The sequence below is a fragment of the Coffea arabica genome, chromosome 11e (genome assembly GCF_036785885.1).
Source record: "Coffea arabica cultivar ET-39 chromosome 11e, Coffea Arabica ET-39 HiFi, whole genome shotgun sequence".
Taxonomy (NCBI): Eukaryota; Viridiplantae; Streptophyta; class Magnoliopsida; order Gentianales; family Rubiaceae; genus Coffea; species Coffea arabica.
The window spans coordinates 49671122-49732069 of record NC_092331.1 but is presented as its reverse complement, the minus strand read 5'-3'; the positions used below and the strand labels follow the sequence as shown (position 1 = coordinate 49732069).

The following is a 60948-nucleotide window of genomic DNA, read 5'->3' as shown; positions in this document are numbered from 1 at the left end:
CAAAGTTTCTATGGTCATTTTTATAATATTGAATGATTAGATGCTATTAAAAATTATTTGGGTTGCTAAATTTTTCTAAATTTTTTTTGTTGCATCATAAGCGCATATTTCAATCATCTTTGATTATTTTTCAACCAGCTTTTTATTTCACAAATATCAAATCACAAAAAGTATTGCAGTATTATTTTTTAAAAATTTTCAAATAGTCTTCAATCCAAACAAATTCAATCTATAGATCTTTAATAATATTTTTATAGTTTATTTTCACTAATAATTTTTATTTTTCCCCTTATCATGGAAAATGAGCAGGATTTTTTTTCTCTATCTAAAACCCTGTAATTATGGAGATAAAATTTAACTAGACCTGTATCTATAAATATACAATAACTTTTATTATTATGTTAGGGATACTAATATTTTAAATATTATCTCTCTTGAGTGGTTTTAGAGACAAATAGACAAATTAAGAGAACAATGATATCAAAGAGTCAAGTACCAAACGCTATACCTTAAGAGGATTTATTGGAGTAATCCTTTAATGGTATAAATGTCTTTTTGACATTTCCCTTACACAAGGTTAGAGTTGACTAACGATTTAGGAGATATAGTGAGAACAAAATAACATTAGAGGATAAAGTGCAAAACTAGCTAAACCTTAAGGGAAGTTTTTGTGATTAATCCTAAAATAAAACCATCGAAATATATAAAACTGCATTAAAATGTAGAATCTATTTACTGTATGCATATCCCATATCCCGTATTCTATACAATGCTTTGTATAATGTATGTACAAGTACACTATTTGAGCCGAACATTAAGTTTTAGGAGCTTAGTGCGACCCAAATTCAACCTCGATTACAATTGGATTGGTATTTGAGCCCAAAAGTAGCCCAACACATTTTAATAAGGCTCGGGCAACATACCTAAGGCCGACCACACTGAGGTATATTCTGTGAAGATGTTTGTTTACTAGTCGAGTTGATAGCGATTATAAATATAAAATATCTAGTTAATAGTTTTTGATAAAAAAATTATTATTTCATTAAATCTGCAGTAATAGTAGAAATTACATCAACTATGTACAGATAAAATAGATTTGAACAATAAATCCTTCTAGAAAAATCAATAGAATATTACACTGTAGTTCCAAAAAAATCTAAAGATAAAATACTTATAATCCCAAAACATCTATACATGCTTTCAACCATACTTTTTTTCAGTGCAAGCGAGGTGTAGTATCCCACATCGATAAAGGAAGAGGGAATAAAATGGGTTTAAAAGCTTGGGTGCTTGGGCTATTGAGTAATTTGGATTAATCATATTGGGCCAATGAATTTTGGTTCAAAAATTATGTGGTCCAGTCCTTGGATTTGGGTCATTACACCTATCTAGAAAATCAATAGAATATTACACTGTAGTTCCAAAAAAAATCTAAAGATAAAGTATTTATAACCCAAAAAACATCTATGCATGCTTTCAACCATATGTTTTTTTAGTATAAGTGGGAGGTTTTGAATCCATGCTTTCAACCATACATTTTTTTAGTGTAAGTGAGAGGTTTTGAATTCAAAATGACTTACTTACATTCCCTCCCATCGTATCACCCAACCCACCGCTCTCCTCTTTAACTATACTGGTTGCTTTTTTTCAGATCTATTCAAGTCCAAATATTAAGGTGAAATCTTACAAGGTAGAGATATAAGAAATCTCAGATCTGATAATCAAATTTGGATAAACTTAGATCTAATACAAGAAATAGACTAAGTACCGAAAGTTTTACTAGAAATCCCTAATAGAGGATAAAACTCTCCCTAGAAGTCTCTAAAAGAGAAGAAAATCTCACTTGCGAACCCTTAGGAGAGGAGAAAACTCTCATTAGGAATCATCAAGAGAGAAGAAACTTTTAATAAGAAACTCTCAAAGAGACTTTACTATAAACACAAAACCAAAAGAAAAAGACATAAAAAATGTGATAAAAAATTACGAGATGTCTAAGCGATAAATACAAATATGAAAATTTCTAAAATTAAAAAGGTGGATCATAATTTAGTTTGTATTTGTGGTATGAGTTGGATTTTCATTTAGCTAACATCATTTTGATGTTTCCAGCTCGTTGAAAATGTCTACGAGGAATTGGCCATCTGTCCTGAATGTGCAAGGGTCCTTTCCTCCTCGTCCGAGAGTGTGTAGACGTCATATTATCCATGTCATTTGGGGGTTTGTTTGCTAGAGATTTGTTAGGCATTTGTAATATGGGATGTAATCCAATCAAATTATTAATGGTGGTGCCTGCCTCCTATACGGAGGAACCTTAAATGTGGCCAATCAAACTCAATATCTGATCTAACGTGGGTTGATTCTCTATTCACCTCTAAGTAATGAAAATTTTGATTGAGCTCTTAAAAGTAAAAATTTTCACTTCGGCCCAAGAAAAAAAAGAAGTGATCTAAAGTTGATGCTTGGCACCAAATCTTTTATCACTTAGGTTTCATTTGATAGAATTGAATCAGAATTCTAAAATCTGAATACTAAAATAATTAATTTGCTGAATTTTAAGCATTGAAAAGAAATATATGAATGTCTAAATTTTAATGCTAAACCTATTTATACTGTTTGATAAACATTTATAATTGAATGCTTAATAAGTTAAATTTGATAATTTTGCCCTTATATCTTTTCATCCAAAAAAGAAATAGAACCTATGATTTAATTAGTTTAAAATTGTTAGGCATGAAAATGACAATATTTATTTTTAAATCAAATTAATTTTAAAATTGTTAGGCATGAAAATGACAATATTTATTTTTAAATCAAATTAATATAAAAGATGAAATATATTATATGAGGAGTATGGAGAAGTTGTGAAAGTCACTAAAAAGAGATAAAAGAGAAGTAGAAAACCGTTAGAAAGAAAATATCATGTTGTTTAATTAGATAAGAATTTTGAACATAATTAAGAAACAAGGGTAAATTTGGTAGATAAGATAAGGTAGTTAAAGTAATTCTATTGATTCTTATCATAATTAAAGATTCATTTAGGATTCTTGCACTGAAAAAAATACATACAAGTTCAGCACTGCTTAGCAGATGAATTTTTGTTTATCAAACACCCTAAACATCTGAATGTCTGAAAAAGTTCAATTTCAGCACTTTTGTGTGTTATCAAATAGACCCTTAGTGTTAAAATGAAGCCATTAAAAACGAATAATATCTAACGTAATGTGTTTGTTTCGGAATAGTTCACATTTGAAGAAAGCCTTCCGTTTAAGAGATAAATACTTTGGGAATTCTTATTTTAATTTATCATGAATCCCGCCATCAATATCTCATGTAGATGAAATTGAGAAGTGCGAAATGAAGGTCTGTTTGATAATCTAATTCAACATTTAAATTTAATAGATTTAGATTTTAACATGTTCAGACGTATTTAATAATTAAAAATTGAACATCTGAATTAATTAAATAGTATTGAATTTTGTAAACAAAACTTATTCCCAAAAATTAGTGATGAGCTATTTATTTATCACTTAATGTGATAAGCATTTAAATGGATCAGATTTAATACTTAACAGTTCAATAATTTAATGGATTCAGATTCCAGATTTCTGTTTTCTAACGGTGAATGAGGTGGAAAAGAGTGGTAAATTACTGGAAAGGCCGCCAACCATTTTCCTTTGGTGCACTGGTCCCTTCATGATACATAGACATTATATTAAAACTGGAACTACATTTGAGGGGCTCAACTCAAACGCATTTGATTTTTTGGAGGATCAAGCTGAAATTTGTCATGTTGAGGGTGCAAATTTAAAATTTTGGCTACTTTGATGGACCAAAATAATGTGAATCCAGATTCATTCCATTAGTTTCCAGAAACCTAGTGTATTATAGAAGATAAAACAAAAAGGCAACATGGTATTTAATTTTCCTTCTCTAATGATTGGTATTACACCTAGGACAAATCCACCAATATAGCAATGGACAAGAGAAACCATTAAATTATCATTATAACTGAAAGAGAATTACATAGAAATTCAACACAAGAAGGTTGCCATTGACTTGGATCGTTGCAGTAACATATGACCCACTAGAGAAGCAACCCTTTTATTTTTTCAAAACAAAGCACCACTTTTTTTTAGCAATAAATTTTTTTTTTCCGCAACAAGCACCACTTTTTATTAAACATCATCCATCTGAAGACACCGTATAAGATTGTTCAGCTTCTTGTGCGTTGGCTCTTGATTTATGGCACCGTATAAGCTGCAATTTACACCACAGAAACAAGGAATTAGTATTCAAATATTGACTGTAACAGGTTTGGTTATATCAATAATTTGACAAATGCCTGAATTAGTCTAACCAGTCTCCAATAATTTAAGCCTAAAGAAAGTAATGGGACTGGCCAATCTACAAGAAAAAGCATGAAAATTATTGTACTTACGTCCACATTTCTTCCCAGCAGGCCTGTTTCTGATATTGCATCTTTTGGGAATAGTGATGGCAACAGCAGGGTTAATGCCAGCTTTTCTTGCCAAAGGTGAAAGCAGAACAGCACAGAGGCATCTTGGTGCAGTTCTGATCAATGCATTAACTTTTCCACAGCAAATTGGGGTTACCCTAGCTCTAGCATTACGAGCAGCACCTAAGCAAGGGCTTAAGCTGGTTGCGGCGGCATTAATCGGAGTTCTTCCACACTCTCCCGCTGCACTTGCTTGCTGGAAAATTGCACGAGATGCAACCAAGTAGACAAGCAATGTGACAATGGAAATTACATTCTTGGACACCATATTTTTGCAAGTTTTTTCAGCTTGAGTTTCTTGGTGAAATTGGTTTGGTGTCCCAAGTAATTTTTGCATATTTATAGGGTTGGAGTTCAAATGTGAAAGGTGGGAAAATTGGAGCTTCAGTGGGGTGGTTGGATTTGGCAACGTGGAAGAGTCTTAAGTTTAGTGCTCTAGTAATGATTTACTTTGTTTGCAGGATTCATGATTGAGAGATTAATATTCAATATCTTTTTTTCTTCTTTGGAAGGGCTAAATATACTTGTTCATATATTCACACCTTTTATATGTTAATGACTGTAACCATTAACATCAATAACTTTGACAGAATTAGGATTTAGGATGAATAGATTTGAGTTTCAGATTCCCCTTTTTTCTTAATATATTAACATGGAAGCATAAGCTATATAGCCCTTTTAAAGGGAGGGATGTGATTTAAGAAGTAAGGAGGTGAAAAGGGAATCTAAATTCAAAATATTTAATTTCTGAGATCTAAAATTTAGCCACTAGACCAAAGTATTCTTGACAAAATATATCAATTACATAGCCTATTATGATGTGTTAATTTACCAAAATGTTTTTGATGTATTTTGTGTTCAACAACTAATTTTTAGTATATTTAACAAAATAATCATGGTATGTCTAACCAGTTTTAATGGATACTTGTTAAGAAGAGCCCCAACTGTTAATTTCTTAGAAAAGTAAAATTAAATTAAAAAAAATATACAATTGCAATGAGAGCAGTAAGGTAAATCTTAATATGTGTTTTTATGTAGAAAAGTTTGTGTAATAAACCAATATCATTTGGGCACAGTGAAAAAAGCTCGATCCATGTACAGGACTTTCCAAAGACAAATATGACTAGTAGGTAGCTTAATTCATGGTTCATATACTAATACCTTCCATACCAAACTTGTACTAAAAGCTCACCATCCAAATACTACAAGCCAGTGTTTTGAAAAAATGATTGAACTGCCCGATTCGATTGGTTGAATTGCGAACTGATCATAGGCTCCATTTTGATCCCTGCTAGACTCAGAAACTCAAAAAATTGCATCAAGAACCGGGTAAACTTGTCAAAACTAGACAATTGAACCGATTGCAACTATTTTCTTTAGTTTAGTATTATTCAGATAGTTAAACATTCAAATAAATAAAAATTTGTTGAATAATCGACCCACGTAATTGAACCGGTTGAACCGCAAGCTAAAAGCTCATCCGATTCACTTATTGGTTCAAATTTAAAAACATTGCTACAAGCATATAATTGCTTTTGAAGAACATTGGCCGGAATATGAAATGTGTTGAATTCCTTTAACCCCGGTTGTATTTTATTTAAAAAAAAAAAAAAGAGGGGAAAGGAAAAATTGCTTTCAAGAAAAACAAAAGAAATGTGATTCTTATAGAATGTTGAGAGCAATACACTTTTAGAGTTTGGCCTCTCAATATTAAATTGTCCTTTCACATTGCCTCAAACCTCAAATGGCATTATCGCCCTGTTTTTGGTCAGTGAGCAGCTGGTTTTCTGCAGCCAAGTGCAGAATCCAGTACCTTCAATTCATCCATAGTGTTTTGTGTAGACGTGCTTGGTGCTTTCAGGCGTGAAAATATTATTGCTTCGTAAGTGGGTATTGGGCGTAAATCTTAAAGTTGATGTGATGTTGGACAGTTCCATAGCTGTTTGTTAAAGAACAAGTCCACGTAGAATTCCATAATCCTGCAGGGAATAGTGGAAGACATCAAAAGATTACTAGACTGAAAAGTAGCATCACCATTCACCACCGTCCTATAGAACTAATAATCTAATATCACCAACTTACTATAGATTTGCCACTTGGTCAAGTAGTTTTGTTTGTTTTATGTCTGGATACCATATTTGGAAAAAAAAATTTAAAAATATTATTTAACTTGTATCATAAACACGATTTCGAATCGTATTTTTATCTCACATACGTCATATAAAATAAATATTATAGTATTATTCGAAATGAAATCTTCTACGGGTGTAATTTTGATCTAGGGGCATGAACTTTCATAATATTCAATCCATCTTCACTATTGCCCTAAAGCTTGAATTTTATAAATTGCCCTCACCAATTCTATAATGGAACTTTGAAATAAAATATATTACATGATGCAATTTTTATTACCTTTTATAAATTTTATTTGCTTGACATTGAACGCCCCTTATCACATGAATTGCGAGCGAATCAAATTATTCATTTGACAGTTTTAACTATATACCATTGTCAGTCTGCTGTAATCTGCTACAAAATTACCACAGCCACAGCAAAAGCTACAAACAAAAATGATTTAAAATTGCCTATTACTTTCACTCCAGAGCTAGTTCACTCCTTTGTTAAAATTGCGTATTGCTTTCACTCCAGAGCTAGTAAATGCCTGCACCAAGTATCATCTTCCCGACTGCATTCAGAAATGAATCAGCCCGGAAAAGCAGGACAGCCAAGCAAGTTTTCCTGTCCATTATACTCTCCCCTGAACAACGACCCATATATTGCTGCAAGCCTGTAAACCTTGACAGGACATAAGAAGTAAAGTCACATTTAAAGAACAAATGCTCCAAGATTTCCACTTCTCTGTAGCACAAGCAGCATAATAGAGCAGCGGTAGAGCCCCATCTGACAAGTCGTTCTTTTGTCTATGACTAGACCAGAGTTATCACAACTGAATCAGATGCTAAAACATACTTCTCAAGAATGTGTCTGAGCTTCTGAAGTTCCCTAAAAATCAAGAAGCACCAAGAGGAATAGGCATAGATAGGGATGTAATTGAGTCGAGTCGTGCACGAGTATCAACATACTCGAGCTCGACTCGATAATAGAGAGGTATTGCTCGAGCTCGAGCAAGCAGCAGAAATGGAGTTCTAACTCGAACTCGAAGAATAGTTCTAAAACTCGAGATCTGACTCGATTATGCTCGATTTTTTTTGTGAGTATGATCAAGCTCAAGTACTTGACTAGACTAAAAGAGTAATTCTGGTAATTTATACAACTCCCAAACTTAAAAGAGTGAAATTGTAATAACTAAATATATAATTTTTAATTAATTACTTTGTGATCGATAAAGCTCAATCAGCCATCGAGCTTAAAAAAATAATACTCGAGCTCGGCTTGAATAATTATCGAGCTGCTCGTACTTGACTAGCACTCAGTTTTGACCGAGTGCGAGTCAAGCTTTTGACTGAGCTACTCGTGAGGAGTTCAATTCGATTACATCCCCAAGCAAAGACCAGAAAGATAAATTTTTCTGAGTTTATAGGGTGAAGCCAAGCTATCAACAAAGAATCTTTCCGAACACAGATATCCCAAGCATGTTTTAACCGCAAAGCTTTATTTCAATTACCTAAAGTTCTAAACTGATCAATCAAGGCCCCCTGATTTCACAGGTTTACAAGTATCTTCCCACTTGGCTCTAGCAGCTACATGTTTAATCTCAGACATAGAAATGCATCTAGCATATTTTCAGTTTTCGTAATAACTGTTTTATAGGACTCATAAAGATACCACTCCAATATGATCACAACCTAATAAACGACGATTTAATTAGTTGTAATCTTTCATCATATGTTGAAATCTTAGCACCCCCAGCCTTTGATTCTACTTTGAAAATTTATCAACCAGGACTTTATGGTAAGAAAAAGTCAAACTTGAACTTGTCAGAGGAACATTGAAATATAGTACTTGAAATTCGCCCTTCCTCATTACCTATTTGGTCCCAGAAGACCCGTATGCCTGTTGGAGAACTTCCAGCAATGAAAATTTCACATTTCCCCTTTTTAGGCCTCAAGCCTAATCAGAATTGTAGTTTTACCGGGGGTAACAGGTTGCAGAAATAAATGATCCGCAAGCATTATATGGCTAATGCCAAGCTGGTTGCATTTTGGATGGTAAACAAAGTCCTTTAGGACAAGGTAGTTTGCTTTGCTTTTGTGGATGGTACATAGAGCTTTTCCAGTTTCTAAAATGATTATCAAGAGAATTTTCATTTGATTATAAACTAATGTTTGATGCCTTTAGCATCATACCATTTATGAAGTGCAAGCATTTACAAGGATATTACTGGTGCTACTGATTGGAAAACTAGAATTAAAGATCATGCATTCATTATAACAAGAAAGGAAAATTACAAATATGACAATATGTTAGAAAAGTAGCATAGGTTGAACAATATAGTAATGCTTAAAAATTGCTGAGACCTTGACAAGATCGTGCGCTACTTCATGTTAAAAATGAAAGGAAAACGCAAAAAAGCATAAAAGAATGAAAGGGAGACAGTTTAATGTCTCTTTAATTCGAAAGACCAATAATTAGAAAAGAAAAACTTCAACTCTGAGTTAGAACAATGGTAGCTTGGCTGTGTAGCAAAAATCTAGCAGACGTTTGTTTTCCTCTGCATAACATACTTCTTCCAAAAATCAGTGATTTCCCTTTGTGTCTCAATCTCTGTTTTCTTAACCACAGTGCCATTCTTGACCTTCTTTTCCTCACTAGCACTCAAAACCTTAGTACTCAATGTAGCTGGGAGTGTATCCAATTCATGCAGGACCTTTGTGATATCAAGCACAAGTCTCTCTGCTAAGGTGCGAGAGAAGTCTTCCCTTATAACAACACGAAGCACGGCGATATGCTGTGCATCTGCTGGCATGGTGTATGCAGGCACAATCCATCCAAACCTGCGCAGCATTTCTGAGATCTTGAACTCATTGTAGCAGCTGCTGTCTTTAAGAGAAAATGCAACCAAGGGAACCCCCTCGTCCTTGGATACAATGTTGAATCGACCTGTCTTCTCCAATCCTTCTTTAAGCACAAGAGCATTTCCGCGACAATTCTCCATGATATTTTGGTAACCCTGTAGATGAGAATTTCAAGATCAATACTTGGTTCTTATTCATATAGTAAGAATACAATCTCCATCCACCCTAGTAGAAGTTGAATTTGAGACTTTTCACCATCCAGGCATTCATATATTTGTGTCTGGATGATGAAGGATGAGCATTCTGCAATAATTCTATCAGGTTCTTACCTCAAAGCCCAAGCGAATGAGTTGATAATACTGAGCAATGACTTGACTAGAACCTAAAGAATTGAAGGAAAAATTTTTGTCATGTGAGACCTTGTTAAAGAGCATATCGGGAGAAAGGGAATTTAAGAAATATATACATAGGAAGTGGCCTTAGTCACCTTTGGAGAAATTAAGGGTGAAGGTTGGTTGATCAGCTCCAAGGTAGTTTATGTGGAAGATAAGTTCTTCTGGTAAGTCCTCTTTGCTCCTCCAAATAACCCATCCAATTCCAGCATATACAAGACCATACTTGTGCCCACTCACATTGATGCTCTTCACAAGTGGAAGCCTGAAATCCCACTCAAGCTCTGGATAAAGAAAGGGAGCAATGAATCCACCACTGGCTGCATCAACATGAATTGGGGTGTCCCAACTGCCAATGTTTAAGGAGGAGTGTTAGTCTCTAATGTTTAAGGTAGCCTACTTATTTTCTTGGTTTGCTGTACAATTTTGAATCAGAGAAGAGGAAAAAAGGGAATGTTTATAGTTACCCAGTTTGCTTGTTTTTCTCAATGAGAAGATCATTCAAGAGCTTGACATCTTCAAACTCTCCATTGAGTGTTGAACCCAAAATAGCCGCAACACATATGGTATTTTCATCCACCATTTCAACTGCTTTCACAGGGTCCATCACGTAGTAGCCTTCCCTCAACTTCACTTCCTTAAGCTCCACCTCAAAGTAGTTTGCAAACTTCTCCCAACACACCTGCAGAAGTTAAGAAGCATATGTCAATTTAAGAACACGTCTATCCTGAACCAAAAGCTTGTCAACTTCACCGGATGTTTAAGTGCATTCTTTCCTCTTAAATGTCATGATAATGAAAAATCTAAAAAAAAAAGAAGAGAGGATAAATTAAGGAACCTCATGCATAAGATTTTTCAAAACTTTCTACATTTGTGTGTAACTTGCCCCAACTTTAGGTAAACTTTTTTTTTTCCCTTTATCTTGGTTGGAGAGAGGGGGGGGGGGGGGGGGAGGAGAGGGGAAGGAGGGGGTAGATAAAGAATTCTCAACAGTAGGTAGGGTTTACATGAAATTCTCGCAATAATTAGAATTCTAGATATATTCTATTTGTGAAAGTCACAATATATGCAAGATGATCCATGTAGATCATGGTTTATAACAGAAAGTTCTCAAATAAACAATCAAGAATAGTTGACTAAAGTCATGAATTATCCATAAAAAGCAATTATGGTTAAGAGAGAAGGAAATGTAAGTTTTTAGAACTGCACACAACATAATGAAATAGTAAATTTGTACGAATTAGAAAGTGATATTTTTTACCTGCAAGTAGATAATCATATATATATAATAGATCTATAGAATGAGAAGTAACAAGATATGGACTGTGAAATGCTTCATACCTGGACATTGGCTCCAGTAACAATATTGGGCTTATCATAAGGCTTGCCCTCTGCTTTTCTTCTGTTTTGCCACTTTCTCTTGAAAGCAAGCCCTGCTAGCATTATGGCCTCTGATGACCCTACTGTTCCTACTCCAACAGCTGCCTCTGACTCTCCCAGTGGAGCATTAAACAAGTGTGCTATGATGTTTACGCAGCGATTCTGCATAGAGTTTTGTACAATGTTGAGCAATACAGTAACAAATGGCTTTGATCAACCAAAAATGGGAAAGTTATAAAATCACACATCCTTCATTACTTTGGTTTCTTCTTCTTCTTTATTCTTCAATTTTCTTGTGTTATAACATCAAATCAACTAAATGCATGACATGTATATTAGGCCAAATTTGTGTTTGATTTCGTTGCACATATACATATATACACGTGTATGTATATATATGTGTGTGTGTGTGTGTAAGCGTGTACCAAGAATGCCATCCTGTAAATAAAGCAAAGCTACATAATAAGTATCATGAAGAGCAATGTTTATCTCTGTGTGTGTGTGTGTGTAGACACTCACTAACACATATTTGTTAGGAGATTATAAGAAGTGGAAGTTTTAGTTTACATCCAAAAGGAGATTAGAAAGGTGAGCAAAAATTTTCCACAAAGTCCTCAAGTAGTATCGTGCTTTTGACCAAAATTTTCTACGCAAATGCCTCCTGAGCCTCAGCCCACTTTATTACTAGGGGGCCTGAAGTTCTAGGGCTACAAACTTTAATCTTTTACGCGTTTAATTCAAGAAAAGTGTGCTAAGTGGAAACGCGTACACATAGTAGACATCATAATATGAACAAAAGTATTATAGTGCAATGTTTGGATCTCTTTTGATATCTGATTTTCCAATAACTTACTGAACATTGAATAGAAGAAAAATAATGAAGATTGAAGATGCCTGAAGTTCAGTTGTGACAGGGTATTCATCCATGTCAACATAGTTCTTGTTGATGGCTTCCATCATCAGCTTATCACACTCTGGTTCCATCCATGTTGTCACAAAAGAAGCCAAGTTTAGCCTTGGATTCCCATCAAGCATCAACTCATCATTGATGATCTGGTAAGCTGCCTCCTTTGGTATTGAGTTCTCTGGCATCTTGAACCTACACAGCCGCCACAAACATCAATTGTTAAATCTACATGCCATGAAAAACGTTTCCACACTAATGCCAAAGTTATATATGGTAAGATTAAATTTGAGACGAAAAAGTTTACAGCAAGATTAACAAGCAGTAATCAAAAAGTTTACAACAAGATTTCTAAGAACAAATCACACACGATCCATCGAAACATCTTTAATGTTGACTTACATTACAAAATATGCAGAATATATAATATGAGGCTGAGAGAGTATAATAAAGATATGCATCCAATACTTTACCTTGGTAAGGAAGAGCAAACATAGCGAGAGGCAAATGTAGAGTGAATTGAAACATCAGATGTTGAAGCAGTTTTTGAGAGAACCATTTTTGATGATGATAGTGATGGTATCGAAGAAGCAAGAGGAAGAGAAAACGAAGAGGGAGGTTTGGTGACAGAAAGAAAGAAACTATGAACCATAAATAACTTCAGTTGATTGCTTGGGGAGGAAGGGAGGAAACGTCTTGGTATATATAGGTGTGGTAAAAGGGCCAATGTTCTTTGCCATAAACAACGGGAAAGTGCATCTTAATTAGGAAATGGACATAAAAAAGTTTTGGTATGTGGGAAAAATGAAGGCGGCAAGAGGATTTCCTTTCAAGGTTCTGGGTTTTTGGGGAACTCTAGAACGATAGCAATTGGAAGTTTGGAACACGAGAAGTTGGGGTGAAGCAGCATGTCTTGAAATACCGAAATTGACCATGTAATGGAATGAAATAGAAAAGTCAAGAGAGCATTGTCTATTTTTTGGACCATAACTAGTCAACATGGTGGAACCGGAATCAGTCCATTCAACATGCAATATCTATTTTTCTTTTCCTTTCTTTGATAAACATAAGCGCCAACGTTAACATAGACCGTGGTTTGGAAATGCCTTTGATTATTATGTTGTCATCTATTTGACCGTATAATGCATAAAAAGAAAGTGCATATTGTATTTTGTAATAGTTAGTTTTTTGTCTAGTAGTGTTATGTAGTTGTTAACATGAATAGAGGAAAATAATTTTTATGATTTTTTTTCTCCTTTTCGTTTAAGAGAGACTCCAATTCTTATCATAAAAAAGTGAAAAAGAGAAGATTTGATAGTCGAACAAAGTCTTCAGAATCGCTTGATTAATATCCCTACTAGCTGAGAAATATTTCGAGCGTGCCTTATGGATTTGCCTAATTGTTTACAGGGCACTCATTAATTGATGCCTCGATGTTAAATTTTTGAAGAAAATAAATTTGAACAAGGTAAGCTACTAGCTACAAAGGGAAAAACAAATGAGTATATATATATATATATATATATATATATATATATATATATATATATATATATTTTATCAATTGTCATCCCTACTCCTACTCCTACTCTATCTACGGGGAGGCTCAACTGAGCCTATGGGGACCGATGGGGACAGAACCACCACCGAACCAAACGGGTGCACTACACACCCGTCTGGATTTGAAGCCGAGCCACAAGAGTGGCATTTTGAACCCTTGCCTCCCACCCCACCAGAGCTTTAAAGGCTTGGTGGTGGCCACCAGACAAGAGCTGGTGGTTTAAAAAAAAAAAAATGAGTATATCGACATAGTAATTTTTTTATATTACCCAACTGTCCCTGAATACATGTCAGAAAAATTCTTATAGTAGTGTCATGCTGAGAGTTTTAAATGAAATCACTTACAAAAGTACGAGATCAAGCTTTTGCCAATGGGGTCCTTGATTTTTTTCCCCTCTTTTTAATGATATTACAATTTAAACTTTTCTCAGGTGGTGGATTACTACATCTTTTTCTGGTTGTTGAGAATTGTTTGGAATACTTAATTTAAGGGTGTGAACTGTGAACAAGCTTTTTTTTTTTTTTATTGCTTTATCAAAAAGGTGAATTGACGAAAGTGAGGATTGTTTCCCATATTTTAAACATGGGCGCAGTTTGTCTTCATAAAACCAGCATCCATATATTAAAATTAAAACCCGCGTGAAATGAGCAAGGGCATGGTCCACCAGCACAATTTTCTCTCTGGGATTTTCATGTGAAGTCAAAATGATCCAATGACTTAACTAGCTAGAAAGCCAGAGCATAGAGAAATAGATACTACTATTTAGTTCTCAATTCAAGAATTGATCATAACTTGTGCCAACAAAATCAGGACCACATTAATTTCATTAGGGATTCAGGACTCGGTCATTAGAGACTTTTTTTTTTTTTGGATGAAAGACAAATATATAAACTTTAATTATTCAATTAGGGTTCAGCAGTTGCGTGTACGAAAGATGTTCTGCATCTAAGGCCTTGTCTGAATTGCAATTTTTCTCTAAAAATTTTTACGTTTTTTGTGAATAGATTTTTCAGTCATTTTTTTTTTCCTTCACATGCATAGAATTGTTACAGTACATTTTTTTTTTTTTTTTTTTTACAAAAATTTCAAAAAATAGCAATCCAAACAGATTCTGAGATTTTGGAAGTCATGCTAAATTTCCAGATTTATGGTGAAAAATTAATCATACTAAGTTATCCTAGTCCAACAAAATATACATTTCGTTTCAAGTTTGTATACGAATAATTGAATAGCTATAGAACGATACAAACAGGTTATTGGTTAGTGTTTGGAGGTTTCTTTGGGGATAAGTTTGCAAGGTGCAACTGGGGAAGGTGGTGACTAATGGAAAGAATAATCTGCCACCATAGATAATTTTAGCTGCCACTATTTCTTTTCATTTTTTCTTTTTTTTTTTATCTGAAGAAGCTTCCAATATAATTGAAAAACACAATTGGCATATTTATCCGGGGTGGTTTTAATTTTTACATGTTCTGTTGCTTCTACGTTCTAGTTTTCTAGAATATGTACGAAAAAAAAATTTTAAAAATTACCTGTGATTTACTTCGATACAAATGGGCAAAATTTTGCATTTTGGTAAATAATGATTACCCTCTTTAAATTTTTTGTAATAACTAGTAATTCTCTTTTCAATTTTTCTGCTGATTAGAATAATTCGTTTTGTGAAGCACACCTGGGCAACCCTGCAATTGCAAGACTTGTGCAAATGGAATGTATTGTGATGTGAAACAAGTGTGATTTTGCATCTTCAGAAATTATAATTAGCTTCTTAAATTTTATCATAACTTTTGTACTATCTAGTAATTTTTTTTCTCATTTTTCAAATTTGGCTCCTTTATGCTAAGAATATTTAATACTTCCAAGCAAACCTGAGCAACCATGCATTTTTTTTTCATCTCCCACCATTTCCACGCCCTTTCCACCTCCGACTATCAAATCCAGAATTCGAACCCTAAACCTAATAATGAATCAATGTCTTAAAACGCCTCCCCTAACCACCATGCAATGACTATAAACGGAATAATAATATCATGTCGAGCGATAAAAGGTAAGATACTCATGCAGTATTCAACTATTATTGAAACAACTTCCAAAATTTTTAGCATTTGCTTGACAGTTGTGGCATATTTTCTCGCGGACTTGGCTTGAAAGTAAACAAATGCAGAATCTAGACCTCCTTTTTCTTTTTGACTTTTCAGTCTTTCTTTGCAATTTCTTCTTGGTAATATGTGGTAATTAACGAATATATTTCTTCCATCCTAGCTATTGTACGTTGAACTCGCTCAAGTTAATATAAGTCAAAAACCACATATGCAGTAAATAATCAGCTCTACCAACACAAGTTGGTTCAATTAGCAAGGATAGGTCACTTCTTTGTAAAATGTTGTATATTTAAATCTCATTGCCGATGTAAGGTTTGTATTGATAGGTGATCTGTAAGAATTCCTGTAAATAATCTATAGTCCCGATGGCATTCTCTGATCCATAGTCTCTACCAGCACAAGTTGATTCAATTGGTAAAAACGGGTCACTTTCTCATAAAAGGTCGTTTATTTAAATCCCACTGCCGATGTAAGGTCTGTATTAATAGGTGATTTGTAAGAATCTGTGTAAACAATCTATAGTCCCGAAGCCATTCTCTGATCCGTAATGGTAACTGAAATCGAATCCACCCAAACTTTATTTTAAAAAAAAAAAAATCAGCTCTGTTATGATGATTTATTCCACTTTGTGGAATTGTCTGGCATTGAAGCCGAAAGGAACATAGACTATGAGGCCGGAACAAGAAATAGATTCTTTCACAGTTTCATTGTATGCCTTTTGCTTTTGTAAACACAACATAGACACGCACAAGTATGAACGTTTGAATAATCAGATTAGAGAAACTATTTAGAGTGTCGGGCAAGAAGAAAAAGGAAAAGAGATTAATTGCAATTCTAGAAGGGAAACTCATCTTTATTGAAACGGCACAATGACTTTCGTCCGCAGTTACTAACCCAACCAAGTAATCAACTAGGCGAGGGAATTAGTTCAACCATAGGTGGATTGGTTGAGCCGGTGAATTCTATAATAAAGTAAAATAACATACTCAAAGTATTAAAAGTACAATGAAATAAATAAAATGTTCCACTAAACGCCAAAACACCTTGTTGAAACACTAGTAGTTGTTACTTCGTAAGTTCTAAGTTCTAGTATGCTAATTAAGTTAGAGGTTGCATGTTCAAACCTAACTAGCCTAATGTTGAGAATTTTTTCAAAATTATCGAATTACACAAAAATCGATTGATTTTTATTGTCACTAGATGAATTGGTGGGTCATTGATTTTTCAATGTATTACTTCATTATCCGATCCTACTAGCAATCCAACCAAGTTGAGTGGCTGGTTTATCGGGTTAATCATTTGAACTATTAGATCGAGTTGGATTTAATAATTGTTCATTCATTCATCATTAAAACAATGATAAATCATAATGGAGTTTTTTTTTTTTTTTTTTTTTTTTTAGTGTAAGTGGGAGGACTCGAATCCGAGACCTCTCACTTACACTCTCTCCCCCCATACCAACCAACCCATCCCTCCTCCCCCATAATGGAGTTCTTTGTGATAAATTGCACTAGTGGTCAATAAATTAGTTGTAAGTTTGATTTTATCCATAAAATTGTTTGCATCAACTCTCACATTGAACTTCTAAATGTGCTCTATTTTGGTCATTATGTTGATTTACCACCATTATCTCAAAGAAATTATTAAATAGTGCATCTCCATTGAGGTAGGGCGTGACCAAAGCTTTGTGCATTTAAAAATAATTCAATATATGAATAAACCAAAAAGAAAAAAAGAAAAAACTCAAGAACAATATAAAACTTTAAAATGATTTGATGGCCAATAGTGCACAGTTACCCTAAATTACGTGGAGATTATTTGACTACTTACTATAATTTTTTTAGTTTTGCTTTATTCACATTTTGGGTTTGATCAATTTTTAGTTCAGATACATTTCCAAATGAATACTCATTAATGGTTTGGTAACTTTTTCAAATTCATCTCTTTCTTCCATGCCTTTGGGCCAAGAATGAGGGGAAGACAACTAATCACAAGCAAGAAGCCGAAAAGAGAAGAATCAAATTATAAAGCAGCTTTGGATAGACAATCCGAACTTGTTCGATTAGTAGGAACGAGACAGTTTATGGGCTGCTCTTGATTTGATTAAGATATGAAACCGGAAAACGAAATGAGAGAGGAATATGACATCGAATTGGTTCCAAAAGTTTATGCTTTAACAACCTAATAATTATTATTCTTGAGCTGTTTAACCAAACCAGATAGACCGGATTGGTTTAACCGAGACTTGGTTATTAAACCAGTTTATTCTCTTTGGCCACCGGAACGAGGTTCTGTCTTATTCTACGCCCTCGGGCTACGAGATATAAAGGAGCCTCCTATCAATTTTTTGTGGAAAATGTTGCACTTTCACATGAAAATACCAGCGGCCGTTTAAATTGAATTCTATGTGCCCTTTGTTTCTTTGTACGGTTTGTCCCCACCATTAAAAACTGTGACATGGTGTGTTTGGATAGATAAAAAAAAATTAGAATATAATAGATTTTTTTTTATACATTATCAATATATATTTTTCTTTACGTTAGCAAGTTTAGATCATGCCATATAACATTAATTCAAATTTAAAATTTTAAACCATGCATATGTAACATACATTCATAACTATTAGTGTTAAAAATCACTATACTGTTAGCGTATAAAAGTTTATAATAATGCTTAAATACTTTTTCTTATGTGACGTGCGTGCGATGAATGGATGCTTATGTACATAAAAATATAATTTAAAACGTGTTTATGATACAAGTAAAATCATTTCTGTAAAACTTATATATCCAAAAAATTCTATTTTTTGTTTACACGACTCTGCCTCATAACAAGTGACAAGTTCAATATATTTGGGATCAGTTTGGTGGAATTTGCTGCATGAAACATGAATTGGATTATAAACTTATTGCTACACTTAGTGGATAAGTAACTCAATACATTTGGGGTCATTGTTTTGGATTAGCAGTATGATATATTTACATATATTTATAAATATATACATACATATAGATATTCGACATATTTATGCTACTTTTTCCGTCGTATCGAAAGTGTCATACTTTTCATTTTGAAATGTTTCAAAATATTTGTCATTTTGAAAAAGTCAAAATATTTTTTAGTCTCTATTTCCAAAATAGTCTCTCCCTTTAATCATTATATGTTATTATTCAAATTCAAAATTTGAATTTGTGAGGGTAAAATTGAAAAGAAAAGTATAAACATTACAATCAAATCATTATTTTTAAAAAATTGAATTTCCAAAACATGAGAAAATAATTGGGATAATGGGAGTATAAATTAAGCTCCAAAGATCGTTATTAAATAATTTATGCGAAGATCATTCGATTGGTTAAATTTGGTTTGGATGATCTATAGTTTTGTCTCGCTTCCAAATTTTGTCAAATTTGTTATTCTTTTCTTGACCCCTATTCCTTCTTTCATATTTTTAAGAAAAACCCTATACTCAACGATATACAACTTGTGACTTATCACTTATACGACAAAAAATAAATTAAAAAATAGCTCAAGTCCTAACATTTAAGAGCTTCTATATTCATATCTATCGCTTAATCGCATCCTTTGATCTGAAATTGTAGTTCCCACTATCAGATTTGGGCCAATAGTTGTCCGAAGTCCGTAGTCAAAGTTCCAACGCACGCGGTTTTGATTGTGCTCTTTTCGGGGGACCAAAGGGGAATTAGCAGAAACAAAATTAAAAACCGTTTGCTGGCTGCCTCCGTTGGCGTTGACCCCAAACTTCTGGACGCGGCGAAGGAAGTTGCAAGAAAATGTTTCCTTTGTTTGGATATGGAAAAAATTCAAAGCAAAATCAGTAGGAATATAATATAATATAAATACAAATATAAAATTATATACAAATATATCTATCTATCCTTAATATAATATAATAAAATTAACGAATACAAAAATTTCAAATAGGTCTTAGATTAAAAAAAATATTGTAAACAACCATAATATTGCAACAATGGTGATATTGTTATACTACTAACCCAAAGAAAAAGGGGTAAGTACTGATGTAATGGCAGATTGCAATTGACAATTATGGCTGGTTTCTGGTCAACCTCGGGACTTTTGGGCGAAGAGTGGCCAAAACAACAAAACTTTGGCAGGTATAAGTTTGAATGTAAATTCTTTGACAATCCAATTCTGCCAAACAAGTGTGCTTGTACTTGCTTTCTTTAATTAAAATGTGGTGGAGATATTAGCACTCCAATTATTTTTTTTGGGTAAAGATCAACTGCTAATTAGATCTTCCATTGTTTAAATGGAAAAATACCTTCAATTGATCAAGAGACAAACAAGATACGGAAGAATTACAACAACAACAATAAAATAAGAGAAAACATTAGATAAAATGTCAAAGTATCTTGCTTCAATTCATTCTTAGGCAATGTCACAGAGTAACAAAACCAAAATTCCAAGAAGAGATAACTTCTCTCTATAGCTCCTCTTCTTCAACTTCTCTCAACTATTTCTTTTCTCTAAATCTCTTCCTCTTCGAGAGGATGGTCTCTCTCTCATAGGTTATGTTTTTGTTATTTTCTTAATAAAGTCTTCCCTAAATTTTTTTAGTGGGAGATCTCTATTTCTCCTAGGTTTTCTAGTGAGAATTTTTGTTCTCTTACGAGTTCCTAGTGAGATTTTGTGTTATATTTCTTTGTTTTGTTGTTTAAATTTGCATTTGCTTCAAATCTGGTTGTCAGATTTGAATTTATTTCAGATTTGGGTCTATGTCGACAGATTTCATTATCTTTATTGGACCTTACAACTGTTGATTAGCAGATTTAACGATTGCAACATGCACAGAGTGGGTTGCAGCGATTTATTCTATGAGAAGATGATTTTAAAATTGATGATACTTTTTAGATATATTCTTAATTTCTCAAGTCTTTTGCATCTGTTAAATTGCAGATCTACAATTTTATTGCATGTTTTATCTGCCATTAGAGCAACAATGTATATCAATCGTACTGGACGATTTCCAACAATCAGTTGATGAAATATGTTTTGTTATCAAAAAAAAAATTCCAAGAAGAGATTAATTCCCAAAGAATTTCTTTTAATTGTTTTTTTTTGACACAATCAACACTTGTACGGAAAGAAAATGTCAAGCTAAAGACTACCTATGGTCCTCTCTCGTAGTTCACTTTTCACATCAGCACTCTTGCTCCATTCTTCCCTTTTATTTTATTTTATTCTATGTTTTGCAGTCTTCATTAGCTCAATATTTGTAGAGATTTTTGGTGTCCATTTCTCCTCACTCTCAGACATTTAATAGTTGGTTTGAGTTCCTTTTATTTCCTTTCATTGCTTATAGACAATTTGGTGACCAAGATTTCCCATTCCACAATATCCATCAGATGTGCTCCTATACTTGTGGTTTGAGTGACAATATCATATGTGCTCCACGGTAGCGGACCAAGGATTATCAGCCCAAATCAGCTTTTCTCGAGGCTATTGTTCTTAGTAGCTTCCTAGAAGAATCCCTCAACAATGATAGTGTAACATATTCAAATCGATAAAAGAAGTACATAAGCTACTTACTGACTGAGCAAACGTTTGCTCACTCCATTATAAACCCTTTTGCAGTAAATGATTTCTCAGAAGAGGATTTTGATCAAACTTGAGAGCAGTAGCAGCTATGGAGCACTTTAGGTGAACTTAGATGACATTGTGTATATTTTTGGTCCATTGATTAAAGTCACGTGACAGCTGTAGGATATGATGTATTCAAGATTAAGTATAGATGAATATTTGGGATTGTGGATACCTCGGCTACTCGGATGAAGAAACATCTCGATCAACTTGGCTTGGTGGATACCTCGGCCTTCTTGCCCTTTCATGAGAATTTTTCTTGGCTTTATTATCTATTCGAGGTGATGGAGACCTCGGCTACTTGATACGACATGACCGGTGACTGATAAAATTGATGTGATGGAGACCTCGGCTACTTGATAGGATATGACCGGTGATTGATAGGATTGATGTGATAGTTAATCACCCTACAACTCAATCCTACACTTGACATCGCCACCCTACATTGTCCTAGAACGTCAGATTGTCAATAGACCTCCTCATTATCTCATTGATCTTTCTTGGTATCAATACCAATTCGTTGCTCATTTAAGGGGTATGCAAAAAGACTCATCCCAAGTGATTCCCGAACAACTTTTAACTTTAACATAGAAGTGAGATCGAAGGATTTAACCCCAGCCGCTTCTCATTTTGTGGGTGAGCTCTTCTATCTTCGACGTCGTCTTGTGGACCCTAACCTAGTCAGGGACTACTCCCTCCGTCCCATTTATTTAGTCATATTTGGGGAATTCAACTTTTTAAAAATAGTGATTTGATTGTGATGTTTGTACTTCTCTTTTCAATTTTACCCCCACAAATTCAAAATTTAAATTTGAATGGTAACATGCATTTAATTAAAAAGAAGGGTTATATTAGAAAGAGAGACGAAAAGGTGTTTCGACTTTTTTAACTTGACAATTGTTTTGGGACATCACAAAATGAAAAGTATGATATTTTTAATAGGACGGAGGGAGTATTATGGTTGTGCTAACTAATGATTATTTATGCTCGTGGAAGAAGCTGGTTTGATGTTTTAATTATTTTTAGTTATTTAAAAAAAAAATTTAGTAGCCTTTGTTTCCTTGTGATTGTACCATGAGGCCCGGCATTAATACTGAATTTTCTATGTAGAAGACAGTTTGGGCCGTCTACACAACAATACAATGTTGGGAATGGCAGTTGGCATAGGATGTTCTTTTTCAGAAGCAGAGACTATTCAGTGTGTTTTTTTGGGATTCAAAAAAGTAAAGGAAGTCCAAATAATCAAGAATTTTTTGTGAGAAAAAGTTTGGATGGGTTCTTTTTTCTCACAAAAAAAAAAAATAGTAAAATACCCATGTTATGGTACAAGTGGACTCGGGTTTAAGAATTTGTATAGTAAGGAATAAAACACGTTTATATAAAATCTTGGTTCATAATCCTCCGTGTATATTCCCTTGTTTAGTCATGAAGATGTTAGCTCATATTTCACAATTATTATTCATCCTGTGAAGAATTGTAACTTTTTAAGAAGATTACTTTTTTCTTTTTATTTAATTTTTTTTGTTTGAGATAAAGACTCATTGGTTTTCTGTCATCAAGATATTGGGCAGTACTAATTTTTATTGGAAGACTGTGCTACAACCTTAAGCAGGAAACCATCTAAGGATATAATTTTTTCGATGTGTAAGCATATATTTAAATGTAATTAGGACTAACTTTCTTTGGATTTCTTGATTTTCTTAATTGGTACTCAAGCTTGACATTATGAAAATATAATTCCTATGCTTCCTTTAACTTTATTATACTGCAACCTTGCAAGTACAAGATAAGAAAAAAAAAAAAAGTAAGAAAACTAACATCACAACCAAAATACTCTCACTAGAGTTTTAAGAAGTTGGGTTACCAAGAACGGCACAACATTGCAAAACAACATGATAATATATTGCTATATGAGCAGATTTTTTTATAGGCGGTTAGTATATAATTTTTCGGCCAAAATACATTTTACCCCTGTGATTTAGCACTTTTTTACATAACCCTCTTATAGTTTTAAAAACTATACATAACCCTCTCATAATTTGGATTAAAGTGTCAAAATGACGGAATTTACATTTCATAATGGAATCAACTAAAATGTCAAAAGCATCCCTATGTAAAGTTGAAAATTATTTATTAACCACGGGAGGTTATGAATATATTTTAAAAATCATAAGGGAGTTATATAGTAAAATACTAAATCATAAGGGGGTTATATGATAAAACATAAAACTATATGGAGTTAGAGTGTCATGCATATTATATTTATATATTTTGATTATTTCAGTCATTTTAGTTTTTAAACAAGAGTAATTTCGACATTTTCATGGGTTCCGCTACAAATGATCATTTCCGTCATTTTAATATTTTAATCCAAATTATAAGAAGGTTATATATAGTTTTTAAAAGCATATGGGAGTTATGTCATAAATCGCTAAATCATAGGGGAGTAAAGTGTATTTTACCCTAATTTTTTTTTTTCACTAACAGGTTCAGATTATGTTACATAATAATATGAATTCAAATTTAAAATTCAAATCATACACGTGTGGTATACATGTAAAACTGTTAGCGTAAAAAAATTACTCTACTGTCAATGTATAAAAAAATTAGTCCTTACTCTGGTGCGAGATATCTTTACGAGAAATTACGGGTGCGAGACAAAAGGTTTAAAGAAAAGACATGGAGAACAAAGAATATGACAAATATCTTATCTTATGATGAGATATATTCATCAATTATTAGGGGCATGAGATTTGTCAGCCTGTGGACAAAGAATAAAACGAGACATATGTCTTACTTTTTTCAAATTATAGTGTAAAGCATAATCGTAATTATTAATGTATTCTTCTTTTGAAGAAAAAAAAAGGTACACGATGACTCTGTGAGTATATTTGGATGCTTCGCCACATAGAATAGACCCAATTCCCGTTCTTTTCCGGTGCATTAGCTTTATATCTCAGCTCGAGATAGGTTAGTTTTCTGTGTTTGAATTCTGTGTTCGAATCTCCATTGATGCCGATGTAAGAACTATATTGATGAACGATGTGTAAGGATCCATGTAAACGATTTATAGTTTCAAAGTTGTGATCAGAATCAAATTCAACCAAACTTCTATTTTATAAAAGAGAAAAAAGATAGATTAGATTTTATAAAATAGAAAAAGATAGATTAGTCTTAGTGAGTGGTTGGCTCCATCTGTTATCTCCTGCAACATGCTGGTGTCGTCTCCGTATTATTTTACCTTGCTCCATCTATGTCTCCTTCTACAACATGATACATTTTTTTTTTAAAATTTAAGGAATGCTAAGGTAAAGTTTGAAGATAAATTTTGTGCTCCAGAGAAATGTAGCACGGTTCCATTGAACAAAGTATTGAATCGCTTGTATTGAGACATAGTGACAACCAAGCAGACGTCAAAAAGGAAAAAGAAAGAAAGGAAGAAACAAAATAAATGGGGTTAACTATGAAATGCACCCTTCAACTACCACTGATTTAGTTACTTCTAAACATTTGTTTATGGCATTTTGTTCAACACAGTTGAAAATCAATGAATTGTTATTTTTTTTTGGATAAAATCGATGAATTGTTCTTCCTATTTTGTAATGAAAATAACTTAATACTTAGGAAAAATTATACTTTACCCCCCGTGATTTAATGATTTTTTATATGATTTCTCTATAGTTTCAAAAAACGATACATAATTCTGTCATAGTTTAGACTAAAGTGTCAATGTGACGGAAATAATCTTTTGTAACGGAAATAGATAAGGGGAATATTTTTTCTCCCAACCTTTAATATGGCGAGGGTGAAAGAGAGAGATGGAAGACAGATTAATCCAAACATCCACACATATCACAAAAGACTTTTTTTTTTTTTTAATATTTCTCTCCTCTCTTCACATGCATAGTGAACACACCTATTATGAGCAATTTATGGATAATTTGGATTTATTTGTTAGTAAGCAGCCCAAAATGTTGCGTCTAGTCATGAAAGAATGCGACTTAAGTTGAATCAAAAGTTTTTTCTTTTCCCTAGTTGAATTGGTACGAAGTATCTAAAACTTCTAAATGCCCAAAACTCGATTCATAAAATGGCCAAATTACAAAAGATTAAAAGACAAGTATGAAATCCATAATTGCAAGAGGAGTGGGTTTGGGTGAGCGTTGGATTGTTAAAAGATAGGACAATAAAGTGAGGATGGGAGTGGATTTTCCAACCTCATTGTTGTTCCTATACATTAAGGATGTTATCAATTTTTTGTTGAAAAAAAACATGTTTAAAATTTTTTGGACTTTTTGGCCCTAAAATTCTATTGGTATTTTTAACCAATTTGAGTAATTTGCTAAAAATAGAAAATATGAGGTAGGTAAATGCTACCATTTATAGTTTAAAGTGCAATTTACAAATCAGTGATAGTTTAGAGGTGAAAATTGCAATTAACTATATACCTTGAGGTTAATCAGTAAATATTAATAGTACTAATTTCTATTCCCACACTCAGGTATTTATTAGTGGGTGAACAAAGGAATTACCTCTATTCCCACACTCAAGGTACACTCCAAAAACAGAGCAGAGAGAAGGCTCAATGGCAAATTCGGTGGCAGCCGATCTTGTTGATTTCTTGAACGCTTCACCAACAGCTTTTCACGCAGTTGGTAAATAATCTTCACCCTCTCTGAAAATTAAAAGTGAAAACGAGAATAATAGGAAGTTAGATTAAATTGTCATTTTTTGTACTGATTGCTAAAGTTTTTCAAGATTGGGTTTCTGAATGAAGTTTGAATTTTTTATTACTTAATTTTTCGTTTTTAGGATGTTTCCTTGATGGGTTTTTGTGGATTTTTGGTTTTGTTGTTAGAGGAAGCAAAGAGGAGACTGAAGAGTGCAGGTTATGAGCAAATACTGGAGAGGGAGGACTGGAAATTGAAAGCTGGAAAGAAATATTACTTCACTAGGAATTATTCAACAATTGTTGCTTTTGCTATTGGTAAAAAGTATGCTTTTTCTTCTTGTCTTGAATTATTCATTTCTTTTGAAGATATATGATTCTATTGATGTATACATGGTTGTGTTTCAATCAAGATTACTCTCTTTTCTGGGCTCTTTAATTTGCCATTTGGTAAACTAGATGTTGAAACCACGTCAGGAAAAGAAAATTGATCTTTTTGTCTGCCTTGAAGGAGGGGAAATATAATTACAGATAGAAAATAACTGGAATAAGAAATCCAATGGGAGATAAAATTGAGCATTGTTATTAATTCTATGTCTGTAATTAACACATGTATCTATGCATATTAAATTTGAATGTGGGAATAAACCTTAAATAAAAGTGAGAACAGTAAGGTGGAGTCTAATGGAAGTTTCACTATACACAACAATGTTCCTAAGGCCATACAGTACGTCAAATTTTAAATTTGAATTAACCAAAAGAAGTAAAAAAGCCAAGTAAGGGGTAAATCACATAGTCGGTCTTCAAGAAATCATCATCAATCAAGCCAAGCTTTTTTTTGAAATGGCCAAAAGCTGTAATATAAGTTTTTCTTTTCTCTTTTCTTGGTTTGATGTATGAATTATATAGTTGATTTAAGCCAGACACAAATTCCTGTCTTCGAGCATGGCTTATTGTGTGCATGTTGCTAGTCATACTATTTCGGCTGTTCTAAAGTTTTCACCTTACCAATGGACATCTTTGTCAAGGTGGTTCTCAATTGCTTTGAGTTCATTTTAAATTGAAAATTGCTGTTTGGTAGTTTTTACTCCTCGTTTACATTACTAGGAAAATGCAAATGTTTGCACTGATGAATTATCAGGAGTAGGTTATGTTTACTCAAATGAATAAGTTCATAAATTACCTGTTTGCCATGCTAAGACCACAATGCTTGAATGTAAATTTATGCTGCAATATGCATGCTTGGGTTTGTTGGCTGTTGGATAGGATATTATTTGAAATATAATTTGGAATAATTACTGTAGCACATTTGGTGATGTTATGTATGTGAGATAAAAAGGTGATTGAGAAGATAAAAAATTGATTGGAAATTGTGTTCATGATGCAAGCAAAATAATATTTAGAATAATTTTGCTATCCAAACACATTCGTAGTGATGCAGTCAACAAAGAGTTGCAAGAAATCTGAGATTAAAGCTTCTAATATCTCCCTCAAGCTTCAGCTAGGTACAAGAATAGTGTCTTTTGTTATGTTCATCATAGTTTTAAAGTTTCTATCATTTAGGCCTTAAGGGGTATTTTGGTCTTTTAGTTGCTGAAAATTTCCAGAATTGTGTCTTCAAGTCTTTATTGACTCTTTAGGATGTTGGGTTGAGTCTCTATTATGTTAGGGAAAGAAGTTAAGCGTCATTGTTAAAAGGTAAGTTCCTAAACATTCTAGACTTCTACAGCGTCATGGATTTGGGTTGTACATGAACTTTGTAGCTTCTTCTAAACCGTACTAGTTGTTTGAACAGTTGGACTAGATATACTTTCTATGTATTAGTCGGGGCTGGTGCCTAACAGTGATTACATTTGTTTCTGAATCTATTTAAAGGGTGGTTGAACTAAACTTAGCCGATGACAAGGTACATTTGGGACTTCAAGTGAGTTGTGTTTAACTTGCTGCAATTTTGTAGATACGTTGCTGGTAATGGATTTCAGATTGTTGGTGCTCATACTGACAGTCCGTGTCTGAAACTAAAGCCTGTTTCAAAGGTTATCATTTTTTTTGTTTGTTGATTTACACATGTATTTAATTGCCCCATGAATTGAGTTGAAATCTAGAATTAGATTTTTGAGTTTAACCCTTAGTCTGGGTTGTGATGGCTTTAGGTGTCCAAAGGTGGGTATTTGGAAGTTGGTGTACAAACATATGGAGGTGGTTTGTGGCACACATGGTTTGATCGTGATTTAACTGTTGCCGGCAGGATGATTATAAGAGAGCAGAAAGAGGGTTCTGAGTCTTATTCACATAAGCTTGTTAAAATTGGGGAGCCTATAATGCGAATTCCTACTCTGGCAATTCACTTGGATAGGTACCTTTAGTATAATGCAATTCTCAATATCAGCTAGATATTCTCAGCTTCTTCTTGGTGCTCTTGGAATACTTTCGTACTCTCTCTTTTTTTTTTTTTTTTTGGGGCAGGGAGGTCAATGATGGATTTAAGGTGAACAAACATGTTCATCTTGTTCCAGTATTGGCTACATTGATCAAGGTATGTATTTGACTTACAAGCAAATATATTTTTCCATGCATCAATAATCTTGTAAATTTCAATCATTTGTATCTCAAGTGCCCTTGGCTATTGGCAACGAAGTTGGCCAAGGTAATAATACATTATTTTAATATTAAAGCTGGAATACTCATTCAAGCTTTTGGCTTGTAAAACATCGATAGAAGCTTTTAACATTAACACCTGTAACTCGGGAAACTATCATGGTGGACAGTTTCTAGTGTCACTTGAGAAACTAAAACAGGCTGATGCTAATGTCCATCAATAGGTTTGAGACCCTTTTTATGTGCATAAACAGACCAACCGCCCCGCTCCCCCGGCCCGCCCACCCGCCCGCCCGCTCCCAAACCCAAAAATAAACTCAGTAACAGGGGCATGCACATGCACTCTATGCATGTTCATCATTAATAGTTATATGCTCTGATAATCAGCTGCAACAGTTCAGAAAGTTGAGCCACCAAAAAGGGGTTCCTAATCCATTTCCTCCTTATCTGCTTGCAGTAAACATGTTTCACTTGCTACATTATAATGGCCTCTGTGTTCTCAAGGCAACAAAATTGCATAACATAGTGGCAAGATCAATTAAAATAACAACAGGAACTATGTTTTTACGATTACTGTTGTGCAGTTCACTGTTGCAGCATTTTTTTAGTTTTATCAGGATTTTCTTGGTATCCCATTTTCTAGTTATTCAGGATCCCAATGTTCTTATTTTGTCTAGTGTCTAGGAGAAATAGAATCTTTATCTTGAGTAGGAATTCCAGTCTATTATTAGAATACAGAATATTTTTGTGAAGTTTGTATCATTAATCTCGGTTCATTATTTGTACAAATTGCTTCTTCTCTGAGTTCTTCACATAAAGCTGTCAGTTTTGTCCCAAATGATCCATTCATTGGCTTTCGCCTTAAATATCAGATTTTTTGTTAAGCAAATGACTATACCACCTATGTGAATCTTCTTCTTGCATCACATAATATCATGTGTATGCTAGAAAAGAGCAATATTAGATGTCCAGACAGCATATTTTTTGTGTTGCATCATTAATTAGTCATATTGGTTTTCAAGTTCATACATCTTTGTTTTCTTCCATTTAGCTGTGGCATTAATAATATGGGGCTATGAAGACACCTATGAAAAATAAATGAACGTGCTCCTGATTTCAAATTATCATCCAATCTTTTTTATTATTGCAGGCAGAACTGAATAAAGTGGCTGCGGAGAATGGTTTTGTCGATGGTGGAATTACAACTGATGCAAAGAAGTCCACTGGAAGGACATCTAGTGGTCACCAAAAGCACCATTCTGTTCTTCTGCAGGTGAGCCACATCACATCCAACTTTCCTTTCGTTCGTTTTTTTCCCACTTGCAAATCTGGTTTGTAGCTTTTGTTTGCAATTTTTTAATTACTGAAAGCTTTTTACTCTTTTATTCTCCAATTTATATTCCTTGTTTCTTTTGCCATTGTTGCTTAGCTTCTCGCAAATGAAGTTGGGTGTGAGCCAGATGATATATGTGATTTCGAGCTGCAAGCATGTGATACTCAACCAAGCATTATTGCGGGGGCTATGAAGGAGTTTGTTTTTTCTGGAAGACTAGATAATCTCTGCATGTCATTCTGCTCTTTAAAGGTATGATGGTTTTTTGATGTTATCTTAAAAGAGATAGTTAGCTTCGAGGACCCTTGGGATACATGAATACTTCCAAAGGAGCCTACATTGGCATCTGAAATACGTTCAGCTTTTAATGCCTGTTGCTCTCATCACTCTTTTGGCTGATATCTCACAGAAAGTGGTTTTATTCATATCAAATGATTCTACCAATTTTTCTTCATCTGAGATGGGGAAAAAGTTGAATTCAGAATTTCTTCTGTTCACTAGTCTTGCTAGAATATTTTAGTACGTCAAACTATAAAAAATGTTGAAGTTTTTATAACTTAAAAAAAGGGATGCTTGGAAGTTCGGCTTTGATTTTTCTTATATTATTGATTTGTTGAACTTATTCACTGTGAAAGCAATATTTGTTTGCATATCCATATTTTGGGCACAAGTTTTCAAATGTTGCATGTCATTTGACATACAGTTTCAGAACAAAAGAAACTCCATGCAACACTATGCGTGGGTGGTGCTTCAAAAAAAAATCTAGTTTCTGAATTATAGTGTCACTCAAAGTCATTAGGTTCTTTTCATTAATAGCATGGATATATAAATATATGGAGATGTAAGATGAGTACTTTTTGACCTTTTTAATTACGTAGGCTTTCTCCTATCTTGTCCTTTGACATCAAATTTCAGGCACTGGTTGATGCTACATCTTCTGAAAGTTCTCTTGACAATGAGACTGGTGTAAGAATGGTGGCCCTATTTGATCATGAGGAGGTTGGGTCAGACTCAGCACAAGGAGCTGGATCTCCTGTTATGTTTGATGCTTTATCACGAATTACTGGTACTTTCAGCTCAGATTTGAAGGTAAAATGAGTTCATATCCTTTTGGTTCGTCTTCTGGTTTTACTCTGAATTTGGAGCATTCTTCAATTCCATGTCAGCTTTGGTTCATGATTCAGAAGCCTTCTAGTTATGATTTCGATGTCATCACCATGCTGATACACAGAATAGTTTCCAAGTTGCAGCATAATGTATTTGCAATTTTTGCTGTTTCAAATAGTCGTCTCTTTTTTTTTGTGTACTTATATTTGTTTTCAGTAGTCTATATTTCTGTCTTTTCTCATAGAATTTTGGTGTGAAAAAATAGAAAAAGGATATTCACTTTTCAAGCTGTGAGCATATCTTAAGGACAAATATTTCCATTTTTGTTTGAATTTTCAACCAGGAGAATGACCAAATTACTTTTTCTCGTTATGAATTTTCTTGTAGCTTGGTCTTTCCACTTGAAATTCTTCTGCCATTTCTCTACATCCACTGCTGCTTAAAAAGGGTTGGAGGCACAACACAAAATTGTCAAAAGATGAACTAATTCATTGGTAATTCATGTGTTTGTGCCCTCATCTTAGCTGAGGCTATGTGGTAAATCAAGTTTTTCCAGCAAGAATCTGTTTACTGGGAAATTCTAAAATGCTAACTCTAGCTGCTAATTGTTGTAGCTACAGCATAGATGTTTGACTTGTTTGCTCTCTTCCTTTGATGTTGTGAAAGTTGCATGCCTTCATTACCTTTTATTTATTGTAAAAATTGCTTGAAGAAGGTTTTTTTTTTTTTTTTTTTTCTGTATCGCTGACTTTTTCATATTTTGCAACAACATGACTGCAATTCAGTTAGTAACAAAAGCAATCCAGAGGAGTTTCTTGGTGTCTGCTGACATGGCACATGCTCTGCATCCTAATTATATGGTATGCTTGCTTCTGTAGTCCTGGTTAAATTCCATTATCTAGGTAGTTGTTGCCCTTTTATGTGACTAGTTTCTTTTTTCAGGATAAGCATGAAGAAAACCACCAGCCTAAATTGCACGGTGGCCTTGTCATCAAGCATAATGCAAATCAACGTTATGCAACAAATGCAGTCACTTCTTTTATATTCAGGGAAATAGCAGCCAGGCACAAACTACCTATTCAGGTAATCATACAAATGCTTGTCAGTGGTTCAGCAGATGAAGTAGCAGTAGGGATCACTTTAAGAAGTCATCCAATTTATGAAAGCCTATTTTTAAGTTTGTATTATGCACATGAACTTTGAGAAAACTAACATTTCTGAAAGATCATGTTAGTAGAAGCTGCTAGGTAGTTATGGAAAGAACCTTAATTGAATCTTCAGATTGAGTTACCAAGCAATAAGGGCATCCTAATGGACATGAGAAGATATATAGGCAACCCAATTTCTACAATTTAAAGTATTAAGTGGATATATGGCAAGCTGTTTCGCTATTGAACATGATTTTTTGATCTCAAGTATGTAGTTACAACTCTAGTAACAAATTTCAATGTGAAAATATTGAGCATTGCTACTAGGTGGCATCTGAAACAAGTAGTCTGATTATATTGCCATAATTATAAGTTTCTAAAAAACATTCAATGCAGGATTTCGTGGTTCGCAACGATATGCCTTGTGGTTCAACCATTGGTCCCATTTTGGCTAGTGGATTGGGGATTCGAACGGTTGATGTTGGAGCACCTCAACTTTCAATGCACAGCATAAGGGAAATGTGTGCGGTTGATGACGTGAGACATTCATACGAGCACTTCAAGTCCTTCTTTGAAGAATTCTCATATCTTGACACAAAAATTACCGTGGATGCTTAAAAATCACAGCTTGGCCCTCTTGTTCAAGACATGTTAGCTTTGGGTGGACGTCTGTTATGGTAAAATATTTTGATCTAGTTAAACCTTTGCCCCAGGGGGGTTTTTTGAGGGCCTGAAAGTTATGGCTGTATGAATGACTTGCAAAACCATCTGATTGAAATTAGTATCTAAAGTCCTTTGAGAAACATCCCATTGATTCATAGCATCTCTAACCTTTTAAGACACTGATTATGCTGAATTTCCATGCTTTACGTTTTCTTGCATTAATATGTTCCAGAGCGTGTGATGGTTCGAAGTTGGTATATGAATTCATTGCCCTGGTAGTTAGTAAGTTCTTTTGTTGATGTAATCCGATTTGGATCGTGAAATGCATGGTGTAGTTTTACGTGCAACCGCACCAGACCTTGCCCCGCATCCAGGTGATCATTGATCAGGAAAACCCAAGTAGTCACCTCCTTTATTTTGCTCTTCAACTGGAATACATTCAATCCATACCCATATATTTCACCAAAGATATCCTTAAATATTTCTTCCATGGCTGCTGAACAATTTTCTGATTATCACTGCAGTTTTCATGGCAGGAAATTTCGCATCCTTCCAATTTGGATAAATCTGCATAGATAGTGAAATCCTACATAAAACATTTTGGCAATAGGATTTCTCTTTTTCTTTGGAAGTAAAACACTCTCATTCTCGGGCAAGGCTTTCATTGCATGTACTACAAGCATAATTAGTGTAAAGAGTAAAAAATTTATACCTGAGGTTGATGAAAACTTCTTTGCAATTTGAATTTGTTCAGACGGATGCACAATTAGAGACGGCTTCTAAACCTTGATTAATGCACTTTTTGAAGCATTCTTTCTCCCACACAACTCTTCCTGGCTGATCTTTACATTCAAGATAACATTTTACAGTGCAGATAATCCTTGAAGATGATGTTTGAGGCTCTGCTGAAACTATTAAGTACTGCTGCAAGCAATGTGAAAGTTGCTACAAGTTTCATAGCATTCTTGTTTGGCCATGGTTTCTCTCGTTTTTTTGTCTCTAATTGTATTGTGAGATGGTATCATGGTGTATGATCTCTTATATGTATTTCCGTTTATCAAGAAAGCAATAAATGAGATAGTTTATGACTTTAAATGTGATAGTATTTGTTTTTTTTAAAAAAAAAAAAACCAACAAAAACCAAACCCTTTAACCAACTCCCTCTAGAGAAGTTGGCCGCCACATTATTTGTGGGTAGGAAGTCAAGAGTTTAAATCTTGTCTCCCATCAATGTGTCTTTATATGATGATTGTTCTAAATTCATACGGGTGTGTGGTGCATCCGTCTGGTCTGATGGTGGTTCAGTCCCCATCAGGTTCTTTCGACTCAGCTGATAGTAGGTTCGATTAGATTAGATGTGTCGTCACGCGAAAAAAAAAAAAAATCAAACCCGGTAAACATTTAGACTAATTTTACAGATTTTACAATCTTAACTCTTTTATTTGTTAATTTAAAGAAATAAGTTGATAACCAAGACAAAGCAATGATTTATTTTCCAAGAACATTTTCTTAAATATTATTTAGAGCGATACAGGATACTTAATGGAATGATTGTGATTGTTACTTTTTTCTTATAGGTTTGTAACCTTTAATTATTTGGCAACGTTTGAGTTTAAGAAGTTCTTAAAAGCCTAAACTAAGGGGAAAAAGAAAGTGTCCACATAGGCACCAATAGGAAAAAAAAAATTTTAGAAAAAAACTTTTTTTTCTAAAAAAGTTTCCTAATGGTGTATTGGTGCCTATGTGCACACTTTCTTTTTTTTTTTTAGAAAAAGTTTTTTAGGGAAAAAAAAAAAATTTTTTAGAAAAAAAATACCACAAGTAGACGTGGACGAAATTGGTCCCAACAAGGACTTCTTATATTAAAGATTCCTAATTAGATCAAGCTTGATTACTAAGGTCCTAACAATGGTTTCTTTTACCTTTTTTTTTTTGGAGGATGCCTAAAAACGAATCAGTCCAACACCATGCAAGGTAAGCTTGCCATACTCAGTAACCGAATTATTATTCTAAAAAAAAAAGAGTGCAATTATAGTATTATTTCCTTTTGAGAATGAAATTTTACATAGTGGAAACAAATTAGCAATTTCTATATTACACTCAAAAATCAGTTTTGGTAATACGTAAAATTCCAATTATTTTATACTTTGGACACAAGTCAATAATTGTAAACAAATAGAAAGACTTCCAATTTCTTCTTAACTTCCCAAAAACTTATGGCATATACCAGTTATAAAAGAACAGAAAATTTTCTACTTCTTCTCTTACACTTTCATTGAACTCAAGGTTCTGAGAACTGACAATTAGTTAGTTTGTGATTATTTCTTTTCGTTCTGCAAAATTTTTGAAAAGGGTCGTCATCATGCCACCACCTCATGGAGCTCAACCACTATGGATGAAAAATTTGCTTCAAGCAAATTTCTATGGAGACAATGATACTTGTGACATAGAAGGCCATCGTTGGAAAACAGTTTTTTGCAAAAGCTGTATGGATGGACCGATTTGCGGAAAATGTTGCAGAGATTTGCATGAAAATCATGATGTTTTGCAAGTATGTTTCGTCCTTATTTCAACATATTGATTGTTTTGAAGATATGTACTTCACCATCTTTCAGGTTTGAGTAATCTTTTACCTATCATCATGTTGCAGGTTTACAAAGCATCTAAACAGGTAGCAGTGCCAAAAGATGATATAATGGAAGATATGGATACTGATGGCATACAGCCCTTCATAGTTAACTCCAGGCCAATTTTCTTTTTGCATGCAAAAGCAAACAAGGCGGTGCAGAATGGCCAAAAGTGTGAGATATGTGAAGGACATATCATGGATCCAGCATACAAGTTTTGTTCAATCGCCTGCAAAGTAAGAAAATCTTTGTTTTTTTTTTTTGAGATTATGTTGTAGGAATTGTGTTTTTTTTTTTACACGTTTTAGGAATGTTAAAATTGATTACAGAATAATTTTGTTCCTCTGCAGGTTGAGTCCGTAGGAGGAATCTTTCTCAATGGTGAAGTTGATCCGCCACCGCCAAACAATGGCCTAGAGGTCAAGGATAACACCCAAGAAGTCCGGAAAACCCACCTTCCTATAAGAAGGCATAGAAGAAAAGCAGTACCGCCTCATAGATCACGTCTCAAATAATTGAGGACTAGTTTGCAGTTGTGATATTTAAGTTTTTTTTTTCTTTTATTACTATATAAGTTAGTTAATCTTATATATACTAATAATATATACACTATCATGGTTGCTTGCATGATGGCACACGTAAAATTTAAGTTTCGATTTTAAATTTTACACGTGTGTCATGTATCTAACAAATAGTGTATATATTAATAATATATAAGGGATTAATTCTTAATTATATATTTAGACGAATTATTGGTACTTTCAGCTTGGATTTGATGTGAAATTGTGCACGTTTTCTTTTGTTTTTAACTCTGAATTTGGAACATTCTCTACTTTGTGCTTTAGCTTATGGTTTAATATGCCTTCTATTATAACTCTGGTTACTGTCCCTGGTAGGGTTCATTTTTTTTTCTTCTTAAAGCCTTTGCCATGGTAGTTTGTAGCTCCGAGTTCTTTTTTCAGAAACTGGGAAAGGGTCTCTACCATTTCTGCCCCAGTAATCATCAAATATTAATGTAGCCTAATCACTATTTGTTGAGAAATTCTTGAGCATGTTTCCTCACGTCTTTCCCATATGTTCGAGTTAGATGATAACTATGACTTTAGGGGGAGATGGACTGTGTATATTTGCAATATTGGTTGTAGTATTTCTTTTTTCGTATATACAAAATTACAAAAATTTTATAATTGTGGAAGTAATACAATCAAAAACTAACTCACAGACGATGGGAATTACAACTCAATGATATTACAAAATAAACCCACACATAGTGAAAGAAAAACTTTAGCATATAATGAGAGTTGAATATAGATTTCTATTTTTCAAAATCTCAATTACCACGATCGTATACGGACATAATGGGGGACGTGCAAGGGTAACCCTGCCCCCCCCCCCCCCCCCCCCCCCCCCCCCACAAAAGTTGTTAAAATTTTAAATTCCTTTTTTATAATTTTAGTTGTCAACTAAATTATATTACTTTAGCCCTCCCAAACATAACTATCAATAGTTCTTTTAGTTATTTTATTTAATTTCTTTTGATAAAGTGTCCTATACCAAACTAGCAATTTATCCATGCTTTAATTTTTGTCCCTTTATTTGCATAACTTAATTTGTTTGCTCGCAAGCCTTTGTTGGAAAAAAGAAGTTATTGCTAGGAGACAGAGTTCAATCGGAGCTGTGTTCTCCTCCTTTCCTAGAAGCTTAACTTACATTTAAAGTCCGTCAAACATGTGAGAAACACATAATATAATCTTCCTCTTGAGTCTTGAGTGACTATTCCATTTTGCAGCAACAAACTTAAGAAAACCCAGAGAATTTGCACAAGGTAGATAGATCATATAGATAAATTGAGCCTTTATTTCTTCCCACAGGTTCTCAATATTATTCTCAAATCACCTATGGCTACTCAAGAAAAGTAGCCATTCTTCTGATGATCACTGCAGTGGTCATAGCGGGAACCCACGCATTCTGGATTTCCTCTTATTTTGTGGCAAGTAAATACGTTCTTTCTGTTTCTCTCTCTTTTTTTCCCCGAGTCTAAAAGAGACTTCAAGCCTTATAAAGGAAAGGTTTCAGAGTCAAAACAAGAGTCTTACGATCATCTGACTAATGTTTCTATCCTTATTTATGTTTAACCTTGTGCGCACTTACATACACATATATAAGGAGTTCTTGTTAATCAATGTATGTTGATGACACATTAAACAAATTTATTTGAATTTGTAAGAGTTGGTGATAACTATGACTTTAGGAAGAGAAGGAATTTATACTTGCAATAATGCTAGTACTATGTGTGTGTGTCTATATATGTGTTGCTTTTTTGGGGACTGAAATTATTCTTGAATAGTAGACTAATTGAAAAGAGAAGCTTCTAAACTTTCCCATGCTGCCAATGACCAGACTGCCCAAATTGCCTAATTAAAGTGATTTTTGCCTTCTAAACCCTTAAAACTGCCCTGATTCTCTCATTACCTCACCCTTTCGCCCACACAACACAAAATTGCACCATCTTCTAACACAACCGAAGAGCCATAAAATTAAATGGCCACAAGAAACTAGACTAGACATTAGTGTTCAAAATCCAACTCTTTCTCTCTCTCTCTCTTATATATATACGGTACTTAAAGTAAAATTATCTACTTTAAAAAATCTACCTCAAAGTATACAATTACATAATCTACTTATAACTTACCCCAGCTAGAGTAGTGGAAGTCCACTTAAAGTAAATAAATAAATGAATATATATATTTGCATTAAACTCATTTTCCACAACTCTATATGAGGGAAGATTTCCTTTGTTTGCGGCTTGAAAACCCCCCCCCCCCTTTTTTTTTGCTATAAGCAGCAGGATACGCATTCTTTTTATTAATTAATTAATTTGGTTGATACAGTTTAAATCTTGTAGTCAAGAATAGCCAATACACGACTATTTTGGTCAGGAGGCGTGATATCTGGACAATTAATAATTGCATTCTATTGTATATAATTAAGATTCCTAAGCTTTATTCATGTTCAAAGCTGAATTTCATGTATATACTCCACTCCACTAGTCAAGAACTGGAATATTTAATGGCATGATACCTTGGTACGTAACTCCTAGAATACTAAGCTACAAAATAAAGCTATCTTTTTTTTTTTTTTTTTCTGACGGAGTGGGTGTCCGGGTCAATTCTTACGGGGCCCGACTAATCCCACTCCGGCCCGGGAGGAGAGGCTCCATCCCCCCGAACACGTTAACCACGGGACTCAAACCCTTGCGGGAGGCTGGACAACGGCTTTAAGGAAGCAACCGTGACCAAACGAGCTGCCCTGTGAGGGCTACAAAATAAAGCTATCCACTATTCAAATTATGAATCACATGTGATTTTGACTTTATTGTTTGCTTCAAAATATCATACCATAAATGATTCACTCCCTCTTATGACTCTTGCATGTTTCACCAAAATCCTTGATGTGCAGTTTTCTTTTTAAGTAAAGTTTATATACACTGACTGACAGTATCTACACCACACATTTGTAAAATTTGAATTTCAAATTTAAATTCAAATTATGTATCATGTATCTACTGATGAAAATGTATAAACTGTCTGTATATAAAAAATTAATTCTTTCATTTTTTCCCTTTATGCCTTGCATCTACGCTTTCTTCCTCTTTGGCGTCATCCTCGGAGGGTAGAGTAGCAATAGCCATAACCTTTACACCAGATAAATGATTCCTCATTATTAGAAACAATTATTCCACAGTTCTTGAGAGTAAAGAGCTACGAGAACAAAGCCTAAATACAGCAGTTCCTAAAAGGTTTTGAGAAAGGTATATGTAATGATACACAGTTGTCTTTGTTGATTACTCTTTGAACCCAGTCCTCTAACATGTACCCTCTTCTCCAATAATTTTTATCATCGGATAAAGAATACTGGATGATCCACCAACTTCCGAAGATCGAAACTAATATTTGAGTGTACAATTTTCTGATTGTCTAGTGAGATGCCTATAGTTTGATGATGATTGTCCTCCTTAAAATCGAGCCTAATATGCGAATAGGCTGGGCTAGCTTGGACCATGCCAAGATGATCTAGATATGGCGCAAGAGTACTCCAATTTTCTGTCCTTTCTAACTTCTACCCTAATAATATTCCTATGGTTTTCAAAAAAACCCTAGGAAAAAGGCTTAGGTGTCATCACTTTGAGGTTTACGAATATTAACTTGCCACTCTCAGGCTCAAGAATCTAAAACTTCAAACTAATGAGCTTGAAAGCCTGATTGACTCTTTGAAAAATTTCTAGCAAATTTGTAAAGATGACTGAAAGTTTGTCCTGGATCCATTTGGAAGCCAAATTTCTGGCTGATTTTTAGGTGACAGGATGGATGATTTTGAGAACCCTTTCTTCATTAAGTGTGTTGGCTTCTGGGGTCTAGTTTCTGTCAATATGTTTAGTATTCAAAGATGATTTTTCAGTATCAAGTTATCAATGTCATAGGCACAGTAATTCGAAGAAGTAAATTAATTTTAAAATAAGCACAAACAAATTTACAATCTCTTTTGGATTTATCTAATGAATTACACATGTGGTGATCACCCCATGTTACACATCCAATCTTTCACAAAAGACTTATTCATGAGATGAAATTTAACACACACCCTTGGTTTTCCCACCACTTATATGTACTTTTTTTTGAATCCTGTCATGTTTATCTTGCTTCCAATGTATTGAAGTCGTTGGTAGATGCAACGAGCCCTCATGATCATGTCTAGACTCGTGATGCTGATCTTCATCACTTGACTTAACTTCTACAGTAAATAAAATCTTCGAAACAATATCTGCTGTTTCATCGAGCTCCAGTAATGCACCATTTATATGTGAAACTAACTTCTCAACAAGTTGTCTTCCCAAATCCTCACGAACCACAACCCTGAGGACAGCCATGTGTTCAACATTTGCAGGCATTGTGTAAGCTGGAACAATCCATCCATGGTGTCTCAAGGCTTTTGATAATTCAAAGGCCAAGCTTTTGTTTGTGTCTTTGAATCCGAAGGCAACAAGTGGTAGTCCTCTTTCCTTTGAGATAATGTCAAAACGACCTGTTTGTTTTAGACCATCTACAAGAAGTTTCGCATTTTCCATGCAATTTCTGATCACTCTTTTGTAGCCCTGCACCAATTTGTCAAAATGTGTGAAATTTTGAGTTCATGTTTTATCAGCAGAATTTCAAGAAATTGAGTTCATTTAGAATCCAATACACCACACTTAAGGATTTCATTTATTTATGTAATCAATATTTACTTTTGAGGGACTTAATGGGCACTTTAAAAAGTTGAGATACTATATATATAGCAAGATGAGCAAAAGTTCAATAACCATTGGTGTCATTTACCTTATAATAATAAAGTATCAAATTCGAAATTATGATGATAATCATCGCCTGATGATTTTTACAGAATTAAGACACAAATTTTGATGTTTCTCAAAACAAACAAAGGAAAATAAAGGAAAATTTTCCTTGATTATCAAAAATGCAAAATTTTGCAGAGCTTATTCCAACTTAGCTTCTTTAGTTTTATACATATAAGTGAGTTTGAGATAGGCACAGTTGGCCTTAGGCGCGGTTCGTGCAGTTATTTTATTTTATTTTTCATGATTTGGTGTGCGTTCGCATAATTTTATTGTATTTCACGATCATATAATAAAGTTATGCGAGTATAAACCAAATCAAAAAATACAATAAAGTTATGTAAATATATATATCAAATCATAAAAAAAAAAGTATAATAACCGCACTAATTGCATCTAAGGACAATTGTACTCATCTCAAACCCTGTTATATAAGTAACCAAAATAAGGTGGAGTAACAAAAAATGTTCAGTGCCTAGTTTACCTCAAACCCCATGCGCAGGAATTGATAATATTGCGCTACAATCTGACTGGATCCTGCAAATCCCAAGTTATTCAGTTAGGAGAGATTTACTAGATTTAAGAGTTGAAAGAAGAACCAAAACAATTAGCCGTTTAGCCCATATATGTATAAGTTGGAAATAATTCATTAATTATGTGGTCACTAGAATATTGACATCTCGAATAAATCTTTGTTCGTGCTTAAAGAAATGTTAATCGCACTCTATTTTCTATTGATCGCACTCTCATCATCATTTGTTTTATCATACAATCTAATACATAAAAATTATATGATAAAAATGATAGTGAGAGTACGATTAACATTTTTCCGTGCTTATTGTGATTTTTCTTTGAGTCATCTATCTTAATCATGTCTCTCTAGTACATGTACCTTTGGAGAAATTGAGGGTGAAGGTTGGTTGATCAGTTCCAAGATAATTTATGTGGAAAACAAGTTCTTCTGGTAAGTCTTCATTGCTCCTCCAAATAACCCAACCAATCCCAGCATAGACAAGGCCATACTTGTGTCCACTTACATTGATGCTTTTAACCAATGGCAACCTAAAATCCCATTCCAATTCTGGGTATATAAATGGTGCCACAAATCCCCCACTAGCTGCATCTACATGAATTGGCGTATCCCATCTGCAAGAAAAGTCATCAGAAAAGGAAAAGAAATTTTTAAAAAAAATTGAAACAAAAATATTTTGTCAAACACATGCTGAGATTTTCTTTCTTTTTTTTTTTTCTTTAAATTGAAACACATGCCAAGTTAGCAGCAAAAAATATGGTCAAATCAGAAAACAGATGGTTAATTATTTGTTACCCTGTCCTCTTGTTCTTTTCTGCTAAGAGATCATTCAAAAGCTTGACATCTTCAAATTCTCCTGTCAAGGTGGATCCAAGAATGGCTGCTACACAAATTGTGTTTTCATCCACCATCTCTACTGCTTTCTTTGGATCCATCACATAATAACCTTCACTTAGTTTTACTTCTTTCAACTCCACCTCAAAGTATCTTGCAAATTTTTCCCAGCAAACCTGTCCAAAAGCATGATCTTATACACTAAAGGACTAAAGAAAAATACATACTACTATATAAATATAATTGACATCCACAATAATTATTGATTTCCAATCAAAAATGTCTACGGATGCTCGGTCGAAAAAATCGACTTTTAATAAATGGTATATGACAATAAAAAAAATTAGTGATATCTATCTGCAAATCCAATCAATGATATATTCAAAATATTCTTATGATTTGAAATATAAATGTGCTTGTAATAATTTTTTACCAAAAAAAAAAAATCCCATTAGTCCAATCCAACCTATAATCTTCTGCTGAAAACATAATGAGACACTTGAATGATACCTGCACATTTGCTCCAGTAACAATATTAGGCTTGTCAAAAGGCTTTCCTTCTTCTTTCCTTTTGTTCTGCCATTTTTTCTTGAATGCCAATCCTGCCAACATAATTGCTTCTGAAGACCCAACTGTTCCAACTCCAATTGCTTGTTTGTTTGAAGCCAACGGAGCATTTAGAAGGTTTGCAATTATGTTCACGCACCGATTCTGCAAAACGTAGTTCATGCTGACTAAGAATTTGGAAAGATTCAAATTAATCCGTCCCCGTCCACGCTTCTTTAATCCCACCCCTTCTGTACTAGAAAAAAAAATTATGCAAAAAAGGAATTCGGAAAGAATAACAAAGTACAAATTTTAAATAAAAGAAAAAAAATTGAATAGCAAATACACTCAATTGACTCAAAAAGGCTATATTTACTCTTTTCACAAAATCACTTAAACAAGAATTTTGGTGTACCCTCAATAACATTTGCGCATAAATTTCACACAAAAATTCCAATTTAAATCTAATAATCCAAAAGAATAATTTAAAAATATTTTTGATTTTATAAAAAAAAATATATCTAACTTTGACAAAGAAAATATGGACCAACTTATATATATCTATGGTAACCAACTTTGCAAGGCCCCAAAACGAAATTCAAAAAAAAAAAAAAAAATAGTGTGCCCATGACATGTGTAGCTATTTTATGTGCTTCTATATACATATATCTTTTTGTTATCAACTTACATGCCATGTATAATATGATGAAGAATTTACCTGTAGCTCTGTGGTAATTGGGTATTCGTCCATGTCTACATAGTTCTTGTTCATGGATTCTATCATTAAGTTGTCACATTCTGGTTCCATCCAAGTTGTAACAAACGAGGCTAAATTAAGCCTTGGATTCCCATCTAATTGGAGCTCATCGTGGATAATCTGATAAGCAACTTCTTTTGGAATAGTGTTTTCAGGCATTCTATACCTGAAAACAGATAAAACGGCACTTTTATTAGTGCCAATGAAATAGCAACAACAACAATCATTTGCTTTGTTCCTTACCAAAAAAAGAAAAAATAAAAGAGAGAAGACAAAATTAAGCAAGAGCAAGTAATTCAAAATTAATAAATAAGTAACACTCAACAAACAAAACTGGTACTAAATACTCTCAAGAGGTAAAATACAACCTTCCAATAGATGATATTAATGTAAAAAAAAAAACCCATAAAAATAGAGCAAAATACATATAACATGATTGTTGAAATAGAACCTTGGCAGGGGGTCTTGAACATATCTGGAGGCAAAGACCGAGCTAATTGCACTAGATGATATTTCTTCTGGTGTTTGAACAACTGACAGTACCATTTTGGACTTTTTCTTTTCCCTCTAAAAGTTTGAGATGAACTGTTAAGGATTTGCAATGATCCCAATTATATGAAGATAAGGCCAGCAACCACATGATATTGCCAAAAAATTTGTTGTTTACTCTTTGCTTAATTTGTGGGCAATTACAAAGCAATTGCTTCACCTTTCTGTTTGATGTGATGTTCATATTCTTTGCTTGAAGGTGCATGTAGCTTTGCTTGGCCACCACCAATTGAAGGTGATAATTCTTTTACTCAATTACAATCCAACTCAAACAGAAAAGGAGAAAGGGAAAAAGTCCATTTAATTTCTGGAAGTTGCTGATGCTTTTAAAACTTGATCAGATTAAACTAATGTAACTTTTTCATTCTAAATTTTTAATAAAGCTACTGATTGTTACTATAAGTTACTGATCAAGTAGCTGAAATGAAACTTCTGATGAAGTCCTTTAGTATACATTCTTTTGAGAGAATTACTTGAGGTACTTGAGGACTTTATATCAACAATGTTCATCAAATAAATAGCTTTTCTTCTTCTTCTTCTTCTTTTTTCTTGTAATAAGTTCATCACGTAGACATATATTATAACTCGCATGATCACAATTAGCTTACAAACGGTGAGATAAACAGTGACATATAGTTAGATTAACCAAATAATTATGGGACTTGAACCCAAACAAGAAAAAAAAAAGAAGAAGAAAAATTCAAAATTCTCAGCATACGGTACAGAAAGCTTAAACATATAAGAACACTCTCTGTTTAGATTGCTATTTTTAGGAGTTTTTATATATAAAAAAAATGTACTGTAACGATTTGATATATATGAAATAAAACGATGATTGAGAAATGTGTTCGCAAAAAAATGTAAAAAATTTTCTGCGAAAAATCACAATGCAGACAAGGCCTGAGCTTTTAACACATATAGATTCTATTTAAACAAAATGACGAGAAATTAATGGGTGAAAACCCATCTTCTAGCTTACCAAAAGAATAAAAAACCCCACAATTGAGTTTTCCTTATGTATTCTATGCTTAAAGTATGCCTAAGGTTCTGTATAATTGACAAAGATTTGCTTGAACTTTCAAAAAGAATTTCATGCTTCTTTTAATTTCCCTCAAACCCTTTGCATTTTCCAAAGCTGCTATCCATTATTTTGGTAAAAGTGAATTGTTTTATTAAAGAGTAGTAATACACAATTCAAATTGTCAAAATCCACCAACAAAGTCTACATGAATTAATCACGTGCAAGTTAATCAGATATTTTACCATTTATTGTGTTTCGGTTACGTAACGTGCAAAAATCAGATTTTGGGCTGTTTATCATTATTCTTTTTCAAAGTTTGCTGGCATACTTTTATTTTTATAATTAATCTGGTTACGTGTTTTTTCCAAAGTTACTATTCATAATGAATATTTTAATTATTAACTTACTACTCATTTGATATTAATTATTTTAAAGTTGTTGAATTTTAATTCTTCGGCTCCATAAAAGTTTATGTGACTGTTCAATTTTCTTTTTTATGGTTGTGTGTTTATTTATCCATGACTTCTTCAGATGAATTTCACCATCAAGCTATAGGATACTAATTAAATAACACCCTGATGATTAAAGTCCAGTTTGTTGTGCGGAAATGACGGATCCTTTAATTATCTCATAATTTTTAGGGTCTATTTGTAATTAGTGTCCTATTATATTGTTCTTAGTCAATGTTTGCAAGCTCCAGCAATCTTTTTTTTCTTGAATTTTCTGCAATAACATATTCAGAAGTGATTATCATTGGCATCCATTGAGCCCTTAAGATATGTCTATATCCATTGTTTAAGCAAATAGCACATGAGAATGTGAGATAAGAAATATCCAAGTTCATGCCAAGAATTACTATACATTCTTTTGGTCAAGGGAAAGATGAGAAATGTCTTTCCTGTTTGCTTAATTAATGGGCAAGGAAAAGCAAATACTTCATCTGCATGTCCGTTTTGATTTGTTGGATGGCATGAAATATTCTTTGCTTAAAGGTGCAAGGAAAAGCAGCATTAAAGAAGCAATAATAGTTTCCGGTATGTGTTTATTTAATTTAATTATGCATGGCCTGAAAACCATGTCAATGGATACCAAAAAAAAACCAACTAAAAAATGATAAAATTAAATGAATTAAAATGAGCAACTTTTTATTCTTTGTTATATTTCAAGAAGTTAGTCTTAATTGGAAGAATTGTACCTTAGATATGTTGTATTATTATCCCATTATCTCTATGTTTATATATATATATTTTCTTTTATTAGAGTGCATTTGCAAATACAAATTCTTGTACTTGTGCAGAAAAAGGATACCAAGAAACATCCAAATATAGTAGTAATAACTTAGAAGTTTGAATTACTGTTGAGTTTAGTGCGAATTCTGACATGATATTTTTGTTTTTGTGGATAATGACAAACTGCTGTTAGTATTATTAAGGCACTTTATGGGTGGAAAAGATTCAAAAAGACTAAAATATTGTGAAGTGGTAAAGGATAGCTAATGAACCGGCCACCACCTAGCTTGTGGGGTGGAAGGCAAGGGTTCAAAATGCCACATTTAAGTGGTTTGCTTCAAAAAATTCAAGCGAGTGTGTTGTGCACCCGTTTGGTCCAGTGGTGGTTCAGTCCCCTCCGGGTTATCCCTGATCCTCCTTAGGTCCGCCCCCTTCCCCTTAGTATAGAATAGATTAGGTTATATAACAATTGTCGTCTCCGGAAGAAAAAAAAAAGGTAAAGGATAGCTAATGGGGTGCTTTTTTTTTATCTTCTCCTTTTCATGAGCCAGAAAGGAAAAGCAATAGATTTTGTTAAACATACACAGAATCCAGTCTAAAGAAATCCTAATAATTCTGGATCAAAATAAGGGCACGTTTCCATTAATCTTCTAAACTACATGAATATCAATCAAACTTCTTAAGAATCAATTATTCAGTAATTATTCTTTATTTCTTTTTTGGACGTTGACAATCAACTTAAATTTATACAAAACAAAGTTATTCAATCAAGTGATTCAATGATTTATAGTTGTGAAACAATTAGTGAAAATGAAATTGAGCAAAATTAAAAGTTCATAAATATAGAAGCATGAGGTAAAACAAATCAAAAAATTTTGTCAATACAAAAATATATTTATCAGAAGGAACGAAGTTGCTACTTGTGACATATCATAATGGGGAGAAAATTTTGGAGAGAAGAAATTAAACAAAGTTACCTAATTAGTTCATGCACTTAAATCTTAAAGATATTGAAGAATTTGCCGTGCTAAAGGATGAAAAAAGTTAGCAATTATTGTTCTTATATTATAATTTGTCATACTAGACTTTTAAATCAGACCCTCCATCTCAACGTGGCTTTTCTATGGCGGAAAAAATGTAGCCAGCGTTCTATTGAGGAAAAAATGTGGCTTTTCCAAAGCGTTTTAGTCAAATTAAGGTTTTAATAATTGTATTGGACTTGAGTTATGATAATTTTATTATTTACAAATTAATATTTTATTAAAATTTTTTTGTTATTGTAAGACTTGTTTACTAGATCATCTAGTAGTCTGTACAAATAGGAGTGTTATTATTATCATTAATTGAGAAGTGTGATATTTGATAGCTTTATTATTATGTATAATTAATAATATATTATTGATTTATTCCTCTTTTTTTCACATGCACATACTTATACGTGTGTCAATTGCCTCCCTATTATGTATATTAACTTTATGATATACTATATGTCCTATATATTTTTAGTGAAATTTTTTGAGTTCTACATATATGATCCTTCCTTCAGTACAATTTCACTAAGCTCATTTATATTCATTCGAGAAGAAAGACATTTATTTATTTATTTTTTTGTCAGCAACGATACATTTGTATAACTTATTCTATCCTAATCTAAGGGGAGGGGAGCCTAAGAAGGCTGTGACAGGACATTTATTCACTACCAAGTTTTTGGAAATTGTACCGTTTCACTCTCAAGGTTCCAAAGTTTCCGCTTCTTTCCCACCGTTCCTGTCTTTGCAGCTATATTAATCCTGACGCAATGATGTAACGCTTTTGCTATCTATTTGTCTTAAAGACGTGACATCAGTGCCTTAACGAAATGGACATTAGTAAATATCTCGGGAGTTGTTTGTTGGTTTTGTTTTGTCTGCTACTAGTAATTTATTTTTTTTAATTATAATAAGTATATCTTGGAAGTTGGTTTGCTTGGACTTGAAAATTATATCAAAAGCTTCAATTAACTCAAATAAACTAAATCAATTGTTACCTTTTTCTTTTTTCTTTTTTCTTAATCATTGGATCTTGATCCAATGACCAAGCAGAGCCCCTTTGCAATTCTTTTGTGCACTAAATTAGGGGTTCAAACCCTGTATAATGCATCACAAAAGAAGCACAGTATTTCTTCTTTTTAAAAAATTCAGAGTACAGTACATAAGTCTCTTTATTCTCCCCGTTAGAATAGAAATGAGAGAAGGAGAAGGAATAAATTAAATGATTGCCGTTGCATAAAAAAAAAGAGAGAAGAAATGTTGTATTTTTTTTTTTGGTGTTGCTTTAGGATAATGAAAGCAGGAATTTTTTGACAAGGAATAGGAGGCTGTCGCAGTGGCTTGCCATTTCCACTAGATATTTTCACCTCCCAAATATATAGGGAGTAATAACTTAGAAGTTTAAATTATTATTGAATTCAGTGCCAATAGTTATGGACCCATACTGCCCTAAACACCTTTATTCAAAACCAATGACTATAAAAAGAAAGATATTCCAGCTGAAATTCATGGTGTAAAAGCATATTTTGGAAATTATTCCCTTTCACTTTCAAAGTTCCAAAGCTTGCCTGCTTCCCCTTCTTTCTCACCTTTCCCGTCTTTGCGGCTACATTAGCCATCACGCAATGCTGTAACGCTTTTCTATCTACTTGTCTTAAAGTCGTGACATCGGTGCCTTGACGAAATGAACTTTAATGAATATCGCGGTAAGTTGTTGGCTTCTTGTAGTTCCTACTCATTTAAATGAAGGCAGAAATTTGCGTAGCGTTGATCTTGTAGATTTAATGGTCTAAAGTTTATCACACGTTCAATACTTGAATTGGTGAGATATGTGGCAAATTTTGAGCAATTACGTTTATATAGATAGGTCTACCCAAGTGTTTGCCTTGAATAAATATGTCGGAATTTGGTTGGTTTGCTAGTTCTTGGCCATTTGTTTACCCCAAATGAGCATACCTTGGGAGTTTTATTTTTTTTCAGCATACTTTGGCAGTTGGTTTGCTCAGGTTTGGAAATTGTTCCAAAACCTTCAATTAACTTCCCAAAAAAAAAAAAGAGTAATACATAACAAATTTCAATTTAGTTTGTAACATGCATCACACGTAATTAATTGTAAGTTTTGGGATCAAAAGTAATTAAGGTTCCGTTATCGATTCGCTTTTAAAATAAAAAATTAAAATACTTTAAAAAAATAAAAACTAATGGATGCTACTACTGGTTTTCTTTTGAAATAAAAGTTTTTTTTTCTTTTAATAATGTCTTTTGAAATAAAAGTTGAAACTAATGTAGAAAAGGAGAGACTAGGGATGAGGCTATTGGTTGCCATCTCTAGTAGATATTTTCACTTTCCAACATTTTTGCTTGATAGTAACTTAAACTAGTGGAAAGACAAGAATGTGTTTGTAATTTAGAAAAAATATTTATTATTTATAGTTTATCAGTTATAAATTTTTCAGAAATTAGAGACCTTGAATTCTAATCCTTAAATCTCCTCTTCGTTTTTTAAATCTCATCCCTCCATTGCTGAAATTTTTTTTTAAAAAAAAACCCCAGCTGCTTGAATGCAACTTAAATTTGGTCATAAGTTGAAGTTAAAAATCTTAATTAAGCTAACAAAAAAATTTGGTAAAACTGAAGAAAAATTTATAATTACACATTTGAAAAACTCAAGAAAAATTTATTTGGATCGGAGATTATTTGAAATAATATTTTAAAAAACACTGTAACACTTTTCTTTTAACATGATATGTTAAAAAATGATTGAAAAAATTAAAAAAAATTAAAAAAATATGTTTGTGATGTAATCAAATAAAATTCAACAAATAAACCACCATCCAAAGTTCCCAAATCCACATACATGTATAAACACAAAGAAAAACAAACAAATAATTGTTTAAATGGGTCCGGCCGTACTCAAAAGCCCCAATTCCCAAGTCCCCACTGAATTTTCGATAGGGAAAGACAAATAGATTCTAATTTCCGATTAAAACGACTCTGTTTATCCAGGATTCTCCCGTGTCTCCCTTCCCTTCTTGTTTCTCCTTCAGATTCTCTCTGCACCGAACCAGTAATAAAAAGTGTATCAATCAATCATCAAAATCTTTCCTGAATTTGTCTTCTTCAATGGGTACTCAAGAAGATGACAGGCTGCTCTTGGAAGAGGGACTTGTTCAGGTTTTGCTTCTCTCCATCTGTCCACATGTACATACGTTATTGCTTTATAATTGAGAAGAAAAGGGCTGTCTTGGAATAAGTCAGCTGATTGTAATTTCAGTTGTAATTCATGCATGGTCGATTTCTTGGCCAAAAATAGTATCTGGGTTCGATTTGGATTGCTCCAATTCGCACTGTGATTGCAATTTTAGATTTGTGCTGTGGAATTTTCAGATTTTTCCCCCTTTCCTGGAATGTTTAAGGTTCTATAAAGAGTGGATTTTGAAGAGTTTTTTAAGTATTAAGGAATTGAGGTTGAGCAGATGAAGCAATAGCTTTGGCTTTCACGCAAGTTCCTGTCTCGTTTTTTTATTGTGGGACAATTTTGGAACTACTTTTCCTTGACTTTGCATTTGGGAAAAGAATATGATTTTGGATAACAGGATTTGGGATTTGGTACAGCTATATGAAAAACAAATTAATATTTAGGACTTAAAATTTTCAATTTATTTTAAATCATTGTGGAAAAAGATTGATCATATATGATTTATTTTAGTTAAAGGAATTTTCTGTCTCTTAGTTTGATAAGGCTTCTAAATCATGAAAAAGTGGTGACCTGGAAAAGAAGCTGTAAGTCAATTATAGGATTGTTACTTGTATCAGTAAAATCCCAACAGCTACATCTTCTAGGGCTGCAAAATACTTAAATGGATGATTAACTATTTTTGGTGAATAGCTGAGTTTAATGTGTTTGGTGAGTGTGGATGATCATACAACTTGCAATGATGCAAAATTTGACAAAGTTCAGTGAATGACATTTTGATTAGTACCCTTTAGATAAATAGCTTGAAATGCCTCATTAGTGATGCTGCTGCTCTAGGGATATAGACCTTTAGAGGAGCTGTCTTTGCTCTTCTAAGTCATGAGATTTAGAACTAGTTTATCTACTTCAAGGTATAATTGCGCATGCTGTTACTGTATGTGAATTTGCACACGCTTCATAACTTCCTGTTCTTGGGCATCGTTCCTTGTGGGTTTCTAGTAGATGTTAAAACTTGTTTATGTTTTTGGGCAAAATATTTGATCTATGTCTGTTTTATTTGGTGCTGTGTGTTTAAAGTTCCCAACTGAACTACTGAATGTGACTTTTTGTGGCTAATTATGGCAATTTAATCTAATCTTCATATGACTTTTCCAAAGTGTTGTTTACTTACGGTGCTTGGCTGATAAACTTTGGTCTTGCATAAGCTTTATCTCTGGATGTCTTTTGGACATTCTTGATTACGACCTTTTACTTGTTAAGCTTCAGTTGGTTGTAAAATTATCTAATGCTTTCATATTTTTTAACCTTTGGCCATCAATGTTCTGACTTGAGTGTCTAACCTGCATACAAAATGTTAGTTGGACATCTGAAACATTCTTTCTGTGATTATGTGCATGTGCTAATCCACGATCAGTGATATTTTAGAGGGTTTCAGCTAACCATGTGCTGTAATATCTTAGAATTTTCTTGTTATGAGGAATACATTGTTTTAATGAGAATTATATGAGAAATATATGCAGGTAGGAACAGATAGGCTAACTCTATCATCAGAAGTGTGCCTCTCTATCTGTATCTCATGGGAGTTGATGTGCAAAAAATCTTACTTTGAACTTGTATTACCATATGTATTGGTCTTCTCCCTTTTCAGAATGAAAGCAATGGACTATATACTGGAGATGGTTCAGTAGACATCAATGGAAAACCTGTTCTAAAAAGCAACACAGGAAACTGGAGAGCATGTCCATTCATTCTTGGTAGTTCTTCGCTCTTCTCTCATCTTTTTTTCATATTTTTTGACTGTCAAACATTCTAAGTCAACAAGTGAAATGGTAACAGGTACTGAATGTTGTGAACGCTTGGCCTACTATGGGATATCTACTAATCTTGTTACTTATCTCACCAAAAAGATGCATGAAGGAAATGTTTCAGCCGCAAGAAATGTCACAACTTGGCAGGGCACTTGCTATTTAACTCCGCTTATTGGGGCAGTAATAGCAGATGCATGTTGGGGAAGATACTGGACAATTGCTACCTTCTCCACTATTTATTTCATTGTAATATTCTTTAAGTTCATTTCATTTCCTTCTCCTGCTTTTATAAAGGGTTGGATATAGTACATGTTCGAGATCATTATTGATAATTGCTTTCATCATTGCTTCTTATCCATATTGCCAAGGTTTTACGAAGGATGTTTGGACTTCTACAAAATATGTATTTACTTTAGTTAGGTGTTTTACGTTCATTGTTCAAATTGTTGGGAATTTTCCTCTTTCAGAACCTCACTACATCACTGAAGTCAACAGTTCTTGGTCAAATAGGATAAGGTGGTTGGAGAAACTGTCACAAGTTCTTGAAATAGTGATGGAAATTCAGGAGAATAATTAATCGCTTTATGGAATCTGAATCCAAGCAAGAGTAGGAGATAAGTTGAAAAGAAATTCCTAAGGAAGAAAAATTGTAGCAGTAGTTTATTTCATCTACATGGAAATTCAGGAGAATAATTAATGGCTTTATGGAATCTGAATCCAAGCAAGAGTAGGAGAAGAAAAGAAATTCCTAAGGAAGAAAAATTGCAGCAGTAGTTTATTTCATCAACTCCAATAAGGGATTCTTATCTTTGTCCACTTTTATGACTTCCCAATGATTATCACTTTGTCCTTCAGTAAATCATGCCTACAATCTACATAGTGCTCAGCACTTTTTTTTAAGTGGGATTTCTTAGTTCCTGTTGCATCATATCTAGCATTTCCATATTATTTGGCATAGCAGTCATTTGATTTAGCCATGCCATAGATAGTAACTGGGCTCTTTTATTGGCTTTTTGCTCATCATGTTCTTTACTGATGCAGCAGGCTTTACTTGCTTTAAGCTTGGTGTGTTTTCACTTTATTGATTGCTCATACTATCTTTCTGTAATCGTTATCTACAGGGAATGTGCACATTGTCTCTCTCAGCGACAGTTCCTGCTTTTCGGCCTGCTGAATGTGTGGATTCTGTATGCCCTTCAGCTACTCCTGCTCAGTATGCCATATTTTTTATTGGCCTATATTTGATAGCACTTGGAACTGGTGGGATCAAACCATGTGTTTCATCATTTGGTGCTGATCAATTTGATGATACAGATCCAAAGGAGAGGGCCAAGAAGGGGTCCTTTTTTAATTGGTTTTATTTCTCAGTCAACATAGGGGCTTTTGTTTCAAGTAGCTTGATTGTCTGGATTCAAGATAATGCTGGGTGGGGCCTTGGTTTTGGCATTCCTGCTGTGGTTATGGCCATTGCTATTGTGAGTTTCTTTTCTGGCACTCCTCTTTATAGGTTTCAGAAACCTGGAGGAAGCCCAATCACAAGGATGTGCCAGGTTTTGGTGGCTTCATGTCGTAAGTGGAGTTTGCCTGTTCCGGAGGATAGTAATCTTCTGTATGAGACACAAGATGAATTCTCGGCAATTGAAGGAAGTAGAAAGCTGTTTCACACTGATGAATTAAAGTGAGATTCCAAATCATAACCCTTCTTGTTCAATCAGATTTAAGTTAGCTTGTTACTTCCTTGTTTACATCGCTGACTGTGTTTTGGCAAGTATTTTTATGCTACATTTACATTGACTGTTTTGTTGTACTTTCTATTTTTTTCTTTTGGGGTGGGGAGAGAGGGGGGGGGGAGTTTGGTAATGCCAGTGAAATATTCTACATGGAGTCCTCTTGTTGCATTCACTTTTTCACTTAGTAATCTGGTGTTGCAAGTGACTCAATTCACCTCCTCTTCCCTAGGCTTGCATCTTTAGATTCTTAAAACGATTGTGTAGATTTTCTTGGATTACATTGCTCAAATCAAGTAAATTGCACCAAACACCGTTGTTATTGCATTTTGAATTGTGGATAGTTGTTTACAACATAGACTGTTTTATTCCAACTCATAGAAAAATTAAAGACACCATTGAGAAAAGATTTAGCAATTTGGTGGTCCATGGAAATGCGCTATTTGAGAGATTTGCAAAATTATGCTACATTAATAAACATTTTCCTGGTCAATGCAAGTTCAGTTGTACTACATTGACCAACTTAGTTTCTCACTAAAGATCTGTCAAAAAGTGGAGTAGAATTTGATCCCATCTCTGCCCCTTGAAGGCTCTCCATTTTCTTTGCTTTCCAATGGGTCTATCTTCATCATGTGCTCTTTGTTCTGCAGATGCCTTGATAAAGCTGCTGTAATATCAGAAGCTGAGATCAAAACTGGTGATTTGTCCAATCCTTGGAAGGTTTGCACAGTTACTCAGGTTGAGGAACTGAAGATCTTAATCCGGATGTTTCCCATCTGGGCAACAGGAATAGTGTTTTCTGCTGTTTATGCTCAAATGTCAACCATGTTTGTGGAGCAGGGGATGATGATGGATACTTCGATCGGTTCCTTTACAATTCCTGCAGCTTCTCTTTCAACATTTGATGTTATCAGTGTGATCTTTTGGGTTCCAGTCTATGACAGGATCCTTGTCCCCATTGCTAGAAAGTTTACTGGCAAGGAAAGGGGATTTACAGAACTGCAACGGATGGGAATTGGTCTTTTTGTTTCTGTTTTCTGCATGGCTGCTGCCGCTGTGGTGGAGATTAAGCGACTGCAACTTGCAAGAGACCTTGGACTTGTTGATGAAGCTGTTGCAGTCCCGCTTAATATCTTTTGGCAAGTACCTCAATATTTCTTATTGGGGGCTGCTGAAGTTTTTTTCTTCATTGGTCAGCTTGAGTTCTTCTATGACCAATCGCCAGATGCCATGCGAAGTTTGTGCGCAGCCTTGTCACTTCTGACAACTTGTTTGGGAAATTACTTGAGCGCTCTCATTCTGACCGTAGTTACAACCATAACCACTAGAGGAGGAAAATTTGGATGGATTCCAGATAACTTGAATGAGGGCCATCTTGATTATTTCTTCTGGCTCTTGGCTGGTCTAAGCTTCTTGAACATGGTCATCTATATCTTTTGTGCCAAAGCATACAGGTCAAAGAAAGCTACTTAAGGAATCTGGAAGGTGATCCACATTGCCAATTCTGTAAAAAGGTCTCCACGGATGGATTTGGTTCGTGGTTTTACTCTTAATCGCCATGTTGTTCCAGTATTGCTATAACAACATAAAGGACCTTTTGTACCATATACTAGAAAAAGAATTTGCTCAAACTAGGTAATTATACTCTTGATGTATCCAGACAAAGCAAGTCAAATGGCTTTTATTGGTGTACTGTCTATTTACTTCTGCATTGGCTGTAATGGGATTTGTAGTTGGTGGTGGTTATTATGTTTGAAATTGGTCTAGCAAACTTTGAATAGACTTGGTCATGATCATGTTGAAGGATCTGGAGTTCTGCACTTGTTTCTCTACCATGAGCTCTGGCACTTATGATCTCTATATATGAAGCGTTAGCACCAGTTTGGCAAGTGAAAACAGACTCCCATTTAAAAGCCTGATCAAACTTCCTTCACATCAGTAGTTAGAGCAAGGACTAGGTGCTAGGCAAGTAATATTAATGAAAGACCTTGAAGCTGTTTGCTTCAAGCAGAGTAGATCCTGAAGCTGAATGTCATTGAGACTACTCAAATTTGATGGCTCCACTAAAACCAAAAAAATAAAAAATAAAACTATTACTACAATGCAGAATGTTCTTTACTATGATGACAATTTTTTGAGGTGAAGGGATGCTATTGATTAATGAATAAGCTACTAAATTTTTTGGAGTCACAAAACCGGTACGTGTAACCTTCTTTCCAAAAAAAAAAAAAAAAAAAAAAAGCAGCAGCAGCTATATACTCTAGGACTGATAAACATGAATAGGAGAAAGCTCGTGAGAAGTAAAATTCGCAACGAACGAGAATGGGTAAGAAATTACATGCAACCAGATGGTTTATAATGAAGTTCTTGGAACTTTAGTATAGGAGTCAAATCCAAATGAAACACAGGTCTAATTTAATAAAATATAAGACAAATCCCCTTAAGATTACTAGCATTAATCATTTTCCCAGTGTTTTTTTCACTCCATTTTTATTAGCTTTTTTGCGTAAGTTATAAAAATGAAAAAGTTTTTGACAAGTTTTTAAGAAGGTTATAGCATAATACCCTCTTTCTTTCTAGTGCAAGTAGTAGATGTGTTTGAATCCGAAACTTCTCGCTTACACCCCCTCTTCTAAATCACCTAAGTAATAGATGTGTTTGAATCCGAAACTTCTCGCTTACACGTCCTCTTCTAAATCACCTAATCCCGTCCCTTCCTTTTTTTGAACAATATAGCACCCCTTTGAGAAGCAGTATCATGATTCTTTTCTTTTGATCTATTAAACATTTACTAAGCTGGTTGTTTTTCATGTAAGCCACAAGGCATTCTTCATTGCACTTCTTTCTGGAGAACGAACAAACTCACTCACTCACAAAGACAGACCACACACATTCTTGAAGGAGAAAAGAGGAGCAGATACTTGGAAGTGGTTCGAACTTATGAGGCCATTGTGTCCTTGATTTTGTTTGCTTATCCGCTCAGAAATTTCTTGTTCTACAACCTCACAATTTTCACATTCAAAGTTTTCTTTGTTCCTTCTCGAACAAAAAGAACCTATGCTAGAGAATTGGGAATTCGGTAACTTGCTCAAATATACCCCGCGAAAATACTGGCTTGAAAACTAAACAAGGGAAGAAAAAGCAACTAGTAATAATCCTCAAACAGCCTGTAGAACCAGCTGGATCAACAACAGTCTAGCACAAACAGACGCATGCACTGAAACCTAACCGACCAGTTTTAGTGAGATACCCACCTCAAGAATTGTAAATACCTGTTTCACAATTCAACAAGGACAGGCTAACGCTCCACAATATTATCATTCTCGGTTAAAGTAAAGAGCACTTTATCTAATGCAAGCTCAAAAATGAAAACAACGTAGAAACAGGATGCCAAAATCGAAAGACTCCCACAAACACGTCTCTTTTGCAAACCAACATTCAAAGCAACTCAACCAACGTAACAGGGCTTTAGGCAACAGGTTACAGGATCACTGATCCAAAAATACCATTTTCTACTATTACCACAAACACTAGACATGCCAAAGTCAATGTCAACAGGTCCACAATTGTTGACATTTACCACAATGCAACATCATCATCATCATAGACAATATAATAGCTGTCCATTATTCACCGCAAACACTTTAATAGTAGCCATAGAACTAATAGTAGCCATGTTCTATGGAAAATACTGCAGACTTGACGCAATCCCACACCATAGATCCTACATAGAACTACTAAATGTAAGTTTCTCTCTCAAGAAAGTACATGGAATATGTTTCCAAAACCAACTGCCCAAGGAGCAAGCTCCTCCAATGCCTTCTTGAGTATCTTTAGTACTTAATTCTTCCAGCAAGCAAGTTGATTATCAAGCAGTGCAACCTTCGTATCACCTCCCAGTAGAAACGTGGGAGGGACTGGTAAATTCTTTTCACCTGATACTTCATATCTGTCCATTAATCAAAACATGCAAAACACATAAAGCTAACTAATGTTCAAAACAGCAAAGATTAGCATCAACAACAATTAGTAATGTTAATAGTATCTGCAAAAGATGGAACATGAGCGGTAGGAAAAAGAAATGCCAATTGACCTTTATATAACTCCTTGAAATCTTTCAGGCACTAGCACCATATCCGAATGAACCTGCGCGAGCCCTCGCGCACTGGTGCAGGCTTGGTGCTGCCTCCCTGCACCAGCATTTAAGAACTTAATTGATTGCTATTCAGAATCATCGTAAACTTCTCCTTCATCAGACAGGTCATCAAAAGCTCGAACATCAAGCTGGTATCGCAAGATCCCTCCAATTCCTCCAAAACCTCTACAAAACTGAGATCCCTCTTGTGACTTGTTGGTGACGAACTCCAGACTGCAGCCAAACCGTTTATACTCATTAGCAAACCACTCAAGCAAGGAGATCTTATCCTCAACCTCCAGGTCAGAATTACTAGCTGGGTCCCTAAAGTTGTTCTGATCAGCCTCTTGCTCCTTATTAAAGTGCTTAACAAGAACTTCACCTGTGGAACTATTCTTTAGAGTATATCTAGTCACATCCAGGTTTTCCCACACAATGAGAGTCTCAACAGCACCCATCTCAAGAACTTTTAATGTGTCATCCACACCAAAAACGTACTTCCCAGTATCCTGACTTATCTCCTCGAAATATTTGCCTATCAAACGCTTCTCCTGGATAAACTTGACATTGGACAAGATTTCAGATGACAACTCAATTGCCTGATTAAAACCATTTTCACCACCATAAGAGACGTCCACCACATTCAAAATTTTTGCCTGAAGACGGGGATCAAACATGTCAGACTGACTAAGTTCGGTCTTAAAGTCAGCTGATCCAGCAAGAATTAGTCCCGAGACATTGGGCTGACTTGTTGACGGATTTATATAGAACTGGGTAGCCAGTTCTGCAGTCTTCCTGACATAGTTATGGCGCTTCTCCATTCGAAGACGAGCAAAACGGAGAGCTGACTGCCCTCCTCTTCCATGCTTCTTGGGGAGGTCAACGCTAAACTTGTGAAGGACCTCCCTTGTATTGCCACTCAAAGTTCCAAAGAGTGTCCCATTACCATCCATAACAATGAAGCCAAACTTGTCATCAGATTCTAGAAGTTCATTCAGCGCTTCTGTATGGAACTTGTTGTCACAGAGATACAAAGAGGCATTGATAGGTCTAAAAGGCTCAAAATCAATGGTGACCTTCTTCTCCTTCCCATCGTCAGTCACGATAGTTCCAGTGTAAAGCACAAGCCCATTGGGTGGTACTTTATTGTAAAGTTTTAGTCTTTGCTGAGCAGATGTAATCGCAGCCAGAACAGATTGTCGGTTCACCCTACTTTTAATGTTAGATGCAGTTCCGAATTCATCTCCAAGCATCTTAGTGACTCGGGATATTTGATCACGTGGAGGCATAATAAGAGAAATCATGCTCGTTCCATTACCTCGAGCTGCCTCAAGTGCTTTTATGAGTTTCTTAATCTTCCATATCTCAATATTCTTATCAATTTCATGAGCATCAGCCATCGCAGATTGACTCAGTACGCTGCAAATACAACAAAAAAACATACATCAGAACAGGATATTTCTCACTTGATTAAGTACCAAAACAAAACAAAAATCAGCTATATGAAAAATCAGCTATTTGAAGAATTTCTTTATGATATGAAAAGAAGCCATCCCATAGGTCACATCTGAAGTCTGAAATGCAATCATGTTCTAAACACCATAGAATCTCATGTCTCAAACAGTGAAAAGGATAAGCAGCAAGAGGTTCACTTTTATATTTTGTCTGCCGTAATTGGCAAGAAAAGCTACGAGGAATTTGTGAAAAAAATGAAGAGATTGAACAATTTAACTACTTCCCCCTCAGAGATTCTGGAGGGTCCAAAACTTCCTCACAGATGTTGAGGAGCAAAATCAAAAGACATAAATCCAAAACCTTTTTATTTTTTTCTTGAACGCACGACGGGGAAAGAACTCAATAAAGCATCTCCTCATTTCCTTCTCCCGCAAAACTTCAAAATGTTCACTTTTTATTTCTTCCCCAATATCCTAAACTAAGCTAGGCCAATTAACCTATATAAACATGATTGCCCACAAACATGTACAAAATCTTACTTAAACAAAAAGGAAACAGAAACAGAACAAGACATATGACTCCAAATTTACCTGGCAAACATTTAAACGCCTGATTTACGAAGATAGAGAACCTATCCAAACAAATTCACATACAAAAACATACACAAATCAATAAATAAGCAACAATCAAGCTCTAAAATCGTCGACAAAATGCCCAATAAAATTATCTGCAGAGAACCGACAAATCATCAGCGTGTCATGATAAAATTTGTAGATCTAGAACTACACCAGTCAAACGATTATCAACAGGACAAAAGACGGAAAAAATTGAACAAATCAAACAAAAAAATCGCATAATTCAGGTAGGAAAACACAGAGACAACTGGGGCAAAAATTAGGGCTTGAGAGATACCACCGTAGAGAGAATGGAAAGCTTGAGATGTACGCGGCAGCAGAAGGCTTGTTTGTGGAAATGTACCCAAAATGCGGAGCTCTATATATATATACAAAGACAAAGAAAGGTCGGTTTGAAAATAGTTATGGGCTGGGGAAAATAATTAGTATTGAGATTAAAATGAAATAATGCGAAATAATTTTGAGAATAAAAAGTGTGAACCACAAAAAAAAAAAAAAATGGAAAGCCA

General features: G+C 34.1%; 7 protein-coding genes across 12 annotated transcripts; 3 read left to right on the top strand and 4 right to left on the bottom strand.

The window, feature by feature from the left end:
- Nucleotides 1–3969: 3969 nt before the first annotated feature.
- On the bottom strand, nt 3970–4814 carry LOC140021558 (non-specific lipid transfer protein GPI-anchored 15-like). The gene is made up of 2 exons (XM_072072674.1): nt 4439–4814; nt 3970–4257 (listed from the first exon to the last, which is right to left on the bottom strand). Exons 1-2 carry the CDS (start codon nt 4782–4784, stop codon nt 4241–4243), a joined length of 363 nt encoding a protein of 120 aa, XP_071928775.1. The 5' UTR covers nt 4785–4814; the 3' UTR covers nt 3970–4240.
- A 4124-nt stretch (nt 4815–8938) lies between these two features.
- On the bottom strand, nt 8939–12923 carry LOC113717941 (glutamate decarboxylase 4-like). The gene is made up of 7 exons (XM_072073010.1): nt 12642–12923; nt 12159–12363; nt 11226–11426; nt 10352–10566; nt 9980–10233; nt 9822–9874; nt 8939–9647 (listed from the first exon to the last, which is right to left on the bottom strand). The coding sequence occupies exons 1-7, from the start codon at nt 12818–12820 to the stop codon at nt 9168–9170; spliced, it is 1587 nt and encodes a 528-aa protein (XP_071929111.1). The 5' UTR covers nt 12821–12923; the 3' UTR covers nt 8939–9167.
- Nucleotides 12924–25949: 13026 nt separating this feature from the next.
- LOC113719529 (probable aspartyl aminopeptidase) lies at nt 25950–34063 on the top strand. 3 transcript variants are annotated; one of them, XR_011825376.1, is made up of 12 exons: nt 25950–26105; nt 26309–26444; nt 28077–28155; nt 28273–28475; nt 28586–28655; nt 29868–29990; nt 30147–30302; nt 30966–31139; nt 31943–32017; nt 32100–32240; nt 32702–32982; nt 33843–34063. XR_011825376.1 is itself a non-coding variant. In XM_027244748.2 (11 exons), exons 1-11 carry the CDS (start codon nt 26036–26038, stop codon nt 32921–32923), a joined length of 1449 nt encoding a protein of 482 aa, XP_027100549.2. In that variant the 5' UTR covers nt 25950–26035; the 3' UTR covers nt 32924–33110. The 3 variants fall into 3 exon arrangements, 1 of the variants encoding a protein (XP_027100549.2); XR_011825375.1 differs by having other exon boundaries at nt 33838–34063; XM_027244748.2 differs by lacking the exon at nt 33843–34063 and having other exon boundaries at nt 32702–33110.
- Nucleotides 34064–35330: 1267 nt separating this feature from the next.
- On the top strand, nt 35331–36110 carry LOC113718391 (uncharacterized). Its single transcript, XM_072072103.1, has 3 exons — nt 35331–35519; nt 35619–35831; nt 35946–36110. The coding sequence occupies exons 1-3, from the start codon at nt 35331–35333 to the stop codon at nt 36108–36110; spliced, it is 567 nt and encodes a 188-aa protein (XP_071928204.1).
- A 4012-nt stretch (nt 36111–40122) lies between these two features.
- LOC113718003 (glutamate decarboxylase-like) lies at nt 40123–44261 on the bottom strand. Its single transcript, XM_027242897.2, has 7 exons — nt 44108–44261; nt 43618–43822; nt 42864–43064; nt 42315–42529; nt 41880–42133; nt 41472–41524; nt 40123–40747 (listed from the first exon to the last, which is right to left on the bottom strand). Exons 1-7 carry the CDS (start codon nt 44200–44202, stop codon nt 40226–40228), a joined length of 1545 nt encoding a protein of 514 aa, XP_027098698.1. The 5' UTR covers nt 44203–44261; the 3' UTR covers nt 40123–40225.
- A 6085-nt stretch (nt 44262–50346) lies between these two features.
- Nucleotides 50347–56017, top strand: LOC113719498 (protein NRT1/ PTR FAMILY 8.3). Its single transcript, XM_027244711.2, has 5 exons — nt 50347–50657; nt 52328–52433; nt 52516–52733; nt 53609–54165; nt 54865–56017. Exons 1-5 carry the CDS (start codon nt 50607–50609, stop codon nt 55685–55687), a joined length of 1755 nt encoding a protein of 584 aa, XP_027100512.1. The 5' UTR covers nt 50347–50606; the 3' UTR covers nt 55688–56017.
- Nucleotides 56018–57616: 1599 nt separating this feature from the next.
- On the bottom strand, nt 57617–60878 carry LOC113719499 (eukaryotic peptide chain release factor subunit 1-2). Of its 4 annotated transcripts, none has more exons than XR_011825187.1 (3): nt 60717–60878; nt 58308–59768; nt 57617–58163 (listed from the first exon to the last, which is right to left on the bottom strand). XR_011825187.1 is itself a non-coding variant. In XM_072072232.1 (2 exons), exons 1-2 carry the CDS (start codon nt 60403–60405, stop codon nt 58436–58438), a joined length of 1344 nt encoding a protein of 447 aa, XP_071928333.1. In that variant the 5' UTR covers nt 60406–60700; the 3' UTR covers nt 58303–58435. The 4 variants fall into 4 exon arrangements, 1 of the variants encoding a protein (XP_071928333.1); XR_011825188.1 differs by having other exon boundaries at nt 60720–60875; XR_011825186.1 differs by lacking the exon at nt 60717–60878 and adding an exon at nt 60395–60699.
- Nucleotides 60879–60948: the final 70 nt, after the last annotated feature.

Excerpts from the sequence above, each read along its gene's own strand:
- LOC113718003 (XM_027242897.2), bottom strand. The coding sequence starts at position 44,202 with ATGGTACTGTCAGTTGTTCAAACACCAGAAGAAATATCATCTAGTGCA. Across the intron at positions 43,065-43,617 it reads CAATTACCACAGAGCTACAG|AATCGGTGCGTGAACATAAT; the intron begins GTAAATTCTTCA and ends TACGTTTTGCAG. Across the intron at positions 42,530-42,863 it reads TTACTGGAGCAAATGTGCAG|GTTTGCTGGGAAAAATTTGC; the intron begins GTATCATTCAAG and ends GCTTTTGGACAG.
- LOC113718391 (XM_072072103.1), top strand. The coding sequence starts at position 35,331 with ATGCCACCACCTCATGGAGCTCAACCACTATGGATGAAAAATTTGCTT. Across the intron at positions 35,520-35,618 it reads AAAATCATGATGTTTTGCAA|GTTTACAAAGCATCTAAACA; the intron begins GTATGTTTCGTC and ends ATCATGTTGCAG. Across the intron at positions 35,832-35,945 it reads TTTGTTCAATCGCCTGCAAA|GTTGAGTCCGTAGGAGGAAT; the intron begins GTAAGAAAATCT and ends GTTCCTCTGCAG.
- LOC113719529 (XM_027244748.2), top strand. The coding sequence starts at position 26,036 with ATGGCAAATTCGGTGGCAGCCGATCTTGTTGATTTCTTGAACGCTTCA. Across the intron at positions 26,106-26,308 it reads AACAGCTTTTCACGCAGTTG|AGGAAGCAAAGAGGAGACTG; the intron begins GTAAATAATCTT and ends TTTTGTTGTTAG. Across the intron at positions 28,156-28,272 it reads AACTAAAGCCTGTTTCAAAG|GTGTCCAAAGGTGGGTATTT; the intron begins GTTATCATTTTT and ends TGATGGCTTTAG.
- LOC113717941 (XM_072073010.1), bottom strand. The coding sequence starts at position 12,820 with ATGGTTCATAGTTTCTTTCTTTCTGTCACCAAACCTCCCTCTTCGTTT. Across the intron at positions 10,567-11,225 it reads TTACTGGAGCCAATGTCCAG|GTGTGTTGGGAGAAGTTTGC; the intron begins GTATGAAGCATT and ends TAACTTCTGCAG. Across the intron at positions 10,234-10,351 it reads GAGAAAAACAAGCAAACTGG|TTGGGACACCCCAATTCATG; the intron begins GTAACTATAAAC and ends AAACATTGGCAG.
- LOC140021558 (XM_072072674.1), bottom strand. The coding sequence starts at position 4,784 with ATGGTGTCCAAGAATGTAATTTCCATTGTCACATTGCTTGTCTACTTG.
- LOC113719498 (XM_027244711.2), top strand. The coding sequence starts at position 50,607 with ATGGGTACTCAAGAAGATGACAGGCTGCTCTTGGAAGAGGGACTTGTT. Across the intron at positions 52,434-52,515 it reads AGCATGTCCATTCATTCTTG|GTACTGAATGTTGTGAACGC; the intron begins GTAGTTCTTCGC and ends AAATGGTAACAG. Across the intron at positions 52,734-53,608 it reads TCTCCACTATTTATTTCATT|GGAATGTGCACATTGTCTCT; the intron begins GTAATATTCTTT and ends CGTTATCTACAG.